The sequence below is a fragment of the Macaca fascicularis genome, chromosome 20 (assembly GCF_037993035.2).
Source record: "Macaca fascicularis isolate 582-1 chromosome 20, T2T-MFA8v1.1".
In the NCBI taxonomy this organism is placed as follows: Eukaryota; Metazoa; Chordata; class Mammalia; order Primates; family Cercopithecidae; genus Macaca; species Macaca fascicularis.
In genome coordinates this window covers 80,144,818-80,209,959 of record NC_088394.1, presented here as the reverse complement: position 1 = coordinate 80,209,959, position 65,142 = coordinate 80,144,818, and the positions used below count along the sequence as shown (strand labels likewise).

The window sequence follows — 65,142 nt, the reverse complement described above, 5'->3', positions numbered from 1 at the left end:
GGATGGAGTCACTTTCATTGCTGCCAACTGTGCTGCCTGGAGTTGGAGGAGGGGGCTTCAAGCACTCCCTTAGCCTCAAAGCCTGGTGTCGCCCTAGGTCATGTGCCCCACAGGTCCTCTGGCTCTAAGCCCAGCCTAGTACTAGGAGTTGCCTAGGAATGAAGTCCTTGTGTCCTAGACAGCTTTTCAAGTTTACCTAGTACCTCAAAGCACTTCAGTCCATGGTGGCAGGGCTTGCTGAGAAACTCAAGTTCTGACCACTGGGATGGGTGAGTCCCCTCTGCCTAGGGTTGGTCCAAATGCTCCCTCTGTGCATGGGCACTGGCTGAAGCCACCACGGCTTTGCTCTCTGCTGTGACAGGGCAGCACTGAGTTCAGTGTGAAGCCTCCTAGTCGCTCCGGTCCTCCTCTCCCACGTGCACAGATCTCCCCCTGCCTCGTGGCTGCTGCTGAGGGAAAGAGGAGGGGTGGCACTGGCGATTCACGACTGTCTTTCCTAGCCTCTTCCATGCTTGTTTCTGCAACATGAAGTGAAAACCAGGGACTGTGATTGCTCACCTGAGTTTTTGTTCTGGTGATGGTGCTTTCTGTGTGCAGTGAGTTGCTAAAGTTGGGTGTTCCTACAGGGGAGATGAATGGAGTGGGCTTTTATTTGGCCACCTTGCTCTTTCCCTTTTGATTTCAAGGTCATTAAAGGCCTCTCTTAGACTTATACGGACATAGGTTTTCATCATGCATCATTCTTTTTTTTTTTTTTTTTTTGGAAACAGAGTCTTGCTCTGTCCTTCAGGATGGAGTACAGTGGCACAATCTCAGCTCACTGCAACCTCTGTGTCCCTGGTTGTGCCTCAGCCTCCCCAGTAGCTGGGATTATAGGTGTGCACCAGCACAGCTGGCTAACTGTTGTATTTTTAATAGAGATAAGGTTTCGCCATGTTGGCCAAGCTGGTCTCGATGTTCTGGCCTCAAATGATCTGCCTGTCTCGGCCTCCCACAGTGCTGGGAATACAGGTGTGCACCATCACGCCCGGCTTCCCGCAGTGCTGAGATTACAGGTGTGCGCCACCGTGCCTGGCCTTATCATGCATCATTCTTATGTGTGCATCAAATAAAAAATATAAGTGCAATAAATGAGATAAGGTATTTCGTAGGACATCTTTCTGAGAGCATTGGTGATGCAGAATTTGTGGTTCCTCTGTTGTTTCCGGAAGTTGGGTGCTGACACCCAACTTACATGTTTTGATATTCATATGTACAGGCAATGACGCCTCCGTTGTGTCTGGCCCTGGAGGACAGTGGCCATAAGACAAGCCCTAACTTCAGGAATGTCAAAAGGTGAAAAAAAAATGGTGCCTCAGATTTGATTAAAGAAAAGGTGGTTAATGCCTGGGAATATAACTTGATAGAATGAGTGCTTGAGTCAGTGCATAAACAAGCGATGAGTGAGCGGAAAAGTTAATTACCCTGAGCCTAAGGGAAAGTGCCCCGGGAGAACTTGCTGATGGATGAAACGATACAAAGCAGTCGAGCTTCATTATTTTGGGCTTAAACCAGAAGTTCTCACCGGGTAACTGTACCCCAGGGGACTTTGGCAAAATCACATTTTTGGTGGTCCCAGCTTGGGGGAGGGTGCTTCTGGCATCTAGTGGGTAGAGGCTGGTGTGCTGCTCAATATCCTACACCGCACAGGGCAGCCCCCACCACAAAGAATGATCCTGCACAAAACACCAATAGTGACAAGGTTGAGAACCTCTGCCTTGAGCCAAACGGACAGCAGTTCCCCTTGAAATGCACATGTTCCCAGACGTGTTCAGACATTATGACCAACTAGCACATCATCACCTCCTGGATGTCTTCTCTGATTGCTCCCTTCCCTGCCTCCTGCCTAGGCTTAGCATCCCTCACTGGGCTCCCTCGGCACCTCCGGCCCCTGCTCCCATCTGTGCCTTCCCCACCCTGGATCATAACTCTCTTATTTCTCTGACTCCCTCAAGGACTGTGGGCTCCTTGAGAGCAGAAAGCAGGTCTTACTTTTCTCCACATGGCAGTATACAACCACCTTCCGGCCTTGGTATTTGCATCTTGACAGTTCAGTCCCATGCATATGATCTTGATTAAGTTCACAGTAATAATTATAATGAGTTTGGAGTTCTCATTGACACTTTAGAAATGTGGAGCCTGAGGCTGGGGCATGTTCAGTAACCTATGAGGGCCGCCCAGCTGCTGGTGGAGACTCAACACAAAGTAGGACCAGCCTGTCTAGACTTGGGCATCAGCAGCTCTGGGCTCAAAGTCCAGCTCTGTCATTTGCTTTCTTTTTGATTCTAGGCAACTTGCTTAACTTTCCTGAGGCTGAATTTCCACAGCTGGAAAATGCGGATGCTCATACTCTTCATGAGGTTTCGTGAGTATTAAGAGAACTAGTGTGTATTGTGCCAGGCTAATGATAATAATTATAACCACCCCTGTGTGCTGAATACTTACTATATAGCATCTCACACAATAGCTACAGGAACTCTCAAAGGCAGCTGCTTTTATTACACCCCGTTCAGAGAAGTGGAGACTGAGGCTCCGAGAGGACAAGTGCCTTGCCCGGCATTGGAACTCAGGCTGAACAGGCTCCAGTGTCTCCACCCCATCTAGTGAGCAGCCCTCCAGGGAGGAGGGATGAGCTCAGCTCTGTCCCTTCAATCCAGAGTCCTCCGCAGGATGGCACACGGTCTACACCTTCTACACCTCTGCAGGATGGCACACGGTCTACACCTTCTACACCTCTGCAGGATGGCACACCGTCTACACCTTCTACACCTCTGCAGGATGGCACACCGTCTACACCTTCTACACCTCTGCAGGATGGCACACCGTCTACACCTTCTACACCTCTGCAGGATGGCACACCGTCTACACCTTCTACACCTCTGCAGGATGGCACACCGTCTACACCTTCTACACCTCTGCAGGATGGCACACCGTCTACACCTTCTACACCTCTGCAGGATGGCACACCGTCTACACCTTCTACACCTCTGCAGGATGGCACACCGTCTACACCTTCTACACCTCTGCAGGATGGCACACTGTCTACACCTTCTACACCTCAGTGGCGGGAGGGAGCCAGCTTTGACAGGCCAGGCTAGCAGAAGAGCAGGGTGTCTGGAGCCTGAGTGTAGGGTGGGACTGCCTGCTTGGAATCCTGGCTTTGGCTCTTACTGACTTCACAGCTTTGGGTGGGTCCTTTCAGATCTCCGAGATCCACGGTTTCCTCATCTGAGAGATGCACAGACATTGCCGGGCCTCCTGGAGTCTCTGCTGGTTGTAATTATTCGCTTCCACCATATGTGGCTAGCTGGGGGTGGACAGTCCCTTAGGGCCTCTGTCCTCAGCTCTGGTGAGCCCTGGGGACTTCAGCCAACTCTAGGCCAGTGAGAGCAAGCCATCTACAACAGGTGGGGCACCCATGATTTAATGGGTGACCCTGGCTGTGACCCTCGGCTTACCTAACCACAGAGCTCATGTGCCAAAATTTCATGAAGGGACTCAAGCCTGGAATCCACATAAACCTCACCCTCCAAAATAGAGATTGCATTTGTCTCCTTGTGTTGTATTTGTTGAACTTGCTGCTCTTGGGGGATGTCATCTTGCTTTTCCATCCAAGGAAAAGTCAAAACCTCTCCTGGCAGTGACAAATGCCCCCTTTATACGCTTGTACACGAGTCACTTGAACACGCACATACCAAAAGCAAGAAGAAAATAATTCTTGAATGATGTGAATGCCCTGACGCTCAGAAATGACAAAGACACAAAGGCTATTAGTCACCCATCTCCACCTGAAACTGGATTTGGAGTGTTTCGTAGAGAACGTGGATTTAATGGGGAGAGAGTGTGAGTGGGGGTGCACGGGCTGTGATTGGGGGTGCTCGGGCTGTGAGTGGGGGTGCACGGGCTGTGAGTGGGGGTGCTCGGGCTGTGAGTGGGGGTGCTCGGGCTGTGAGTGGGGGTGCACGGGCTGTGAGTGGGGGTACTCGGGCTGTGAGTGGGGGTGCACGGGCAGGGCTTTTCAAATGCAGACACTTGGGTGTTGTCTCCACACCAGTGCATTTTGGAATGAAAAAGGTTGAATCCTGTCAAATAATTGATTAATACCAATTTCCATGGGGCTGTTTTGAACAGAGCGGGTTGTTGGTTGAATTTAATCATTTCTCACACGAGCCTGTGTATATGTGTGTGTGTACATTCTGTGCAGACACCATTGGAATCTGGATTGTGTAACAGATTCCCCAGGGGCTCTGCCCATGTCCCCGTGGGTGTCTTTGTACCTCTCCCTCCCTGGCAGCAGGTGGGCTGCCTCCTCCCTTCGGGGAGCCTCGCCACTCACCGATGGGTGCTGGAAGCGTTACGCATACTCGGGTTCACTGCCCAGCCCTATTGGGGCCGACTCCACCGTGTGGCTCAGGGCTACTGACATCATTTGCAAAATGAACAAGCAGGCCCCTTGTTCAACAATGACTAAGAGTTTTTAAATGGTGACAGCAGATCACTAAACCAAGCATAGGGTCCTTCTGGATGACAGCAGAGGCTGCACAGCCCTGGAGACAGCCCTGCTGGGACTCAGGCTTCCTCCACAACCCGCACAGGGATTGCAGCAAAGGTGCCCTCCATGGGCCCTCGTCACCTCCCCCCGTCTGACTGTCTCCTCCTGTTCCACGTCCCCACTCTCGTGCCGATTTTTCCCAGGAACCTCCCTAATGAATCACTTTCAACAAATCCCCCTCCCAGGGTCTGCTTCAGGGGCTCTATGTTAACACAGGGTTCCAGGAGCAGACCCCAGCTGACACGTCATCCCAGCGATACCCACGCTGCTTCCCGCCCCTGAATTAAACAGTGACAAAGTATCACAAAACACCAGAGACTCAGCATCTTATTTGGTTGTTTTTATTGTTCTGTGGCCTCCTCCCATCTGCTAACATTTAGGCCTCAGCACATCAGGAGGCTAGAACTAGGAATCACACATTAGTAGGCAAGTTCATTTCCATTTCTTGATGGATGAATTTATTCTGGGAACATTTGAGATGGGTACATACCTCCCAGAGCCAGACTGGGGAGAAATCTGTCGAAAATATCAAGATGCTGAGCCTTGTCTTAGAAAGGGGCTTCAGAACTGTTTGCATGGGCAGCGGCTTCTTCCCGGGTTAAAGGTCTTGTGGAGTGGCAGGGCCTTGCTCCCAGGATGGTAAAACAGGGACCCAGAGCGGTTAAGTGGCTCCCACAAAGTCGCCCAACCAGGCTGGGCCAAACCGGGATTGACGGCTAGGTGTCCCATCTCTAAGCATCTTGGAGTCTTGCTCTGCTGAGCTGAATGTGAACTTTGAGGGTCAAACTACTTTTCCCATCTGTTTCCAAGGCTTAGCAGAAAGTGGAGGAATGTTCTTGCAACCCAGCTGGAAAGGAAGCAAAGAAGGATCAGGGTGAACCGCTGCAGGGCAGACCACAGAGTCACAAACCTTTCATCTCCCTGCCACCACCGCCACCGCCAGACACACCAGGAAGATACCCCTTTCTGAGAAGACCCAATTCTGAACTCACGGTGACATCTTCACGGCATCATCTTGTTTAGTTCCTAACTCCTCCCTCACCATCAGTCCCATTTTGTAGATGAGGAGGCTTGGAGAGCTGGAATTATTTATGGAAGGTCACACAGTGGTGGAGCAAGAATTGAAACCCAGACCTAGCTTGCTCCAAAGGCTGTACTTTTTTTTTTTTTCTTGAGACAGAGTCTCACTCTGTCACCCAGGCTGGAGTGCAATGGTGCAGACATGGCTCACTGCAGCCGTAACCTCCCTGGGCTCAGGTGATCCTCCCACCACAGCCTCCCAAGTAGCTGGGACCACAGGTGTGCGCCACCATGCCTGGGTAATTTTGTATTTTTTGTAGAGATAGGGTTTCGCCACGTTGGCCAGACCAGGCTGGGCTTGAACTCCTGGGATCATACCATATGCCTACCTTGGCCTCCCAAAATGTTGGGATTACAGGCAGGAGCAGCTGCGCCCAGCCAAAAGCCTCAACTTCTAAACCATCCTAAACTGCCTCTCAAGGTCTCTTCCTCATCCACTGGCCTCCTCCCTCCCTGTTAGAAGCTCAGTCCTCAGTTGCATCTGACCTACTCCAGGGACGGCTCCCGTCAGCAGCAGGTAATAGACAAGCTGGCATCGGTCCCTACGGGCTCCAGATTTTCCGGGAGGACTCTGGAATCTGAAATCTGACATTTGCTTTTCAATGACGTCCTGGGAGGCTGTCACCTGCTTTTAGGGGCTCCTTTTTGCCCTCTGTGGCTATCCAGCATTCACAGGGGTGGGTTTAGGGGCTGGATTTTCAGGTTTAGGGCCGCAACTCCAAGGCCCTTTGCATGCACCTGCACCTCACCTTTGAGGGCACCTGAGAGCAAGGCTGTGCCTCCCCTGCGCCTCCTCTGGAGTCAGCCTCCCTGCCACCTTCCTGTCTCTACCCCAGGGGCCTTCTTTTGGCTCCCCGAAGCCAGCGTCCCTCCTGCCTCGGTACTTTCACTCTTCCAACTCCCTCCACCTGGGCGCCTGTCCTCCTCAGGCAGCACCTTCTCACCTGGGATCTTGGCTCAGACTTCAACCCCCACAGGGCCTTCCCTGCCCCCAAATGAAGTGGCTCCTGCCCCAGGCTCTGCCCCTGCCCAGGGACTCTGCCCCACATTGCCTGTTCACTTCCTCACCCACCTGCCTTTCTACTGATTGATCTGTTGGCTTGTGTAGCCTTCCCCTACCAGGATGTGGCCTCCCTGAGAGCAGGGGCTCTGTGCGATTTGTTCACCATGCCACCCTGGCATGACTACCGCTGAGCAACCAAGAGGCTGGAACCATGACCATCAGATAGTTGGCACCCAACAGAATTGTTTGACAGAAGTGAGAAGAGATGGACAAGGCTTCCCGGAGACATCAAGGCAAAGGAATGGAAAGCAAAGTTGCGACCTAGTTTGGTCTTGGGTTTTGATTCAGAGGGATACAGAATTGCTCCCGCTTCTGATCACACACAAAGTTCTTCTATGTTCCTGCCTTGAAATTGCAGTAGGTCCTCATTCAACATCATGGAGAGCTTATTGGAAACTGCAACTTCAAGCAAAATGACTTACCATTTAACAAAAACAATTTTACCATAGGCTAATGGAGATAAACAAGACTTAAGGCCAGGCACGGTGACTCATGCCTGCAATCCCAGCACCTTGGGAGGCCAAAGTGGGAGGACTGCTTCAGGCCAGGAGTTCAAGACCAGCCTGAGTAACATAGTGAGAACTCATCTCTACAAAAAAAAAAAAAAAAAAAAAAAAATTCGCCAGGTGCAGTGTATGTCTGTAGTCCCAGCTCCTGGGACTGAGGCTGAGGCAGGAGGATGGCTTGAGCCCAGGAGTCTGAGGCTGCAGTGAACAATGATTGTGCCAGTGCACTCCAGCCTGGGTGACAGAGTGAGACCCCATCTCTTAAAAAACAAACGAATTAAGCTTCTACAGCATACAGTGCATATAGTAGGTCGTTGCCTTTAAAGTTAGTTTCCAGGAACCTATTGATGATGCTAGGTGAGGACTTACTGCAGAAGGGAATTTCAAATTGTACCAGTAGGGAAAGCACTACTCTCACCCTCCTGCTGCTCAACCTGGTGGTGAAAGCTGCCAGGGACCTGGTTGCCCACATTGACCCTGGCCACCAATCTTGGTCTCCTCCCACTCACCTGCCTGCCGTTGCTTTATTGAAAGTGCCTCTGTTGTCCCCTTCCAGGTTCTGCCACATTCTTTGAGTCACCTTCTGTGAAAAGAACACAGCTCTGTTGGGGCAGATGTATCTATTCCTGCTCTAATGCCCCGCATGGCTCGCCAGTGACTGCCAACTGAAGCCTGCTGACCTGGCCCTCTCCTCCCTCCCCCAGCTGAGGTCACTCAGTCCCCACCTGCGGTGCCTCCTCTCCCTCCCCAGGCCCCCCAGCTGGTGTCACCAGCTCTGTCTATGTTTCTGGCCTCACCTCCCACCACCTCCACGGCTCACCACACACTCCAGCTTTGGGGATGGCCAAATTGCTTCCAACCTCAAGAGCTTCACACACGCCATTCTGCCACCCACTATTTCTTATTCTTTAGGCTGAGCTTTCATGTCCTCTCCTTGGGAAGCCTTTCCTCACAACCTGGTCTAAGGTGTCCTCATGGCATCCAGCATGTGATGTCAGGAAGGCTTGTCACTATTAGATTGTAGAGGAATGAATGGATGAAAGAGCAGGTAGATAGATGAAAGAATAGATGGATATGTGAATGGATGAGTGAGTGGATGGATGGATGGATGGATGGATGGTGGGTAGACGGGTGGGTAGATGGCTGGAGGGATGACTGGATGGAGGAAAGAATAGATGGAGAGATGGATGGATGGATGGATGATTAGATGGATGAATGGAAGAGTGGTATCAGCCATGCTTTCCAGTTCTCTGAATGAAAGTAGCAGAGGCTTAAATATGAGCAGTCCCAGGCTCTGCTCTTCAGCACGAGGTCATGTTTACCACGAGTCCCTCTATGAGACACACCTCCCTGCCCACCATCAGACCACAGGTCTATTTTAATTTTTAAACCCAGGTCCCACTTTGTTCCCTATATCTCAGCCCTGGGCTTTTATTTTTTTTCTTCACATAAGAAACATTCACGGCCTTTTTTTTTTTTTTTCTGTGACCTCTGCAAGAAAGAATAGTTTCTTCTTTTACCTGGATATTCTTTGTAAAGTTTGTGTCGTAGGATTCGACCATCTGGAAAACAAGTGAGAGGAAAAAACTTCTTTTAGTTTAGAAGGCCAAAACTGTTTTCACAATAATACTGAGGAATTACTGGTGTTTTTCACTCTCACCATCTCACTAGTGTACAATGGAATCAGAGGCTACATGAGCATTTTTAATGTCTCAGCTCTAGTTTCTAATATGATAATATCCAGAGCCATCAACCCATAAAGGAAAGCCCTGTGAGATCTCCTTAACATCTTTGAGGGTAAAGCAGTCTTGAGAGCAAAATCTTTCAGAACCACTGTCTTTGTTTTTTTTTTTTTTTTTCTTTTAGACGAAGTCTCACTCTGTTGCCCAGGCTGGAGTGCAGTGGCATGATCTCAGCTCCCTGCAACCTCTGCCTCCCGAGTTCAAGTGATTCTCCTGCTTCAGCCTCCCGAGTAGCTGGGATTACAGGCCTGTGCCACCATGCCCAGCCAATTTTGTTTTTTTAGTAGACATGGGGTTTTGCCATGTTGGCCAGGCTAGTCTTGAACTGCTGACCTCAGGTGATCCACCCGCCTCAGCCTCCCAAAGTGCTGGGATTATAGGCGTGAGCCGCCGCGCCCGGCCAAAACCACTATCTTTTTTTTTTTTTTATTTATTTTTTTGAGACGGAGTCTCGCTCTGTTGCCCAGGCTGGAGTGCAGTGGCCGGATCTCAGCTCACTGCAAGCTCCGCCTCCCGGGTTTACGCCATTCTCCTGCCTCAGCCTCCTGTGTATCTGGGACTACAGGCGCCCGCCACCTCGCCCGGCTAGTTTTTTATATTTTTTAGTAGAGACGGGGTTTCACCGTGTTAGCCAGGATGGTCTTGATCTCCTGACCTCGTGATCCGCCCGTCTCGGCCTCCCAAAGTGCTGGGATTACAGGCTTGAGCCACTGCGCCCGGCCCAAAACCACTGTCTTAACAGATGAACTGGAAGCCAAATTTCAACACACTGTTTAGTAAATGTCATTACAAAATACGTTCGCAGGGGAAGAGATGGCACTCTTTTGAGTCTGATGTCATTACTGCAAATGACAAAGTAACTTGAGTATGAATCCTCACTCATCCTCTGAGCCTCAGTTTCCTCACCTAAAAATAGGCATAAAATTAGTACCTCTTAAAGTTACTGTGAGAATTAAAAGAAACAATTTCATTTAAAACATAACTATGCAGTATTAGGAGGAGCCATATGAAAATGCTATCATTGTGTGTAAAAAGTGGTCAACCGCTGACAATTTCATACATGTCCCATGACTAGCCGTGAGTCCCCACTTCATAACTCCCGCTGTTGTATATCGCCGGCCTCCACCTCTTCCTCAGCCCCCACCCCATGGTAGCAGGAAAGCATTTGCCGACAGGAATGTGACCAGGACAGGTGGATGTTTGAATGTGGCGTCTCTCCCAAATTGAGCTCACTTCTCCATCCTGGTGATCAGCGCTGCCTTCTCTGCTATAAGGTCAATCAAGCACACATGCGTGGTAGCCAGACATTTTCCTTTTCTTTTGTTTTGTGGCCATATTAAAAATCATCAGGGTGTTTGGGACCAGCAGGGACATTGATTGGTCAAGGTGCTAACGCTCCATGGAACCGCTCGGTGGGTCAGTACCTGCTGATCAAAAACTGCAGCAATGACTATTTTCCAAAGCAAATGGCTAGGGTTTTTGCAGGCTGGGGGAGCTCCTGGAAACTTTCCTGCTCCCCCTTTACCTGGGGATGAATTCTGGCCCATAACACCACAAGGAGACAGAGGTAAATGGGGACCCTGGACCCCCTTCTCAGGCCAAATATAATCACTTATAATTTGTTACCAAAAGTGATTACTCATCACTTTTCTCAAATTTCCTCCCACTCAAGGCTAAACGAGCCTCACTTCATTCTTCTGAAGCAGTGTCTTGGGCAGGACAAGGAGGCGCCAGCCCCCACAGCTCAGCTTCTGTGTGACCTCAAACCTACTCAGAAAAATGCACCGATTTTCCCTGACCCCACTCTCTGAAAAACCGATTTACTATACATGTCAGTGTTCATTTTCCTCTTGCATAAAACATGCACCCCTCAAATGCCTGGTTCCAGCTGCCGGATGGTCAAACTTGAAGGACTATGGGTACCCACTAGAAGCCTCTCTTAGGGGAGGATGGCATCTTAGGTGTGGGCACAGGATCTGTCGCTTACTCTCAGATGGTCCAGAAAAATACACACGTAGATTTATAAGTGGGGAGAGAGCATAAAAGAAAATGTAACGGTAGTTTTTTAACAACTGGTGAATCTGGGTGGCGGGTTCAAGGTACTACTTTTGCAACATTTTTGTAAATCTGAAATTATTTCAAATATGCAGTTTTTAAAACCTTAAATAAAAAGCTTCTTCCTTGGTAAGGCTGGGACAAGGGGGCCACTCTTCCGCTGAGATTTTTGCTCCAAGGGAAGTTGCTGGAATTCAAAATGTTTTCAAACGTATATATAATTACCAATAAATTACCAGTAATTATTGCTAAGTGTCAGCCCCCTGAGAACAAGGCTAGGGTGAATTCCACTTATATTTATATTTGGAAGGCTCAAATCATTCCTTTGCGAGGGGAAGCTCACACACACACACACACACACACACACACACACACAGGCTCTGAGGCTGGTGGACAGGCTTGGAATTCCAGCTCTGCATCTTTTGGGTAAATTCCTGAACTCATATCCTCCCTTTCCTAGGACGGATGATGGTGGCACACACTCACTGAGGACCTACTGTGGGCCAGGTGCTATTCTAACACTTCATAGGTGTTTTCTCTCACTCAAGCCCCACAACTACTCCATGAAGTTGTCACTATGGTTACCATCGCCATCTCTATTTTACGGATGAAGGAACTGAGGCTAAGAAAGGTTGGGTGACCTACTCAAGGCCATGGAGGAAGAAAGTTACAGGCTTTGGATTTCTGTCTGTGGTTCTCAGCCCGCACTCTGAAACCTATGCAGCACTGCCTCCTGGTTCTACTTCTCCTTTTGCAGGCTTGCAGCAAAGTTTAATGTAAAGAGAGCACTCCAAAGGTGCGTGTTAACAGCAGGCATCATTGGTGTGGTCATCATTGAACGACTGGCTCTCTTTGCCTAGTTAGCTCTGTCTTGAAATGGGAGTTTTTTGAATTGGTTTGAACCCTTAAGAACTAGTTTGACTTGGTTTGACCTTGGTCTTAGACACCATAGGGCTGAATGAAAAGATCAGGGGATGAAAAAGACAAGTGCCCAAGGCATTCCTATTATGCTGTCAGTATTAAAATGGTGGCATAGTCCAACGAACTCGTAGATCACCCCACAGCTCTCTTTTGGAAAAGCTTATCCCTTCCACACTCCAGCAGCCTCAGACAGGCTGGCAGGCCCCTGGGGTTTCACATTCAAAGGACCACACACCCCACCCACCCACGGCGGGATCAAGTGGATAGAGACAAGCAGTGAGGAAACAGTGAAGGTTGTGTTCTGTGCTTGTGAAGTGATGGACACTCTACACAGATTAACTCACTCCTCAAAGAGCCCCGTGAAGTACCGCAAGTATTATGAACCCATTTTACAGATAAGGCAAATGAGGCCTGAAAAGGTTATATTATTTGCTGCCCACAGCAGTAAGGGGCTGAGTAGCTGTGGGAGCCCAGGCTATCTGGCTGGAGAAGCCACCCTATAACCCCAAACAAAGCCCTGCAAATAGCAAGTGGGACGTAGAGGAAACCAAAAAGGCATCTCTTTATTTCAAAGCCTTTTGTAGATAATTTCTTCAAAGTTCAGGATTCCAAGATTCTCATCACTTTATCTGCAATGAAAATGACATTAAATGCATGACTGATTTTATGTCTATGCCTTTCTTGAAACACTTCAGAGAAATACATTCTCAAATCAGAAAAAAAAAAGAGGTTTTGGCAGATCATGCACCTCCCAGTATGCTTTTGGCAAACAGAATCACTGTAATTACCACCAATCTTGTCTGAGGGTCCTGTCCTTAACTATTAGGGATATGAGATGCAGAAGTGGAGACAGGGGCCCCTGGGTGTGGTCTCAGTCTGATTGACCTTGACTTTGACAAGGTGAACCCGGCCACCCTGAAGTCCCAGATTCCTGGCTCGCCACATAGTTCATCCAAACTCCATGCCAAAAAGCACACTGAAGTCTTTCAAGTTGATTGCCTTGCGTGGGGTTCGAGACGGTTTTAGCTACCACCAGGAATCGCTCTGCCATTGTTCTTTCTTTTCTTAGGAAAATTATGCCAATGAAAGCAACACCATTCACTCATCTATTTATTGCCTTTGTGTCAAAGACAAACACAAATTAAGTCAAACTGAACAGTCCTGGCAGCAGTTCTGGGAAGTTAAGGATTCTCAGACAGTTCTCATTCTATGCAGTTTGAAAACAGATACAGATGCTCCTTTAAAATAGACACAGATGCTTCTTGACTTACAATGGAGTTATGTACTGATAAGCCCCCTGCAAGCTGAACATATCTTAAGTCAAACTGCACTGAACACAGTTAACCTACCGAACACCATAGCTTAGCCGAGCCTACCTTAAATGTGCTCAGAACACTAACATCAGCCTAGAGTTGGGCAAAGTCATCTAACACAAAGCCTATTTTATAAGAAAATATGGAATGTCGCGTGTAATTGATTGATTACCATACTGAAAGTGAAAAACAGAATAGTTCGATGGGAACTTGAAGTACAGTTTCTACTGAATGCATGTAGCTTCTGCATCAGTGTAAAGTCTAACAATCGTAAGTTGACCATCGTTAAGTCGGGGCCCATCTACACATACGTGGATATAAAATAGCCAGTGTTTACTGACCACCTACTATTCCTTAGGGCTGCTCCCACAGCTCTGCACTTATGATTTCAGTTATGCCCCCCAACAGCATGAAGTAGCCCCATTTTACAGATGAGAAAACTGAGGCTCAGCGATAGGAAGAAATTAACCCCAGTGTCGCCCAGCTGGGAGGTACAGAGCTGGGGTTTGCAGCCAGTCTGCTGGTTCAAGAGCTTCTGTCACATGCTAGTGTGGCAGGGAAAGGGTAGGGGCCATGAAAGAAGGAGCCAGGCAGGGGGAAGATGTAAGAAACTCTTGGTCAGGCTCAGGAGCCTGGGCTGCTTCCTGGGGCAGGTCGTCCGTGGGGGTGAGAAGGGGACGGGGCAGGGGCCAGGGTCAGGGCAGGGGTGCCACACTCACCTGCTTGTCGGCGCTGCTTGACGCACTGCCCACGGTTGGGGATGCCTTCGGCCACGTCACCTGGGCTCAGGATGTGGCACTCATAGCCCGAGGGACAAAGCAGTGGTTCGGCCCCATCCTCCGTGGTGCTGCATGCCTCTGCTGTGGGAGGGACACACGCTGGGGTCTAGAGGGCAGACCCCCAGGATGGGTGCAGGGAACGCAGCTCGTCCAGAGAGACAGCCTCGCCTCTGTACCCCAGGTTCCGGCTAGGCCCTGGGTCTCACTCAGCGGCATGTAGCACATGTGCACACCCACAAACACGCACACAAACACAGGCAGTCCAAGCTCACCTGATCCCAAACACACTCTCACAGGCTCAGCAGCATCCATGTAGACGTGTTCACCCATACACCCTGAAACACACACTCACCCCTACAGCTGCACGGGGACACACATTTACACAAGCACGTCGGACACACAAATACACACATATACACATGTTCATCCCCACACACAAATCCTGTACACACATATCCACACCCACGTATACACAGGTTCACCTGCACATGTACACACTCACAATACAGTCACACACTTTTGCAAGCGCACACACACACACACAAATATTCAGCCACAGCCACAAGGACAGCCACACAGTTGCACACACAGCTGCACACTCTGTGTCTAGCTGGACACAGTCACACAACACACAGATGGGTGTGGAGTCAGAAGCACAGCCACAGGGTGCCCACTCTCACCTCCTAGGCCTCCAGGCCCCCGGCCTGTATGCTCTTCCTTCCAGAAACTGCCCTCTGCCTCCCGGTACCTCCCCTGCCCCCAGGGAGGCCTCATCATTAGACAGCCGTGAGCCCCTTATAATTCTAGGAATTTGAAAACCAACCCTAAATGCCCTCCCCTTCAATTCACCATCCAGGAGGAGGCCTCATTCTTGGGGAGAGTCGAAGCCCTTATTCTGTCCTGGGCTTTGATTCTGGCTGAGCCCCCAGCCATCAGCCCTTCTGCACTGGGGTGGGGAGGATCAAAGACGGCTGAGTGTTTGGCTGAAGGGCCCACGCATGGGGGACAGCCAGCCTGGTGCTGCCAGCTTTCTGGAAGCAGCTGAGAAGGAGGGATCCAGGCTCGGACGTAGGGTCTGGGCTTTACCCGGCAGGTACCTTGCAACACCTCCTCAGGGCCATCCAGGAGCCAGCCATTGCCACCAAGCCATCGAGGTTTCGGCTGCACCAGCCAGTCTAAGACTAACACAATACAGGGTCAGATCAAGGCCCTCCTCTGGCAGCTGAGAAATGCCCAAGCTTGGAGGGTGGGGGTACCCCCATTTCATGATAGCACAGTCTCCCCGTGGGAGAAATAACTATGGTTCCTGGCACACCTTCATCCCTTGCTTTTAGTGATAGAACCTTTCACTGTGGGTGGGGCACTGGGCCTCCAAGCTGGGGACTAGCCTTCCCTGCCTCCCTTGCAGCTATGTGTGGCCACATGACAGGGTTCTGGCCACAAGAATGTGAGCAGCAGTGACCATGCAACTTCCTGTCTTGCCCTCTGATTGGGGGCTCCCTGCTCCCCTCCCTCCCTCTTTTCCTTCCTGCAGGCTGGGAGCCATTCTGACCATGTGGACAAGGACATCACTCGGACTGCAGAGTGGCAAGAAGGAAGGAAGCCGGGTCCTTAGATGGCTTTGCGAGCAAAGCTACCCGCCTGCTGTAGTGTCGACCTCCACACTAACAGCTGAGAGAAGCAAACGCCTCACAGGCTGGGTCTCTGTATTTATGGGTCTTTTTGTTGCAGCAGCATAGCCTGTTCTCTAACTAATACTTTATTTTTTTAACTTTTAGGTTCAGGGTACACGTGCAGGTTTGTTGCACAGGTAAATTTCACGTCGCTGAAGTTTGGTGTATGGGTGAAGTTTGGTGCACAGGTGATCCTGTTACCCAGGTATAACCAATACATTTTTAACAGAAAGAGCCACCCACACAGTTTATGGGAAGGCCTTCAAAAGGGAGGGGTCGAAAAGTCAAATGCCTCTAGGGGACAGGTAGAAGACATTCAACAGGAAAGCAGATCAGGCAGGGCCACGGCAAAGCAGAGAGCCCCTCCTGCCTGGATGAATCAGCTGCTGGTTAGCCCTGACTAGTCATTTCCAATGCTCCCAGACTGTTTTCTTTTTCTTTTTTTTTTCTTACTGTAAGTTCTTATTCTATTTATTTATTTACTTATTGTTTATTTATTTATTTTGAGACAGAGTCTCGCTCTGTCACCCAGGCTGGAGGGTAGTGGCACGATCTCAGCTTATTGCAACCTCCACCTCCCGGGTTCAAGCAGTTCTCCTGTCTCGGTCTCCCGAGTAGCTGGGATTACAAGCATAAGCCACCATGCCTGGCTAATTTTTGTATTTTTAGCAGAGATGGGGTTTCGCCATGTTGCCCAGGCTGGTCTCGAACTCCTGGCCTCAAGTGTTCCACCCCCTTCAGCCTCCCAAAGTGCTGGGATAACAGGAGTCAGCCATTGCGCCCAGACTGTAAGTCTGTAGTTTTTTTTTTCTTTTTTGAGACAAAGTTTCACTGTTGTCACCCAGACTGGAGTGCAATCGTGCAATCTCGGCTCATTGCAACCTCTGCCTCCCAGGTTCAAGCGATTCTCCTGTCTCAGTCTCCCAAGTAGCTGGGATTACAGGCGTGCACCACCATGCCCAGCTAATTTTTGGATTTTTAGTAGAGATAGGGTTTTGCCATGTTGGCCAGGGTGGTCTAAAACTCCTGACCTCAGGTGATCCACCCACCTCAGCCTCCCAAAGTGCTGGGATTACAGGCGTGAGCCACCGCGCCTGGCCAAGTCTGTATTTTTTAAAATAGAAATCTTCTGGTTTTTAAGTGTTGACAAGTAATTTTAAAACTTTTTTATTAATGATTATTATTATTATTATTATTCTGTAGAGATAGGGCATCTCCCTATGTTGCCCAGGCTGGTCCCAAACTCCTGGCCTCGCACGATCCTCCTGCTTTGGCTTGCCAAAGTGCTGAGATTACAGGTGTGAGCCACCATGCCTGGGCAGAAAACTTTAAGCATGTTGGAGATCAAAACGGCTCTGAGATCACATTTGCTTGTGACCTCTGCATTCGTTTGACTCCAAAATAAGACAAAAATAAAAGTACTAATATTTATCTTGATAAAGAGAAGGGAAAAATGATTATCTAGCATCTTTGAAAGTGCATTGATGGGTACTGGTAAAAATGCTGGTTAGCTTTTTCTGCAAAGGAGCACTCGCTGATTATAATGACAGTGGAAGTTGGAAGAGCGGAGAAAGGAGCCAGCAGTCTGTGACCTCCGAAACACGAATGACATGATGGTTCTGCAGCCTCTATGCCCAACCTTTCGGTTCTTCCCCCCTTCCCCCCACCACATCGGACCATGTGTTAGGAAACATTTTCAGGTAAGAAACGCAGTAATATGTGCTGTTTGTATTCTCTTTCGCCTTGATCAAAGGCTTCTGAGCAGCAGGGAAATAAGCAAATGTTTATAGCGAAACTTGGTCTGGGCTCCCCATTGCTCTAGTTGAAGACCCTTAAAGGCCTGGTGGCCCCGGGGTCTCAGCTCTTCATGCCCTCACTGGAACTACCTGAGATCGCCTCCCAAATAAATGCCCTGGGCCCAAGTCCTTGTCTCTGGGTCTGCTTTGGACGGACCCAAATCCAGATGGCAATGAAGTAGTAAGGTGCCTGGAATAGGGCCTGATGTGTTCCACGTCATCTTATGTTAGACCAGTGGTTCTCAATGCAGAGCAATTTTGTTCCCCAGGAGGCATTTAGGAAAGATTAGAGACAGTTTTGCTTGTCTGGCATCTAGCAGGGAGGGGCCAGGGAAGCCGCTGCCCATCCTACAGTGTACAGGACAGTGCCCCCCTCCTCTGCCCAGCAAGTAGAATCATCCAACCCCAAATGTCAATATGCCAAGATTGTGAAATCTGGCGTTAGATAGCGTTGTTGTTATTACTAACTAGTGGTATGATTGCTTTTCCTGCTGGCCAGTGAATGAATGAATGAGTCAATATTTATTGAGTACTATGTGCCCGGAGACCATTTTAGACGCTGGGGTTACAGCAGTGAATGAAACAGACAAACTCCCTGCCCTGTGGGGCTGACCTTCAAGTGGGGAGAAAACAGTCAATGAACAGACCAGTAAAACACAGTCTTCCGGATTATGCTACAGAGAACAATTAAACAGCGACGGAGGGTGAAAAAATGGCCAACGAGGGGCTGTCATTTAGAGAGGGAAATCTTTCCTGAGAAGCGGCCTTTGGAAATAGATCTAAAGGAGGCAAGGAAGTGAGCCATGGGGTGTCTGGGGGAGGATAGTCCTGGTAATGAAGGACCCCACATGTGGGCCCAGGTGCCAGGGCAGGGGCCCCACATTCCCACACTCATGGCCTAAGGCAATGAACACTTCTCTACAGTCAAACAACTGGATAGAAACTGCAGTTCTGCCTGCTGTGTGACCTTGGGCAAATGATTCAACTTCTCTGAGCTTCAGTTGTGGCATAGGGCTGATAACAGTCATCTCATCACGCTGTGTGAGCATGAATTGAGACGATGCATGAAAAGGCTATTGAGAATGCCATGTACAGTTGTGTCACCTGTGCACTGCTCAAAAGCACCTGGTCTAGGCAGGAAGCAAGGTTAGAATCCCTATGCCAGGTCACATTCCAGAGGAAGGGGCACCCACCCAGAGGGGAGTGCCTTTATGTGCTTGTCCACCATAAGGCGCAACATTTAGTTTTTCTTATGAAGGCTGAGTAGGAGGCTGCCTGGCCTGGAGCAGTGGCCAGGTCCTGCCCAGAGGCAGTACTGAAACAGTCCCTGTCTGTTTTGATGAGCATCATAAGACTATAATTATGAGCATGATTAAGTGTGCTGAGTCCCCTGTCATCGCTGTGACCTCACCCCAAAAGAAACAAAGTGAGGTCATTCTTGCCATCTCCAACTCTCCTTTCAGCCTTGGGAGGAGGGGCTGGGCTACCTTCTCGAGCCGACTTCTCTAATTAAGGCCCATGGGAACCCACAGTGTCTCACCCAAGGTACAGTTCAAACAGCTGTTGTTATCACCCTGAGCAGAGCTGAGGGGGGAGAAAACTTCCTTGCCCCAAATCCTACCCACTTAGGGGCACATTTTCCCCACCCAAGGGCACATTTTCCCCAGGAAATAGCTACTTGTCCACCCTACCCCCCACTTACTGGCCCCCACAGGGTCACCTCCTTCCCTTCCCAAACCTTCTCTCCAAAAGAGATCTGAAACTCCATCCTGCCAATGACAAATCCCTGAACATTGTTTCTCCCCAAGAGGTTGGTGTCCTGATTCAAAGCACATCTCATTATCTGCTCCCAGCCCCGCACAGCGCTGAGCACTTCCGACTGGCAGCTCCACCATGAGCTGCACGTTGTCCCTTCCCTTTCCCTTTCCTTCCCTTTTCCTTTTCTTTCTTTCTTTCTTTCTTTCTTTTTTTTTTTTTTTTTTTGAGACAGAGTCTCACTCTGTCGCCCTGGAGTGCAATGGCACAACCTCAGTTCATTGCAACCTCCGCCTCCTGGGTTCAAGTGATTCTTCTGCCTCAGTCTCCTAAGTAGCTGGAATTATAGGCTCCTGACACCACGCCCAGCTAATTTTTGTATTTTTAGTAGAGACGGGGTTTCACCATGTTGCCCAGTCTGGTCTTGAACTCCTGCCCTCAGGTAATCCACCTGTTTCACAGGAGAGGAGACTTAAGAAAGTGACAGCTGGCCAGTGGATCTGAAGCCATGCACCCGCTCCTCTGTGGGGCACACCCCGTCTCGATTGCTAAGCACCCGGTCTCCACCTCAAATACCCCAGGGCCAGGCATGAGAAGTGTGGCAGGCCTGGTGGGGTGAGTGGGAAGCTAGAGGACACTCCTCATCCAGGGGCACCTGACGTTCCAGCTGGTGGCAGGTGATATTTTAAGGAAAAGCCTCGAATTTGGATGTTTTAAATGAGAAACCCACTGCACCCCCATCCTCCTATCAGCAGGCATTTTCCCGGGAATGGGTGTTTGCTGGACTGTGGCTCCCTGGAGGCATCCGGGGTCCCTGACCCCACCCCATTGTTATAGGAAGTGGCATTTTCTCCAGAAGGGCGTCTCCCACAACGCAGGTCCCCAAGGGCAGTGGGACATACAGCAGGTGCACAGCAGCGTCACACCTGCTCAAGGAGCGCCCATCCCAGTTCACAGGTGCGCAGTGGAGGCGTCAGGGACCCACCCAGGTGGCCGAGCTTAAAGCCCAGTTCCTTTTTCCTCTCCGCAGAGTCAGGCTCTCTCCCACCCGGGACAGCTCTGTTTACCTGTTCTCCCTTAGGCCCCTCTCTCGGGCCCAGGACCTACCTGGCGGGGGCGGCACGGCCTCCAGGCAGGCGTAGGCACATCCGTTGTAGCAGCAGCGCCGGTGCCGCGGGCACTCCGAGTCAGCCTGGCAGCGCACGGCCTGGCAGGCGCCGGGGGGCATCGTCCGCGGGGGCGGCGGGCAGCGGTCGGCTCGGGGCTGCCGGGACCCGCCGGGCGCGCCCGCCTCCTCAGTCTGTGGGAAGAGGGCGGTGTCAGCAACTCTGGGAGAGTCCCGGCCCGCCGGGAGCGTGCACGGGAAGGGCCAGTGCGCCGGGGTGAGAAACAGCAAGCAGGCAGAGCCAGACTCCGAGGGCGGCTCAGAGGGTCAGCGATACCATGTTTCTAACAGCCGGCAAGAAATAACTGAAAGCCCAGAGCAAAAGGATAAGCGAATCTTGGTATGTTTGCTGGAGGACAATTACTTAAGTATCTGCCCTGTGTGAGAGATAGATTATATATAACACATAATATATATGGTATATATGTATACACATATGTATACATATGCATGCATGTATGCACATGCATGCAGACATATATGTCTCTATATACATATGTATATGTACATATGTGTGGATTTCTTATAATCCATACGTTTATATAGGGCTTTGAGAATTTACAAATTATACGCAGAATGATTAAATCCATGCAACAACTTCGATACATCTCAGAAAATAAGGAAAAGAAAAAAGCCACATCAAAAGAGAACACCACAGTGGGATTCCACTTATATTTATAGCTCAAAAACAGGCCAAGATGATGTCTGGCATAAGAAGTCAGGAGGAATCTGGTGGACAGTGACTGGCTGGGAACACGTGGCCTGGGGGCTGGTTACATGGTGTGTTTATTTTATGGGAATTCGTGGAGCTGAACACTTAGGATTTATGTGCTTTGAAGTATTATTTTTGTTTGTTTGTTTTGTTTTTGAGATGGAGTTTCACTCTTGTTGCCCAGGCTGGAGTGTAATGGCGTGATCTCGGTTCACCACAACCTCCACCTCCCAGGTTCAAGCGATTCTGCTGCCTCAGCCTCCTGAGTAGCTGGGATTACAGGCATGCGCCACCACACCCAGCTAATTTTGTATTTTTAGTAGAGACAGGGTTTCTGTATGTTGGTCAGGCTGGTCTTGACCTCCTGACCTCAGGTAATCCACCCACCTTGGCTTCCCAAAGTGCTGGGATTACAGGTTTGAGCCACCATTCCCGGCCTGAAGTATTATGTTGTAACAAAGAGTTCAAAAATAAGATATAGGGGCCAGGCACTGTGGCACACATGCCTATAATCCCAGCACTTTCGGAGGTCGAGGTGGGTGAATCTCTTGAGCTCAGAAGTTTGAGACCAGCCTGGCCAACATAGCGAAACCCTTTCTCTACTTAAAAAAAAACAAACAAAAATTAGTTGTGACATGCTCATTCACTCCTGTAGTCCCAGGTACTTGGGAGGCTGAGGCGGGAGGATGGCTTGATCCCAGGAGGTCAAGGCTGCAGTGAGCTGGGATCGAACCACTGCACTCCAGCCTGGGCAATAGAATGAGACCCTGTCTCAAAAAAAAAAATTAAAAAAAAAAAAGAAAAAAGAAAAAGAAAAAAAGATATAGTACTGTATTTAATATATAGGAATATGGGTGAGTGACCAATAAGATCAATATTTTAAAGGTAAGACTGAGAAAGTTTAAGTAACCAGGCAAACTGCCCTGGGTCCCCTGACACCGGAACCCATCCACGCCAGTAACACTGTTCTGCTTCTGTGAAAATGGGGTGTGTGGTGGGCAGGTTGTGTACATTTGCACACACACACAGAGTTAGATTCAGGATAGATTACTTGGCAAAAAACTACCTTGGCTTGCCCTGCCTCCTGGCCTCTGCCTAAACTGTTCCCTTCATCTAAAATGCTTCACCTACTTAACTCCCCACAAGTCCTCCCCCAACATATTCAAAATCTGGCCTGCTTGTGCTGGCCAAGTACATAGGGCATATCTACAAATTAGAATAGTATACAGCCATGAAAACCTGTCCTTAAGGTGTTGGCAAAAAAAGAAATAAGACTCAATGTGCCACATACGAAAGATTGCCAGGATGTGGTGGCTGGTGAAGAAAGCCACGGTTCGGAACAGCGTGTAGGTTCTGCCCCATCTGTGTTTTTAAAAATGCACACAGATGCAATATGTATATATTTGCATAGGCTTAGAACGTTTTTGGAAGGATACACAAGATCACACAAGAAACCATTATGAAAGCTGCCTCTGGAGAGAAGAATAGGGTGTAACGCTGAGAGAGATTTCTTCCTATTGTACACTCTTCTGCACTGGTTCAATATCTTTTTACCATGTACACATTACTTTTTGAATTTAAAGATGTACAGAGTGAGGGCACATCGTCCAAGTCCCTGCTCAATCTAGACTTGACTCACAGAACCTCACAAAGCTACTGAAGCTGCTTTGATGGCAGTGTGGGCGCCGTCACCTCCAGGCCTTTGCCCAGGCTGTGTCCTCTGCCGAATACCCATTCCTTCAGGTCTTCAGAGGGACCATTCCCCCAGACTCAAATCAGTGCTCATAGCTGGGATGTGCTTCCTTAACACCAACCTTCCCAGGCCAGGGGTAGAGCCACGCCCCTCCCTTCCCCCTCCCCCCCACTTCTGTGTCCCACACCCGCCCTCCCTCGTCACTCTTGCTCCGTACCGGTGAGTGACCCCCTCAAGGGAGGTCCTCGAGTCTCCTGTGTCTCCTCATGCACATACAGTTGGCTGAATAAAGGTCCCCAGAGACACCAGGCCCTACTCCCTGGAATCCTACATGCAAAGGAAAAAGGGTCTTTGCAGACGTGATTAGGTTAAGGAGCTTGACACAGGGAGATAATCCTGCATTTTCCGGGTGGGTCCTAAATCCCGTCACAAGTGTCTGAGAAGAGGGGAGCAGAGGGAGATTACACACGCGCACACACACACGCACACACGCACACGCATGCACACACGCACATGCACATGCATACACACATGCACACACATGCACACAAGAAAGTCATATGAAGAGGGAGGCAGAGATGGCGTCTACAGACCAAGGAATGACCATGATTGCCAGCAACCACTGGAAGAGAGATTGGCAAGGAAGGAACCTCCAGAGTGGGGGGCGTGGCTCTGCTGACCCCTTGATCTCAGTCCAGTGAAACTGATGCTGAACTTCTGGCCCCTGGAACCATGAAACAATTCATTTCTGTTGGTTTAACCGCCCCTCCCACCCCAGTTTGTGGTCATTTGTAACGGCGGCCCCTGGAAACTTGGTATCTGTCCCGCTGCCTGGCACATTCTGTAAATGAATGCCACCCCAGGCCCAAGTCCCCATCAGTGCCTCCACAGTGGCCTCATCCCTGGCTCGCTGCCTCCAAATCCATCCATTCTCCAAACTGCAGCCCAAAGAGGCTTTATGAAAGGCACCTGTGGATTGGGTCACCTCTGTGCTGCAAGTCCCCAGAGGCTTCCCAGCACTCTCGGGACAAAGTCCCAGCTCCCCACTCAACCTCCAAGCCCTGTGCCAACCAGGTACATGTTACTTTTTCAATTTAATAACTTAGATATAGGATATATTGGCCTCATCTCATCGCCCCGACCCTCCTGTCCTTATATGCCAGCAAACTGCCCTTCCTCCTCCCCACGCCCTCCAAGCACATTCCTCTCTTCAAACTGTTTCCTCCAACTGAGCTTGTCTCATCCAGCAGAGCAGAGGGGCAACCAGAGTGGGCTCTGCAGCCAACGGGTTTGGTTCAAATCCTGGTTCTAGGGCTTAAATCCTTTCTGCCACTCACTTGCTGTGTGACTGTGGGCAAGCCTCAGTTTCCCCCTATAGAACTTCCCTCCTGGGGTACCCTGAGTCTACACCCAGGATGGCGTCTATGCCCAGGATGGCATCTACAGCAAGGATGGTGTCTATACCCAGGCTGGCGTCTAGCACAGTGCCACTGATCTTCATTGCCACATGCTGGTCCTCTGCCTGGAAGGCTTCCCATCCACTTCTATTGGCCAAACCACCCTTCCGTCCTCAGCTTAAACGGCCTTCTGAGGGCAGCTTTCCCCAGACTCGTCGGGATGTTTCTAGTATGGTCCTTCTTCATTTTTAGGCCCTCGCCACCCCACACTGAGAGCAGAGGCTGTGTCTCTCCCTGCCTGGCTGGGGCGGAGCGCAGTCCTGTGTCCCTATCTGGGTAGCTGCAAACTGCACGCGGTGCCACCAACACCCTGCAGGGGGCACCAGGTCCCCGGGAACAGGTCCTGGCCGGGTGCCCCTGGGAACCGGTGGGATCACCAAGGCCAGAGATTTTCAGCTGCCCCCAGGGAGCCTCAGGGCCTGAGACTGAGGGCATGAGGGGTAGAGAGCAGGAATGGCCAAGCAGGAGGGGGGCCTGTGCGGCAGGAAAGCCTGGGGAGGGGGGCCCGTGACCCCCATCCCTGCTTCACCCAGAGAACCCTTCTTTTCACTCTTGTAGACATTGGCTGTTAAATTCACAAAAAGTGAAGATGACCACTAAGCTGGCATTTGGTGGATATGGAGACGAAGCCTTAAGGAGGTGAGTGGTTTTCCCCAAAGACAGAAGGGAGGCCAGAGCGTGGATCAGTCCTTTTATCACCCCCTTCTCCATCCAATCTCCCTCACCCCTGTAACCATCACTAATAACTTTCCAGCCGCAGCAGGTGTATAATCCCATGCCATTAGCTCTTAGTTCACTCGCTGCAGAATTAACTAAATTGGACCCATGATGGGGTCCACTATTTTTAATCCTCATCTAACATGACAGCCGCCCCAGCCTCCTTCGGAGGGTGGTTAAGAATGCACCGTACGTCGTCGGGAGGGAGCGGCTTATTTTTCTGCCCAGCTTATTTTTCCATCAAGCCTCATTTATGAAATTTAATGGAACCAGGTGATCAGAAGCAAAACACTTTTCAGCCACCTCAAACGCCTCCCAGTCCCATGGCTTCCTTAATGGCAGCCCCAGACGGGAGGGTATGCAGAGATCAATTTTAGATGTGCCGCTGTCTCAGAGGAAAATTCAAAGGTCGTTTCTCAGAATTTGGAGAGAACAAAGACATAAGCGCCTTAGAAGCCCCATCTCCCGAGTTATTTACTGCGTGGCTGAAACAACAGATGGTCGTGAGTGATAAAGCACTGATTTCACTGAGAGGTCCAGATTAAAGGATTACGTGTTTTGAAAAATATTTCATGTCACGCAAGGTGACACTCAAAGAGGGTTCTAAACAAAGGTGTTTTCTGGAGTTCGGAGAAAGAACTTTTACTCAGAGAAACAAACAGCTTGCCCTCCAATTTATTCCTGGCCCCCAAGGGTTAAAGGAGTCAACAGCCGATCTTGGCCTAGACGTTGGACTGCAAGTGGCTTCCCTGACCTCCTCCATGTCTCTGGCGTCTCTTCAGCACTCCCCTCCTGACTCATTCTCTCCAGCCACCCAGTCCCACCTCTGGGCCTTTCTTTCCCCACCCACCTACCATATCTGCCTGGCTCTCACCTCCTCGGGGTCTGCTCACACAGCCCTCTCTTCCTCCTCTCCCTGTTGGTGGAGCTTCACACCCCTCATCACTCTTGGGTGGACTGTGTATTTGGGACTCATTGGTTCGCTGTTTTTCTCCCTCCTAGGGACAGGAACTTGGTTTTGTTCTGAACTGTGTCCCTGGCTCCTAGAGCAGCGCCTGGCACATAGCAAGTACTCAGTACGTATTCTTTGGGTGGAATAAAAGCTGTGATGATGATGATGATGATGAAGATGAGGATGATGATGGTCAACACACCCTGGCAGCTTGCTGGGCACCCTTCTAAGTGCTTAACACGCATTCACTGGCTGATCTGCACATGGGCCCTGTGCAGTGGGTTCTGCAGAGCAGGGGTCCTGCACGGGTGTGGGGGCAGCCCTTTGTGTTTGTGTAAGGCTGTGCTATGGGCAAGCATCGTCACCCTCCTATGCTCACTTAATGTGGATGTGAGCTAGGGGAGTGGGTCTTAATATCCCACACTCCAGAGATGAGGAGGGATGCTTTCAAAATGTAAAGCTGGACTCGGCCGTCCTCAGTTTCTGAAGACTCGCTGCTCCACCTGGCCTTGGAGCCTTCCGCATGCTGTTCCTTCCACCCGGAACGCTTCCTAACTCTGTTTCACAGCTGAGCTTCCTCATCCTTTGGGGCAAGAACTTAGGAGCCCAAGATGGAAGGGACCGAAGCTCATGACCTCTCATACAGCAAAGGCTGCTTTGCACAGGGATTAAGGGCTCAGGTGCAGGAATCCAACACGTCTGGGTTTGAACCCCATGGCTGTGTGATCATGCAGGAAAATCACTAACTTATCTGAGCCTCATCTGCAAAATGGACACAAAAGTAATACCTGTTGCCAGTGTTTGTGTGAAGATCAAAAGAGATCACACCTGTGTGTGCTCGGCTCAGCACTGGCAATGCTAATCCATAGTTCACTTGATTTTTATTCCTTTTATTATTATTGAGATAAGGTCTCACTCTGTCACCCAGGCTGGAGTGCAAGGGCACGATTTCGGCTCACTACAACCTCCACCTCCCAGGCTCAATCAGTTCTCATGCTTCAGCCTCCCAAGTAGCTAGGACTACAGGTGCCTGCCACCATGCCTGGCTAATTTTTTGTATTTTTAGTAGAGATGGGGTTTTGCCTTGTTGCCCAGGCTGGTCTTGAACTCCTGAGCTCCGGTGATCTGCCCGCTTCAGCCTCCCAAAGTGCTGCTGTTACAAGTGTCAGCCACCACGCCTGGCTCCTTTTATTATTTTTAATCAATGGACTTAGAAGCCTCTCATCCCATAGTAACTTCATTCTTCATCTCTTCCAGTCTTTCTTCACTTCCCCTGTATCCTCCCTCAATTCACTCAGTGATGATTTAGTGAACGCCCACCATCTCCATAGCATTAGGTTAGATGCTCAGCAGGTGCAAAGGAAACCTAAGGAGCTCCAATCCAGCTGAGGCTGCAGATACACATATGAGAAACCCACCAGTGAAATGTGGGATTGGATAACCTCCTCATTTCTGGATAAGACCAGGGCAAACAACTCGCAGAGTTCCTAAGAGAAGGGGCCATGCGGAAACAGCCGCCTAGCGTGTGCAAGAGCACTGCCCTCGGAGGATCACCTGAAGTTGCCTCCAGCCCTCCCCGGTAGGTACCACTGCTGTCCCCATTGCATAGGTGAGGAAACAGAGGCACGCAGTCACCATACAAAGACACCAGGCTTAGAGCCTGGGCTGTGTGATTCAAGCTCACGGCAAGGGAGGCAGCATTTAGTAAGCTCTTACTATGTGCTGATGCCGTGCTGGGTCCTCACATATCGAATCTTCAGTGTCACCCTCTGGAGCTGCTGCTATTCTAAAACCACTTTACTGATGAGGAAACTGAGGCACACACACAAAAAAACTAAAAGCATTTGCCCAAAAGCAAGCAGCTGTGAAGTGTCAGAGGCAGAATTCGAACCTGGCTCTGTCCTACTCCTCCAGTGGCATTCCTAACCCAGGAGCCTGGAACTGGGAGCTGCTTCCCAGCGGTGCCTGTCAATTTCTTCCCATTCCTTCAGTCCAGGGGCTCCCTCCCCCTCCCAAAGTGTTCCCTCTGCCCTCCCGTGGCCCAGCCCCAGCTCAGGGTGGAGTCAAAATGGGGGATCCAGGTACATATTTGTCCTGGCCCCCTCTTTGCAGCCCTTCCCTCCCAGCTTATGTTGCCTCTCAGATGAAAACAAAATAATGCCGCATGAAATCCCTCTGAGAAAGGAGGACACTCACCCCAGACGGACGACGCTTTCGTGAAAACCGCAGAGCAACCCGTGATTTCCAGCTTTGATTTTCATTCCTGCTCAGGGATTGTATAGTAAGTCTATTTCAAAGCAGCCACTGAGCACACATTCATTGTACAACTCAGACAAGAGCTCTCCAGTTCTGTATGCCTTACCTGGATGAAAATGATTCCCGGCCGGGTGCGGTGGCTCACACCTATAATCCCAGCACTTTGGGAGGCCAAGGCAGGTGGATCACCTGAGGTCAGGTGTGACGGGAGACCAGCCTGGCCAATATGGTGGAACCTTGTCTCGACTAAAAATACAAAAATTAGCCAGGCGTGGTGGCGGGCGCCTATAATCCCAGCTACTCAGGAGGCTGAGGCAGGAGAATCACTTGAACCAGGGAGGCAGAGGTTGCAGTGAACTGAGATGGCACCACTGCAATCCAGCCTGGGTGACAAGGGTGAAACTCTCTCTCACAAAAAAAAAAAAAAGAAAAAAAGATTCCCTTAAGATTTTCGACCTGGTGGCTATTTTGTTCATATAGATGAACAAAAAGATTTGCAAAGCCATTCTGCCACTGATATCCCTAGGAAGCAGGTGGGGAAATACCCATTCTGGGCTCCGGCAGTGGGAACCCTAATTCAGCAAGTCCAAGTCCAGATTCTATTAAAGCAAACAAGCTGGATGTGTAACCAAAGGAGGCTGGATACATAAGTGAGGGCACAGGGAACACCACACAGGCCTTAGAAAGGAAGATGCCCGGGTGTGGTGGCTCACGCCTGTAATCCCAGCACTTTGGGAGGCCGAGGTGGGTGGATCACAAGGTTAGGAGTTCAAGACCAGCCTGACCAAGATGGTGAAGCCTCCTCTCTACTAAAAATACAAAAAATTAGCCAGGCATGGTGGCGGGCGCCTGTAATCCCAGCTACTTGGGGTGAGCCGAGATTGCGCCACTGCACTCTAGCCTGGGCGACAGAGTGAGACTCTGTCTCAAAAAAAAAAAAAAAAAGGAAAGGAAGATGCCAATCTACCATGTTAACATACTTCCCACAGATTATTAAGTGAAAATGCAACATATAAAACAGTGTGAATAAGCCAGACACCAAATAGCACATACTGGATGATTCCATTTCTATGAAACGTCTACAAAAGGCGGATCCATAAAGACAGAAAGCGGATTGGTGGTTGCCAGAGGGGGCAGGAAGAGAGAAGGAGAACTGAAGGCTAATGGCTGCGGGGTTGCCTGTAGGCACGACCCTGTGAATATACTAAACACCACTGAATTGTACATTTGAAAGGGTGAATTGTCTGTCATGTGAACTTCATTTCAATAAAAGAAATTTGAATCAGTATGAATAAAATACCACTAAGAAAAAACATGTGTGCTGTAACTGCTTCATGAAACAATCTAGACAGACGCCCCAGAATGTCACCAGAGTTTACATCTTGGAGGAAGAATTCAGATCATTTTTACTAATTTATAACTTTCTCTGTTGTCTGAATTTTTTTTTTTTTACAGTAAACGTCGTTCTTTTAATAATCAGTAGAAGAATTTATAAGCCATTTCCATTTAGGGAAAAAGAATCCAATCTTCAGAGCTGCCACCAAATCTACCCACATCCCTCCCTCAGTGCTCGCCACCCCCTTCCTTCCACATGCAGGAGCTTTTACCCTTCTTTGGAAAGTTCCAGCAGCTTAGCGGCCAGACCAATAGAAATGCACCCCAGCACTGGTTTGCATGGTGGAGGAAGAAAGCCAATTTTCCTCTAAGCATTACTTGCTCTTCCTCTGGAATTTGGACGTCAAACATCTAAAAATATGTCTCTCACTGGAACAGTGGGCTTAGAGTTCAGCGTGCGTAGATGAATGCCATTTCCTGGTGCCCGGCGCCCTTAGCACTGGGCCCTGGGGACAGAATTTGGCACAAGGTTAATAGGACTTCCTCAGAGGGAGACCAAAAAAAGAGAAAGAAATTCACAAGACTGCAAACTCGACCAACTCTTCCCGACAATGTCGTTGTCAATCAGTGCACCCGAGAGTCCTCTAGAACTTTCCATCCCCTCTATTCTGTTCCGGAAAGTTTTAACATAATTTATTCATTCATTCAATAGTAAATTCATAATTCCCAGGCCCACTGCATTTCAGGCACTGGGCTGGAAATGGGGAGTTCCGAGTTAAATCAGAAGACATTGGCCCTGCCTTCATGTGGCTCAGTTTCAGGACAAGTCACAGACACCGCACCAAACAGCACACAGATAAGACGAACGAATTGCTTTTTGTGGTCATCTGCAAAAGCAGTTAGAGAGAAACCTAAACAAATCATACCAATAACAACAACAGAGCTAAATGCCAAGAAGGAAGAGCTGGGCTGTTATGCAAACGTTTAAGGGAAATCATAACGAGGCGTTTGCGGAGAGGCCTCGGAGGAGGTGGGCACGAAGCTGCCATGGCCCACGAGCCAGAGTGGGCACCGTGAGCGGACACTTGCTGAAAGGCTGCCTCTTGGTGCTGGGGACACAGAGGACTCACAGGGACTCTATGTGCCATCACAGAATTCCTGAGAGGTGCCTCAGGTTCTTGCTGCTTTTTAGAAAAATTACTGTGGTAAAATAAATATAACACGCAATTTTCCATTTCAGTCATCTTAAGTGTGCAAGTTGGTGGCATTAATTAGATTCATGATGTGTGCAACCACCTCCATGAGCTATTTCTGCGGCTTTTTCATCACCCCAGGCAGAACCTCTGTTCTTATCAGACAGCTGCCCCCCATTCCTCCCTCCCCTAGTCCCTGGCAACCACGAATCTCCTTCCCATCCTGCTGGATTTGCCTCTTCTGGACATTGCATCCAAACAGTGTCACATGCCTGTGGCCTTTGTGTGTTCAGCATCATGTCTTCGAGATTCATCTGTGCAGTGGTGTGTGTCCAGGCTCCGTACCTTTCTATGGCTGAGTTCTAGTCCCCTGAGTGGACAGATTGCGATGTGCTCAGCCCACGGGCATCCATCTGCCTCCGCCCTGTGGCTCCGGTGAGTCCTGGCACAGAGGTGTCCTGCTTTCCTGTCTCCCTCTCCCGGGTGATAACCACACAGGGACCTGGGACGCTTCTTTACTTGTTGATGTCCACCTGGAATTTCAGGGCTGGAACCTCAGATGAGGAATCTCAGGCCCAGCGAGGAGAAAGTGATTTGTCCAAGGTCCCCCAAAAGTCAGCTATTCATGGACTTTTCATTCCTTCCACTCGCCCATCCATGCCAGGTTCTGGGCTAGACACCAGGGTGTGGCCAAGCCTACAATGAGTTTGCTTCACATCAGTACGACACACCCCCTCTCTCTAGCACCCAGGCAGCTCCGGGCCTTTCCTGGGGTTCTCAACCATGAGCCCTGGAGGCTCCCTCCTGGGTGCTGCTGGGGGTCTCTGGAGCCCACTGAGCACCCGCTGACCCCCAAGACAGAAGCATCTTAATAGTCTTGATGATGAAGTCCTGCAGGGTGTGAGCTCACATGGTTTGAGGAGCAGAGAAAGCTCCCAGAGACTGGGGATATAGTGATAGCCCCACCTGTCCCCAGCCAAAACAGCACAGATAAGTCATTCTCTTCAATGGTCTCACTTTCCTTGTCAGTGAAATGTCTCTCAATCAGGGTTGCCAGTTGCAATCAACAGAAGCTAACTCCCTTCCGTCCCAGAGCAGGCTGGATTCGTGTCCCAGGGAGCTGCAACAAAATGCCACACACTGGGGACTTCAAACAACAGAAGTGGATTCGTTTCCAGTTCTGGAAGCCAGAAGGCCAAGACCCAGGTGTTTGGCAGGGTGGGTTCCTTTGTGGAGGCTCTAAGGAGAAAAGCTTTCCATGCCTCTCCCAGCTTCCAGCGGTGGCTGGCCGCCCCCCACGTTCTCTGGCTTGTAGGCGCATCACTCTGATCTCTGCAACGCTCTGCTTTCTCCCCCTTCGTCTCTGCTTCTGTGTCTCTTCTCCTTTGTTTTGTTTTCGTTTTTGTTTTGGGAGATGAAGTCTCATTCTGTTGCCCAGGCTGGAGTGCAATGGCACGGTCTCGGTTCACTGCAACCTCCACCTTGCCTCCGGGGTTCAAGCGATTCTCCTGCCTCAGCCTCCCAAGTAGCTGTGATTACAGGCATGCACGACCACGCCCGGCTAATTTTTGTATTTTTAGTAGAGACGGGGTTTCACCATGTTGGCCAAGCTGGTCTCGAACTCCTGACCTCGGGTGGTCTGTCCACCTCGGCCTCCCAAAGTGCTGGGATTACAGGTGTGAGCCACCACGCCTGGCCTCTTCTCCTTTTCTTATAAGGACACCAGTCATATTAACTACCCACCCACCTCCAGCATGACTTCGTCTTATTTTGACTAATTATACCTGTAATGAACCTGTTTCCAAATAAGGTCACATTCATAAGGACCAGGAGTTAGGGGTTGGATGTATCTTTTGGGGGACACAGTTCAACCCACAGCATGGATCTGACAGAATTTGAGGGCAGGGAGTAATTTGGGAGGGGATATCAGGAAGCCCCATTTGGGGAGTAGGGAAGCTGGGCAGGAAAGGGAAGGTGCCCCTTCAGGGAGTGCTAAAGGGCAGGTGGCTACCTGGGCACTGGAGCTCAAACCCAGTGGACCTTGGAGAAACCGTGTGGAACACTCCTCACCCGTGTCCCACCAAAGGTGAGAAGCCAGCCGGGCCATCCGGCTCCAGTTCCATTTGCTCCTACAGGTGTTACCTCCCCGGCACCTTGGCCTGCCTGTGTGTGGGCTGAGCATGCTTCTGCAGCCAGAGAAAGCCTTCAGGCCAGCAGACACAGATGCTTACGGTACAAAGATGAAGGTGAAGGTGAAGGTCAGAACTCATGGAATGGTGAGAGCACAGCTCCAGGCCATCTGCCTCTCCCACTCTTGCTATCTCAGCAAAAAATAAAAGGATATTTGGAAAGCTTTCAAGAGCTCACAGAAATAATGGGGGAAAGGAGAACTAGGTTGGGGAACTGAGGAATGCGAGTTGTGTGGGCCACTGCTGGCTCCTACGGTCCCCTACTGCTATTAGCACGGGGGTGCCTCCGGACAGATGGGCCCCCCTGTCTGGCAGGATGCATTTGAAAGAGAAAGTAGCATCTGTTGCTCCTGGCTGCCCCTCAGCAGGACAGGCATCTCTGGGCAGGGTGCAAACTGAACCACCATTTCCAGTTGCCCCGGTTGGGTGCTTAGAGGGGAAAACAGACCCACAGTCACACTGACAGCAGGGGCCGTCCTGCCCAGTCCAGAGGCTGCGCAGCACCCAGACCCACATGTGGCTGCCGTGGTCCCACCTGGTGGATTTGTCGAGAGGCTCCCAAGCGCGAATGCATGGCAAATGCTTATCCTGACACAGCATAAGCGCTCAGTAAATCATTGTTCTCAGGAGTTTTATCTAATGCCAGGAAAGAAAAGCCAAAAATACCAACTCCACAGAACTGACTGAGCTCCATGGAAAGGTTATTGGACTATTTACAAACATTTTGCTTCTGTTTTATTCAGTCTCATAAATATTTGGTTCTGGAATGGGGTTTTTTGTTTGTTTGCTAGTTTGTTTGTTTGAGATGGAGTTGCACTCTTCTTGCCCAGGCTGGAGTCCAATGGCACGATCTCGGCTCACTGCAACCTCTGCCTCCCAGGTTCAAGCTATTTTCCTACCTTAGCCTCTCGAGTAGCTGGGATTACAGGCATGAGCCACTGTGCCTGGCCGGGAATGGGTTTTTAAATCTGTCCGTAGTACACATCTAGGGAATGCAGTTCTGTGCCAGGCAGGGAACCATAGGCTCCATGGCCTTTTTACTGAACCCTGCAAAGAAGGCACAGCTGTGTCCCATGCTGCAGATGAAGAAACTGAGGCTCAGATAGGAGAAGGAACCTCCGGAAGGTCTTAGAGAGAGAAGGTGGGAGACCCAGCACTTCTCATTAGAAGCCTCCCCTAAGGGCCTCCCATGGGAATGGAAGGCAAGAGACTCTCACCCCTCCTCAATGCCTCCCCTCTGGCCAGGTCTGGTCTCCCAAGCAGCTCTCAGATGCACCACTTCTGCCTGTGAGCTGAGCCTCGGCTCCTGCTGAGCCTTCTTCCAGGAATGGCCTTCCTCCTCCTAATTCCTAATCCTTCCCCAAGCTGCAGTCAGGGTCTCTTCCTCCCACGGGAATGGAAGGCAAGCGTGCTCGTCTCTGGCACTGTCTCTGCATGCTTAGACCAACACGCATAAACAGCACTCAGGACATTAACCGACCCCACTCTAAGAGTCCAGTCCCCTACACAAAAGTCACTCTGCTGGGGGACGAGGCTTTGACAAAGCAGAGCAGGCTACCGGCAGCCATGTGCTTGCTCAGGACTGAGCCACCAGCTCTCCGTACGCAGCCTTGGCCAGTTTCCAAGGTGTACTCACAGCATGGTTGATTTCAGGCAAGCCACGTGAGGCCACTGAATGGGAGTAGGAAGAGATGTGGAGTACCTTCTCTCCTAGTCATACCACACGGATGCAAGAGACATAAAACCCCAGGAGCAGAGAGAATAGCAAAATGGAGCAATACAATTGGAAAGTGACGCATTTCTAATAAGAAGTATTTCCTGGCTGGGTGCGGAGGCTCACGCCTGGAATCCCAGCACTTTGGGAGGCCGAGGCGGGTGGATCAGCCGAGCCCAGGAGTTTGAGACCAGCAAAATTCCATCTCTACTAAAAATACAAAAAATTAGCCGGGCGTGGTGGTGCATGCCTGTCATCCCAGCTACTCAGGAGGCCTAGGCATAAGAATCACTTGAGCCGGGGAGGTGGAGGTTGCAGTGAACTAAGATCGCATCAAGAGACTCTGTCTTAAAAAAAAAAAATTCTTTCCTTTCTTTTTAATATAAATGATTTAGTTGTAAGTTTATATAACTTAATTTGTGATCATGGCTGTGCAGAGCAAAAGTGGCTCTCCAGAGGGGGTGCAAGCCAGCTTCAGCCCACACCCAGCGTCTCCTCACCCTGACCAGCCCATAGCCCTTGAGGGACAGAGCCCAGGCTGAAGGTCTGACTCAGCGTAGGGTCAGAAAGTAGTGCCTCATGGGGAAGTCTCGACTTTGAGCATATGAGGGCTGCTTCCTATCACCCCTAAGTCCCTGTTGCGTGTTTTGGTGGAAATTAGAATCACAATGAAAAGGCCATGAAAGTTGTAAGTTCTCCATCTTCATTTCGCAGGTGAGGACTGAGGACCAGAGAAGGGCAGTGAGTGGTCCAAGATTGCACAGCACATTAGAGATGTTGCTGTGATGAGTTCTAGGCCAGGCGCTCTTCCCAGCCCTCCCTGTCCTCTGAGCCACAGCCAACAGCCTGTCTTTGCCCAGGGCTTTCTGTGAGGCACAGTTGTTCTTTTTTTTGAGACAGTTTCACTCTTGTTGACCAGGCTGGAGTGCAATGGCACGATCTCAGTTCACTGCAACCTCCGCCTCCTGAGTTCAAGCAGTTCTTCCACCTCAGCCTTCCGAGTAGCTGAGATTACAGGCATGTGCCACCACGCCCAGCTAATTTTGTATTTTTAGTAGAGAAGGGGTTTCACCATGTTGGTCAGGCTAGTCTTGAACTCCTGACCTCAGGTGATCCACCTGCCTCGGCCTCCCAAAGTGCTGGGATTACAGGCGTGAGCCACCGCGCCCTGCCGGCACAGTTGTTCTGCGTAAACCTCGCCTGTGTCTAGGCGCTAAGGAAGGAGGCCAATATCTGTTGATAACCAGGGAGTTTCAGTTCAGCGCGGGGCCAGTTCAAAGCACTTGCATCCTGACCAGTGGTGGCTACAAGAGAATCAGCTCCTGTAGCCCACCCAGGCCTGTGTTTCAGAGACTCCCCCGAATCCCACGTGCACATCAACCCCGACCGTCCTATGTGGATGTCACAGTGCTGGCTCCTATGACATCTTGGGACGTGGTGGAGATAAAATCAGATGACATATTGGGAATCTCTCTGTGGTTGTAGAACCAAAGCACTACAGGTGAGGGTTAAATCATCCTGTTGCACCAGAGAAGAGCACAGAGGAGTCAATACAATCTGAGAAGAGACTCTCACCTTCCTCATTGCCTCCCCTCTGGCCAGATCTGGTCTCCCAAGCAGCTCTCAGATGCACCACTTCTGCCTGTGAGCCTCGGCTCATGCTGAGCCTTCTTCCGGGAATGTCCTTCCTCCTCCTAATTCCTAATCCTTCCCCAAGCTCCAGTCAGGGTCTCCACCTCCTCCAGGAAGCCTTAGGTGACTACACCCTCTCACGTGAGCTTTCCCTTCTCCAAGTGCCTCATCATTTCACTCTACTACTCTCTCCACCTCTTGGAGGCCTCCTGTCTCCCACCACGAGCACGTGGCCAACATGGAGACTATGAGCGCTGGAGGCCCAGATTTGCCTCAGTACAGTTTCAGACACCCCACCGTGCCTGGGGTCATTAATCATTCTCCCTTCCCTCTTCTCCAGCTGGCAAACTCCTATTTATCCTTTAAAGCCCCAGGTCCAATGTCCCCAACCCTGAAAACCCTGTCCGACTCTCCTGGGGAAGAGCTGCACACACATCCCCTGCTACCACTGCATCTGCTCATAATTCACCCACAAGAATGTACCAGGTGCCAACTTAATGGCAGGCACCAGGGGCACACGCTAGTGAAACAGAATCCCGCCCTACCCCAAGGAACCTACATGCTACCCTGTTAGGCAACACCAACCAAAGTCACAATTATTTGATTGAAAGCTGCCAAGATGCACTGCCAGCTTGCTCTGTTGCAAAGACGTTCTGCCTACTGAGTCATTTAATCCTCACGCAGGTGCTGTGGGTGCCAGCATTACCTTCTCGATCCCTCTGTGTGCTGACAGTGTCCTGGCTCACTCTGTCCCTGCGGATCTGTGATCTCTGGGGAGTGGGAGGAAGCAAAAATGATAGGCTCCTCTACCCCATTCTCTCTCCTAGTTCCCTTCCCGCTTTATTGCTTCCTCAGCACTCGCAAACTGCACACACTAATAAATGAGATCTCTCTCATTTATTCTCTGCTGCCCCCAGCCCCCCAGTGAGTTCTCCAGGCAGAGATCTGAGGTCTGTATCCCCACAGCCTAGGACAGTGCCTGGTAAACGGTGGCGACCCAGACATAGTTGTGAGAAGGAGTGCATCCCTCTCTCTTTTGCAGATGAGATCGCTGGGGTTCAGAGATGTCAAGCAGCTTGCCTGAGAGAAGCCACGCAGCTAATGAGCAGCAGAGCCCGATTCACACCAAGACAGCTGGCCCCAGGGCGTGTGTTTCTTGCCACTCGCTGCCTCGCGCCTTCTCTTTGTACTGCCGTCGTTTGTCACCCAACTGCCTCTGCACCTCGGTCACGCCACCCTTGAGGATGGGGGCTGGTACCTCCTTCATCTTACACCCACAGGACCCCAGACAGTGCCTTCCCCAGAGCGGTTTCTGCTAAATTCTGTTTAGCAGAACGTATTCACTCTGTTTGCAGAATGAATAAACAACCACATGAATGTGTAAATATATTTCACAAACATTTGGTACTGATCATGGAGACGGAATGCTCCGTTTAAGTCCTGGGGCTCTGAAATTAGATGCTGTCTTTCAGGAGCGTGTATACTTTTGTAATAAGGCAAAAGCGAGGCACGATTCTTTTGCACACATGTGATGTGTCTTTTGCCTCTTGACTCACAGGCAAGGGTCCTTTTCGGGGGGTGAACCCCATCTGCCCACCACACAACTCAGACACACACGGATAGGAAGACGCCTGCCCTGCCACGTTTTGGGACAGCACTTACAGGAGAAGGCAGTGTCCAGGGATCACCTCTCCTCAAGGCTGCCTCCCACCCACAGAGGCTGCCCAGTCTCCCCATCCCAGGCACTTACACGGGATTTCTCGGCCAGCCTCGCAGGCAATGCCCGTTTCCAGATATTCTTGGCAGAGCCGGCGTGGAGCAGAAGTAGCGAGAGGCACAGAGCCTGGATGATGTGCCTCCTGCGGCTGCCCGGCCCCACGCTGGTTAAAGGCATTTCCTCACTGGGCAGCAACCTTCCAGACGTACACAGAAGAAGGGCCCCCTCGTCGCGTGGGCCTGCGAGTGGGGACAGGAGCGTGCACAGCCTGCTGGACTTCCTTAGTTCCACCCAGCAGAGTCCCTCGGATCATGTGTCCGCATCCAGCACATGCCCCTTCCTCGATGGTGGCTGGCCTGCCCGGTTATTTTTAGCTTGCCCTATAACATCTGGCCCCAGAGGCTCCGACCAGGGCGTCTGCAGTCCAGGCAGCTCAGTGGGCGGTGGCAGCAGGAGGGGGGGGCACCGGCTTGCTTGGAGACGTGGCCGGGAGTGGCCTGTCACTCTCCACTCTCCATAATGAGCACTTCCTTGCAGGCTGGGGCGGTCTCCTCCCGAGGAGGTGTGCTTGACGCAGGGCTTGGGGCTGGACATGCAGGGGAGTGCAGCAGGATGGATGGGGGCTCGGCTGTTACCTTGTTCACATTTCAAGCTGGGCTGACAAACTATCTGCCCATAAAAGCTCCTTTGGAAGAGGCTGCTGGACGGGGACTGGCTGAGGGTGTGGCTGTGAGGATACGACTCCCACCCTTGCACCCCCCAGGGTCCTCCTCTCTGATGTGGGCCTGTGGGTAGTTCCTCATAGCGTGTGTTTCTTGTGAGATTTAAATGAAATTGAGCACAAGAAGTGTGCTGTCACCGTCAGCCTGTGTATCTGCACATGTGTGCATATGTGTGTGCACGTGTGTGTGCATGTGCACGTGTGTGCTTTACAGGAATGTAGCACAGTGGGCTCAACATTTCACAAACTTTATATTCCTTTGTCTGTTCTCAGCACTTCCAAGACAGATACTGGTTCTTTGTTTTGTTTTGTTTTTTGAGATGGATCTCGTTCTGTCCCCCAGGCTGGAGTGCAGTAGCATGATCACAGCTCACTACAACCTCTGCCTCCCAGGTTCAAGCGATTCTCCTGCGTCGGCCTTCCAAGTATCTGGGATTACAGGCATATGCCACCACGCCTGACTAATTTTTGTATTTTTAGTAGAGACTGGGTTTCACCATGCTGGCCAGGCTGGTCTCAAACTCCTGACCTTAAGTGATCTGCCCGCCTCGGCCTCTCAAAGTGCTGAGATTGCAGGCATGAGCCACTGCACCTGGCCCCAAAACAGATACTGTTTGATGCCCACTTTACAGATGAGGAAACAGAGGGGGCTGCCTGAGGTCATGCAACAGCAGCAGAGAGGAGGCTGGAACCCAGGTAGGTCAGACGCTGTGGCACCCCCTAGGTGAAGCAGAAGGGACCCAAGCACTAGGCTTGACGCAGCTGCCTGATCCCAGCTCAGCCTCTGTGAGACGCTGGAAAGCCTCTTGCTCACGGTCCTCAGTTCTTTCATCTGTAAAAGGGGCATGTGAAAGCACCTGCCTCATGAGGTTGATGTGGGGCTACAGGAGAGGGTGCCAGCCATGCCCAACACTTGCACAGAGTGAGTGCTCGAGAAAGGTCGGTTCCTCCCTCCCTAGAGACCCTCACCCCCCACCCCCTGGCCAGCACAGCCTTTAGAATGCCCTGGGCAGGCCAGGCGCGGTGGCTCAAGGCTGTAATCCCAGCACTTTGGGAGGCCGAGGCGGGTGGATCACGAGGTCAGGAGATCGAGACCATCCTGGCTAACACGGTGAAACCCCGTCTCTACTAAAAAATACAAAAAACTAGCCGGGCGAGGTGGCAGGTGCCTGTAGTCTCAGCTACTCGGGAGGCTGAGGCAGGAGAATGGCATAAACCCGGGAGGCAGAGCTTGCAGTGAGCTGAGATCCGGCCACTGTACTCCAGTCTGGGCGACAGAGCGAGAATCCGTCTCAAAAAAAAAAAAAAAAAAAAAAAAAAAAAGAATGCCCTGGGCAGGTACCATCAACCCCTCTCAGCCTTTTGGTGAATGACAATAGTAGCAAACACATATAGTCCATGTAGGTCAGGTGCGGTGGCTCACACTTGTAATCCTAGCACTTAGGGAGGCAGAGGATCCCTTGAGCCCAGGAGTTCAATACCAGTCTGGGCAACATAGTGAGACCCCATCTCTACAAAAAATACAAAATAAAAAACAGTAGCCAGCCGTGGTGATGCACACCTGTAGTCCCAGCTACTTGGGAGACTGAGACGGGAGGATCACCTGAGCTTGGGAGGTTGAGGCTGCAGTGAGCCGTGATCACTTTGGGAGGCCAAGGCGGGCAGAACACTTAAGATCAGGAGTTTGAGACCAGCCTGCCCAGCATGCTGAAACCCTGTCTCTACTAAAAATACAAAAATTAGCCAGGCATGGTGGCACATGCCTGTAATCCCAGCTACTTCTTAAGCTGAGGCAGGAGAATCACTTGAACCTGGGAGGCAGAGGTTGCAGTGAGCCGTACCACTGTACTCTAGCCTGGGTCACAGAGCAAGACCCTATATCAAAACAAAACAAAACAAACAAACAACTTAAAAACCATCTAGTCTGTGGGTTAGACAATGTTTGAAGCACTTCCTGCATTTTAATGCATTTAGGTCTCCTATTAGCCTTATAAGCAGGTGCTGTCTAGGGCCCCATGCACAGAGTGGTTAAGACACTTGCCCAGTGAGCAATGGAAAATTTAAGTTCACCATCAGAGTCCTGTAAATGCAGGAACCCAAGAGTGAGAGTCTTTTTACATTTTAGACCCTAGATGCCTCCTTTGCCTCCCACTGGGGCCAGCCCTGGTCGTTACCTTACCCTAGATTCTAGAATATTCGTTCATTTCTTCATCGGGAAACTACTGGCTGAGCCCTTATGGGGGCCTTGTCCAGGGTGCTGTACTGCCTCTTCTTTCAGCTTTTTGGGACACAGTCTCAATGCCCCTCCCTGCAGGGTGAGGCTGTTTATTTAGAAGCCAGGAGTCACCCACATAGGTGATTTGGAGCTGCTACCCCTACCAGGACGACCTGGAACAGGTCCTGCCCCATCTCTGTGCCTCTGTTTTCTCATCTGTGAAACAGGGATAAGGAGCCAGAACCTACCCGCAGGTTTGCCACGAGGTCCAGCTGCACTTACGCGACAATCTAGGCTTAGCACATGCTTGCTGTTAGGAGATGTGCGTTCTGCGCCACCACCTCTTGGGCCTCCTCTACCCTCACCCTGTTGCCCAGGCAGAGTGCCACCCTTGGCCCAGGTTCCATTTGAGAAACTTCCTGCTCCTTGGAACCTGGGGTCTCGCACTCTCCTAAGGCAGCCAACGCCTCCCAAGTGGTTTTTGCTCATCCTCCATCTCCTCTACCTTCCCCTTAAAAGGTAGGCGTTTCCGGTTGATGTTACAGTCTTGGCCCATTTCCTGCCTTTCTCTCTCTCTCTCAATCCCTGGGTGGCCCCATTTCTGCCAAGAGTATGACTCCCCTCCCTCTGGGTAGATGAGGTTCTAAATGCCCTCTCTCAGCCTCCTTGCTGGGCAAGGCGCCAGCCCTGTGCCCCTGCAGCGCCCTCCACCTGGAATGCTTTTCCACCCAGCTGCGGCATTCCTCACCCATCACCTCCTCCAGACTTTTGCTCACGTGTCATTTTCTTGCTGTGGTCCTCTCTGACCCCGGGATTGAAAACCACCATTTCCATACCACTGGGACTCACGCTGCCCCTCTTGGTTTTATGCTTCTTCACGCTCATCTCCACCTGACAGATTCTGTATTTTACTGACTTTGCTTTCTGTATTTGTTGTCTATGTCTCCACACTAGGATGTCAGCTCCAAGGGGGCAGCTTTTGGGGATCTGTTTGTTCGCTTTGGAATCGCCGATGCCTAAGCAGTGCCTGGTACAAACCAGACACTCAATAAAGACTGTGGAATGAAGAGTCATGCATAACACATTTCATCTGCCTGCTTGATGGCTCGATGTGGCTGTTGCTCTCTGACTGTACTTCCCTGTGAAACACGGTTGGTCCGAATTGAGATCTGTCATAAGAATAAAATGCAGACCAGATTTGGAAGACATAGGAGCGCATGTGTCTTTATGACAGAATGAATTACTGTCCTTTGGGCATGTTCCCAGTCGTGGGATTGCTGGGTTGAATGGTAGTTCTACTTTAAGTTCTTCGAGAAATCTCCAAACTGCATTCCACAGTGGCTGAGCTAGTTTGCCTTCCCACCCACAGTGGATCTCGCTCTGTCGCCCAGGCTGGAGTGCAGTGGCGTAATCACAGCTCACTACAACCTCTGCCACCCGGGTTCAAGCAATTCTCCTGCCTTGGCATTCCCTTTTCTCCACAGCCTTGCTAACATCTATTGTTGGCTGGAGACAGGAAAAAAAATGCCAACATTTCATTAGGAGTTTTTATGTTGGTTGTGCATTCAACTGTTAATGTTTATGCTATATTGGGTTAAATATAGTATGGTATTAAATTAACTGTACCTGTTTCTTTTTTGAGATGGGGTCTCACTATGTTGCCCAGGCTGATCTTGAACTCCTGGGCTCAAGCCATACACCCACCTCAGCCTCCCAAAGTGCTGGTATTACAGGTATGAGCCCCTGCACCCAGCTTCATACCTGTTTCACATGGCTACTAGAAAATTTACAATTACACATGTGGCTTGCCTTAAGTTTCTACTAAGTGGTGCTGGTCTGAGATATCAAACTCCCTCTCTAAGATTCAATCCCCAAAGGACAGTAATTCATTCTATCATAAAGACAAGTGCACTCATATGTTTGTTACACAGTGCTATTCACAATGGCAAGGACGTGGAATCAACCTGAGTGCTCATCAGCAGCGGACTGGATAAAGAAAACGTGGTATCTGTACACCATGGAATACTGTGTAGCCATAACAAACAGCAAAATCATGCCCTTTGCAGCAAGGGCTCCAATGGATGGAGGTAGAGGCCATTATCCTAAGTGGCCCAATGCAGGAACAGAAAACCAAACACCACACGTTCTCACTTGTAAGCAGGAGTGAAACATTGCATACATATGAACATAAAGATGGAAACAACAGACACTGGGATCCAGTAGATGGGAGAGGGGGGAAAGTGGACATGGGCTGAAGAGTCACCCGTTGGGCACTGGGACCCCAAGGCTCAGCAGCATGTAATTTACCCATGTCACAAATCTGCACATATATACCCTTTAATCTGTAATAAAAGTTGAAATTTTAAAAAAGAAGAACACAGACTCTGGAGCCAGCCTGCTTGGGTGTAGATACCTGCTCTGATACCTCCCAGCTGTATGACCTTGGGCAAGTGACCTGCCCTCTCTGTTCTTTGGGTGACTCATCTGTAACATGGGAGTAGCATACCTGTCTCACAGGGTTGTCGTGAGTGTTGAATGAATAGTATGTAGAAGACGGTTGTACATGTTCCTCTGTCCTCACTTGACCATAAACTTTTGAGGACAGGGCTGAGTGTTGTCCATCTCCGAAGCTTTCTTGGGGACATGGACAGGAACCTCTTTTAGTGAGCATTTCCTATATGCCTGGCACAGTGCTGGGCTCTTTAGATCACCATCTCCACTTCTCTTCATCATGCTCGCTCTGCTATAGCTTCTTCCTTGACAGCTTCCACCCCAGGGCTTTTGCACAGCCCCCCAGTTGCTCTCTCCCCAGACACCTGCTTAGCTGGTCCCTCAATTCCTTCCAGTCTGTGCTCCAATTTTGCTTTCTCAATGAGGCTTACCCCAACTGAACTTTTAAAATCACCATCTGTCTCTTTTACACCACTGTAAATTCCCAACCCCTTTTGTCCTGCTTTCTTTTTCCATAATGTACTTATTATGTTTATCACTGATTGTCTCTTTCCCCGTGGTAGTCAGAATCATGGGCCCTTAAAAGATGTCCACATCCGAATCCCTAGGATCTGTGACCATATGGCCTTGCCTGGCAAAAGGGACTTTGCAGAAGGGATTAAATCAAAGATCTTGAGATGGGGGAGAATATCCTGGATTATCTGGGTGGGACCAATGTAATCACGAGGGTCGTTATAAGAGGGAAGTAGAGAGTGAGAGTCAGAGAAGGAGATGAATGGTGGAAGTCGGGTGGGGGTGGAAGTCAAGGGAAAGTTGATTTGACACGGATGCTGTGGCTTTGGAGATGGAGGAAGGGACCAAGAGCCAAGGAATGCAGGCGGCCTCTGGAAGCTGGAAAAGTCAAGGGAAGTGATCCTCTAGAACCTCAGAGGGAGCACAGCCCTGCAAACCCCCAGAGTTTACCCCAGCGGGACTCAGATAGGACTTCTAATCAACAGAACTGTGAAATCATAGACTTGTGAACTTGTTGAGTTCACAGTTGGTAAATTACATGATGCTGAGGCTTCAGATCCCAATGATCCCATCACCCAGGCCATAAGCAGAGCACCCAATGGGTGGTTCTTCAGCCCATCCCCCCTTTTCCTCCCTTCCCCATCTAGTGGTCCCCAGTGTCTATCATTCCCATCTTTACAATCACTTTTAGTCAATGTTTAGCTTCCACTTGGAAGTGAGAACATGTGATCTTTGGTTTTCTGTTCCTGCGTTAGGTCACTTAAGATCATAGCCTCCAGCTCCATCCATGTCACTAAGTTTATGGTCATTTGTTACAGCATCAAGAGGAAGGTCGTACTTTGGGAGGCTGAGGTGGGCAGATCACTTGAAGTCAGGAGTTCAAGACCAGCCTGGCCAACATGGGGAAACCCCATCTGTATGAAAAATACAAAAATTAGCTGGGTGTGGTGGTGGGAACCTGCAGTCCCAGTTACTCGGCAGGCTGAGGCAGAAGAATTGCTTGAACCTGGGAGGTAGAGTTGCAGTGAGCCAAGATGGCGCCACTGCACTCCAGCCTGGGCGACAGAGCCAGACTCTGTTAAAAATAAATAAATAATTAATTAAAAATTTAAAAAAAGAGGAAGGTCCTACATCCACAAGCGGGATATAGGCTCTGCAAGGTCACGTATCTGCATCTCTTACTGCCTGCAACCCAGCGCCTTGCACAGGGACTGGGTGGCATCGGCCCTCAGTAAGTCCCAGACCGATGGACAGAATCAATGTCATCATCCTGGCCCCGTCAGGAATGATCCCTGTTCTATAAAGAAATGGAAGGCCACAGAATTTAGGTGCATTTTCCAAAGTCTGAGCTAGTGACTGAACTCCAAAGTGCTTTCCTCAATATACACAGGGCTTGGCACACATGAGGCACTCAATAAATGTCCTTCAATTGAGCTATCCACTCCGCAGCGGTGTTCAGACGACAGCGACCCAGGATGCCGAGCAGTGACTCTTCAGTTAATTTCTTGCAAACATTAACTTATAAAACCACCTCCTGAAGCCTTTGACACAAGAAAGATAACTACTACTCGGAGAACACAGCAGTACTGCAGGTCTTGTGTGCGAGGAGAAAAGCTCCAAGAGGAGAAATAAACACAGAACAAATCTGCCAGGGAAACCAACTGCTTTCCTTTGATCAGCAACAAGGCAGGACTGCAGCCTGACAGCCGGGCTGGATGCTCCCAGCTGGGGCCTGAGGTTGCTCCCCAGGGCTTGCGTGCCATCATGATTTCAGGGCCACCACCCCTTCCCGGCTTCCCGCCAGGCTCAGAACTTTATGTCCCAAGTGGCAGAGGCCCTTCTAGTTTATCTGAGCTCTGGCAGCCTGAACTTGATCCCAACTTAGCGGGCAGTCCTCCTGGGGACTCACCAACTCATTACTGCAACTTCCTGCGGATCTGTGGGCGAGGTTTCCTCTGGGAAGACTTTGGAACTGGCTGGGCCTCTCGTCTCCTCTGAGCTGGGGTTTGACCTGTGCTGCCGGCCAAAGGCTTCTGTCCCTCAGAAAAAGGAGGAAAATGTTATATTTATTTATTTATTTGTTTTATTTTATTTTTATTATTATGATTTTTGAGACAGAATCTCACTCTGTTGCCCAGGCTAGAGTGCAATGGCATGATCTCAGCTTACCACAACCTCCGCCTACTGGGTTCAAGCGATTCTCCTGCCTCAGTCTCCCAAGTAGCAGGGATTACAGGCAAGTGCCACCAAGCCTGGCTAATTTTGTATTTTTAGTAGAGATAGGATTTCTCCATGTTGGTCAGGCTGGTCTCGAACTCCCGACCTCAGGTGATCCGCCCACCTTGGCCTCCCAAAGTGCTGGGATTACAGGTGTAAGCCACCGTGCCTGGTTGTTATCTTTAAAAATATAAAGGGCACAAGTGCTTCGATGCCTTGCTTTAAGGAGGCAGAGGACATGCTCCTAGGTGTAGAGTCCAGGAAAACATCCTTACTGCCGATAAAATGCCCCGACCTGGTCACTGAGGCCTCACATTCCTTTCCCAGGGAGATAGAACCTTTTTTCCATAGTGATCAGATCATGCAAAGGGGACAGGCAGCATTAATTCACACTTCACACTAAAATGTGAATGACTTCCAGCAGAGAGAAACATACTGGCACGAGGAGGCGGAGCAGAGTACACCCATTCATTCATTCAAGTATGTGAGTACTTACTATGTGTCATGCCTGAGGACACCAAGGAGAGTAAAACCAGGCCCAGCCACAGCCCCTCTAAGGCTCACTGCCACACGGAGGGGCCAGATATTAATCAGTATTTTTAATAATCACTCAGATGGTACCATTTCGTGCCACACATGGTTTTGAGGGCTTTAAAAATAATCACTCTAGCCGGGCATGGTGGCTCATGCCTGTAATCCCAGCACTTTAGGAGGCTGAGGGGAGCAGAACACATGAGGCCAGGAGTTCAAGACCAGCCTGATCAGCATGGTGAAACCCCCTCTCTACTAAAAATACAAAAATTAGCCAGGTGTGGTGGTGTGCGCCTGTAGTCCTAGCTACTCAGGAGGCTGAGGCAGGAGAATCACTTGAACCCAGGAGGCAGAGGTTGCAGTGAGCCAAGATTGTGCCACCGCACTCCAGTCTGGGCAACAAAGCAAGACTCTGTCTCAAAAAATAAATAAATATAACAAAATAAGAACATTCACTCATTTAACCTATTACAACTCTTCTAGGTGAGCACTATCATCACCCCCATTATACAGATAAGGAAACTGAGTCTTAGATTAACAATCAAGTGGTTTTAAAACATTCACCATTCATCCATCAAAACTCTGATAAGTAGGTTCTCCTACCATCCGCACTCTACAGACAAGGGATGAGAGTCAGAGAGATTAAGAATTTGTCAACTGAGCACAGTTCATCAGTGGCAGAGCTGGATTCGAACCCAGACACTGGCGTTCAGAACCTGTGCTTGAAACCCTTACATGATACGCTTATTATAGGAAGGTCAGGTGCAGTACGGGCACAGAGTAAGGGATTTGACCTAGCTGGAGGGATCATGGAGCCGAAGGCAAGAGAAGGGCTAGAGCCCGCTGGCCATGGGGAGGAGAGGAAGGAAGAGGCCGGCAGACCCTAGGTTTGGGCCTTGCTTGAGTGGTAGGATGGCACCATCCAAACAGAGGCACATTAGGTGACCAGCCCTAGCGCTTCTGCCTTTGCAGGCCCCTTTCTCTACTGAAAAAAGATGATTGATTCACAATCATCTTTTACAGGTGCATTGATTTAAAAGATGAATAATACAAGCTGGATTATATTCTTTTTTTCCGCCTTATTTTAGAAAAATTAAAACACCTTCCCGGGCCCCTCCAAGTCTCACGGACCCTGGACACTGTGCCTGCTGTGTCTCTGAGAGGAATCAGCCCTGGATCCAACCACTGTGCTGTGTGACTTGAGGCCAGCCTTCACACTCTCTGAGCCAGGAAGTCAGGAAAATTAAAGGAGACAGTGTAGATCAGCCCAAAGGCCCTCAGCACTTAGGAGGTGCCTAATTCACAGCGGTTCCCTCCTCACTGTGGTCTTCGCAAAGAGCAGGGAGCAGGGATATGGGAAAGGCCCCTCCCATTGCACAACTGGCCTTTAGGCGGGCCCCGCCCAGCCCCGCTCCCGGCTGTGAATGGAAACAGATGTTCCCTGGGGCTGCCTTCTTAGAGAGCCAGACCTCGACCCCACTTCATCCCTGCTGCCCTGTTACTGACCTTCACTTATGGTCCTCTCCCCCTTCCCACACAGTCCTCCCAAGCAGGGGACTCCGAGTCGCTTCCTCACACTCCAAAGAGCCTGCTCTTCTCCCTCTCCCGCCCCCACAGGGCGCCCCACCCAGAGCCAGGCCACCCAGAAACTGAGCCCTGGGCTCGGGTCAGCACGGCCTCCCATGCTTCATTCTGCCATGTGGGGTTGCTGCAGGAAAACATGGTCGTCCTTCAAGCAGTAGGACGCCGGGAAACCAGGAGTGCGTGAGTCCAAAAGCCCAGCTGGCCTTGCCACCCTTCCCCCGACCAAACCCAGGCCCAGAACTTCAGCAGACGCAGCCCGTTCCAGCTGCAGGGGCTGGGCCTCTGCTGCTCTTCTATTGATTTTAAGCTCAGGACCTGGACGACCCCTAAAGTAGGGCTTGTGGCTCAGTCATTTGTTTTCATTTTTCCTCCAAAAGCAAATCTGATTGCGAGACCCGCCCCCACTCTCCCACCTCCCACGCTGAAAACCTTGCCCCTGCCTTCTTAGGACAAAGGCCTTGAAAGACGCAGCCTTTTTCAGCCCGGCTGCACACTGACATCACCTGCAGCAGGTGCGTTTCAACAACACCCACAGCCGGGTTCACCCCACACCGAGTGAATCAGAATCCGACTCAGTTACATCCCAACCGGTTAGTTCCAAAGCTCACCCATGATTCTACTAAGCAGCCAGGGCCAGGAGGCCCAACAAATCTGGCCTCTCCCCAACCTGCCCCCACCCGCTCGGTGCTCCCTCTCGCTCCTCCCAGCCCAGCACAATGACCCTCTCCGTGTGCCTACTCACCATGCACTCTTCACCACACAGCCTTTGTGTATACCGTTCTCACTCCCCAGGGCACTCTTCCCTGTTTTCTTTGCTGAAAAAATTGTTAAAACTTTCACATATCTCAGCCCTTAGCAAGACAGTTGGTCCCTTTCTCCTGGAAATGTTCCCTGATCTCCAGGCCAGCTCAGTTCCCCTAGAAAAGACTTTCCTAGCCCCTTGTCCCACCGCTTGACAGCACCTGTGCAACCCCGAAGGTGGAAGTGACATTTTTTTCTGTCAGTGCCTGACTCTGCCACGGGACGGTAGGCACCCTAAGGACAGGGACTGAGTCTTTTTTTTCTTGTTTTTGTTTTCCTTCTCATCTACCGTGCACCTAGCACACACAGTAGCTCAGAGAATGTTCACCGAATGCATGCGTGGGTGCTCCTGCCCTGACTTTGCAGGGACCTCCTCAGACACCCAGCAACCTGAGGGTCATCCACTTCCCAGACCTGGTTGGCCTGGCCCCCGCATCTGCAGCAGCACAACATTGCAAATGTACTAAATGCCATTGAATTTTACACTTTCCAACAGCGAACTTTTTGTTTTGGAGATGGAGTCTCGCTCTGTCTCGCCAAGGCTGGAGTGCAGTGCTATGATCTCGGCTTACTGCAGCTTCCCCATCCCGGTCGCAAGCGATTCTCCTACCTCAGCCTCCTGAGTATAGTAGCTGGGATGACAGGCACGCGCCACCACACCTGGCTAATTTTTGTATTTTTAGTAGAGATGGGGTTTTGCCATGTTGGCCAGGCTGGTCTCAAACTCCTGGCCTCCAGTGATCCGCCCGCCTTGGCTTCCCAAAGTGCTGGGATTACAGGTGGGAACCATGGTGCCCAGCTTACAATGAGTAACTTTTTGAGTTTTACTTCAGTGAAAAATAAGGTAGAAAGTAAAAGGACCTGGCTAGCAGAAACTGATTTGAGGACTCCACGCCCCACACCCCAAGTCAGGGCAGGAAAACTAAGTGTCAGCCCCCCAATGTCATCACTTCTGTCAGTCCATCGCTAATCCTCCCCACCCCGCTGTGGTGGGCTGGTTGGGGGCTCAAGGTCCTCTGCAGTGGGTCAAAGTCAGACAATCCAGGAAGATGTTAGTGTTGGCTTCATAAAAGCTGATCCAGACAGAACCATTCAAAGCTGTCACTTGCCAGGAACGTCATTAACAAATAACCAACTCTAAGTCCAGAAAAGCTGGATGTCAGACCATCCCCCTGTGCTGATGCGTCTCCCAGGAGGTGGGCTTGCAATTTCACAAGCTCTTCCCAGAGGACACCAACTTTCCAGAAAAGTAACTGCTTCCCACCTTCCTACACACCAGCTCCACCTGTGTTTCTGGGGATGCCCCACGGCGGGCCCTGGTGATGAGGGGTAGGGGTCCTGGTAGGCGAGGTGACCTGGACAAAATGTGAGTGGGATCCCTCCGTCATGAAGGGGGCCATCAGTCGGAAGGCAAAGATCATGAAGACCGATGCTGTAAGGACACAAAAGCCTAAGAAAGCCTGGGAAAGTGACTTGAGACATGTTAGGGAATTGGAAAACCCCCTTAAGACAGGGCGTGAAGGAGCGGTGTCCAGGGGGTGACTTCTAAACCCACAGAGGAGAGGAAGCTGGCCAGTCACGTAAGTGGAGGCCGTGGTGGAAGGAATTTCCCGGACACCTGCCCCTGGTCCTAATACCTGCTGGACTGGAAACTCATGAGGGTCTTGAGGGGCAGGAAGGCTCTTGCTGGATCCAGAGATGAGTGGAGAAATTGAAGGGCAATGGCAGCAGGGTTTCAAAGCCAGCCCCTCCTTAGTGGTGATGGCAGCTGATATCCCAACAGCCAACCAGGTATTCCTTCCCCCTCTTATTGGTGATTGGTTCAGGAATCAGTCTGTCGTCCGATTTGGACCAATGAGGTGGGAGGGATGTCAGGTTAGCAGCTTCTGGGAAAGTGGTCCTCATATCTCAGAGATGCAGGAAAGTGATGGTTCAGGTGCACATCTGGACTTTACTCAGTAGGGATACGATGCCCAGATCTGCAGCAGCCACTCTGTGACTGTGAGGAAAGCCAGAGTGTGAGACCAACACTGAAATGATGGTGTTTGGCAGTGGGGGGACAAGCCGGGGGGCGGGGGGACGACCCTGAGTCCTTGGTGACATCGCTGAGCTGTTGAATTTAGTCAGTCTCGGAGCCAGCCTACCTCTGGACTTCTTGCTACATGGGACAAACTAATCTTCTTTAGGGTTAAGCTAGTTGAGTTGAGCTTTTTGTTGCCGACCACCAAATACATCCTGACTGATACACACCACGTTCTCATCCAGCCGGACTGATGAGCAGCTGTGAAAGCAGAAGGGAAAAGGGAAAAGGGAGTGAAGTGACTCATATTTCATGAGCAACTACTGTGTGCCCTACCCTGTAGGTCTCTCCTTAATCCTCTTTCCAGCCCTTTGAGGTACATATTACTATTGTGTCCCCACTTAACAGAAGAGAAAACCGAGGCTGAGAGGTGAAGACACTGCCTGATTCCACCCAGTGGGACTGGGATGTGAACCCAGGTCCACTTATGCACCTGGCCAACCTGCTTTCCGGAGAACAGTGACAGAGCTGCCCTGGCAGGGAAGGGAAGCCTCAGCTTGAGCTGAGCCATCTTTTTCTGGGAATATCCCTTGTTACCTAAGAGCTGAGGACACTGACCTGCCTGATGATCCACAGCCATCCAGAGCCAGGAGCCCACCCAAGAGAGATCAGGAGCTCAACTTGATGCCATTCAACCATGGACCGCACTGTCACGACCTGCATGGAGACTCCTCATGGAACCCCTCCTTCTTCCTTCCTGGAGGTCAGTGACAGCTTGGAGTGATCCATGGGACAGCAGAGCACACTGAGCTCTCTGATGCCCTTCCTGGCAGGGACCTTGGGGAACACGTTAGCATGGCAGGAGTTTAAAAAAATAAAAGAGAAAGAAAGAGTCCTTGATCCTTATTATGCAGCTCCTGGTGCAAATAAATCTATTGCTTGCAAAAACAAGCTGTCCGATAATAAATCACAGTGTGATGGGCGCATAAATCTGGAACTCAAGCTCCCAGCCGCTGCCCGGCCAGGCATGCAGGGCTCACACACAGCAGGCCTGTGGGAAAGGTGACAGCCCCCGCCCAGGCCCACGCACCTGCTCAGCCTCTCCCCTTCCTCAAGAACCGGCTTCCCGTGGTTTCTCTAACGCTTATTTTTTATTTTATTTATTTATTTTTCAGATGGAGTTTTGCTCTTGTCACCTAGGCTGGAGTGCAGTGGCACGATATCAGCCCACTGCAACCTCCACCTCCCGGGTTCAAGCGATTCTCCTGCCTCACCCTCCCAAGTAGCTGGGATTACAGGCTCCCACCACCACGCCCGGCTAATTTTTATATTTTTAGGAGAGACAGGGTTTCACTGTGTTGGCCAGGCTGGTCTCGAACTCCTGACCTCAGATGATCCACCCCCCCGCTTGACCTCCCAAAGTGCTGGGATTATGGGTATGAGCCACTGCACCTGGCCTATATTTTCATTCTTCTAATAACAAAGGCACAGGTTTTTTATTAATCAGTGGGAAAATGGAAACAACCTTGGATATTGAAAACAGAGGAGATGCAGAGAATTGGCTATACAAGGAAGAGAAGGGCCAAGAAACCACAAAAGGGGTGACAAGGCAACCCACAGATGAATGGCAAGAAGTGCTACCCCATCTGCAGGGTGAGCAACAAACAGAGGAGGGGCATTTCTACCAGCCAGGATCTAGGGCTACAGGAGGAAGCTGGCAGCCTGCCCGGTAAAGCTGGGGCCATGGAGGGTACATGGCCCCTGGGAAACCCCATCCAAGGAGAGACCAGTCCAGAGAGGTGGGGAGAAATGCCCTGGCTTCCCTCTTCCTCCCCTTCAGCCTCCCCACAATGCTGCCTATTGGCTGAGCCTAGTGACAGAAGGAGAGCCAGGGACACACTGCTTGCAAGAGGCAGTCCCTTTGTGATGTCCTGCAGAGCAGGAGTGGGGGAAGGGAAGGGAAGGGACAGCAGACTCAGGAGCAGCACATGTATTCACTGCAAAATACATGCCCTCCCTGCTCAAAAAGGTTACCATCTTTATTTTCTCTCTCCCTTTCTTCTTCTTCCCACCCACCCCGCCTCCCCGCCTGCCTCAACTGGATCAAAAGCTGATAGCTTCCAAAGTGATGGCAGAAATTTTCCATTCATTTAGTAAGTAAATAGTTACTGAGCATCTGCCATGTGCTGGGTACTGAGACTCAGAGAGGTCAAAGACAAGGTCGCTGCTCCCTTGGACTTTGCATTCTAAGGGGGAGTGGGGATGTGACACAATAAACAGGAAAGAAATGAACAAACAAGATAACCCCCACACAGTGGTGAGTGCTATGAAGAAAATAAAAGCAAGTGGTGAGTGATGAGAACGGCTTGTGTAGAGTGGGGGGCAGGGAGGCCCTCCCTGAGCAGCTGACATCCTAGTCAAGACTGGAAGGATGAAAAGGAGTTCTCTTGCAGAGAGAAGTAAAGGCATATCCAGGCAGGGGGCATGGCAGGTGCAAAGACCCTGAGGTGCATGGCCCTGTATTCAAGCCCCAGCCCTGCTGCTTCCCATAAATGAGACTTGAGGCAAGTGTGTGAGTTCTCCAAGCCTCAGTTCCCTCCCCATCAAATGGGATAATAGCCATACCTGCTGCACAGGAGTGCTATGCAAATTAAAAATGACTACCCATGAAAAGAAAAACAGCCCAGTGAAAACTAAGACATTGATCACTATCATCTCCATCCACAAATCACATCGGTCCTTCCCACAAAGCAAGCTCCTGTTGACTCTGATGTTTGTTGCCAGCATTTTAAGCAAACCATGTCTCTAAATCAGGAGAGCAGAAAAGAATTAAGATCTACAAAATTAACAGATCCCAATACTGAGAGGCATTACCAGAACCAATATCTTTCTCGAACACTGGACACATTTCTGTTTGGTATATCCACACCTCTCATGGCCACAGGACAGCCACCTGTATATCATTAGTGTGGCTAACACTGTACTCCCTAGATGAAAGGAGGCTTCAAAGGAAAATCTTAAATGCTAAAAACTTTAAAATGGTGACACTTTTAAAAGGTGTTAGGATAATTGCCACAATAGCACTCTAGCTTTTGCTACCTTGATAAGTGTATTTAGCAGAATCTGGGAGAACTGGTCCAGGGTAGATGTAAGTGAGCATAATTGAATTAACAGAAAGAAAAAGAGAAGAGAGAGAGAGGAAGCAAAAGAAAGAAAGAGTCCAGGCACGTCACGCCTGTAATCCCAGCACTTTGGGAGGCCAAGGAAGGCAGATCGCTTGAGCCCAGGAGTTCAAGACCAGCCTGGCAACACAGGGAAACCCCATCTCTACTATAAATTTAAAAAATTAGAGGGACACAGTGGCACATGCCTGCAATCGCAGCTACTCAGGAGGCTGAGTTGGGAGGATTGCTTAAGCCCAGGAGGTTGAGGCTGCAGTGAGCTGACATTACACCATCACACTCTAGCCTGGGCGACAGAGCCAGACTGTGTCTCAAATAATAACAATAATAATAAGGAAATAAAGAAGGAACTTGAGTTGCCAACAGACAGTGAGACAGGTAGGGCCCCAGGTAGGGGACGGGAACCCACCATGCAATTAGGCACTTGCAGAGTGTCCACGCCTGACGAGGCTCTGGCTCACAACGCCCCCTGCTGGAAGCAGCCAGATGCTACTAAGGGCAGAAGTGAGGCATTTAAACTATAGTATAACATTGCCTGATTCCAACCTAACTGTCCTCATTAATCTCCTCCCTTTATAAAATGAAATTTGTCATGATTTGAACAGAGCTGGTTTGAGTTTTATCTGTCATCTCCACCGATTAGCTAAGTGAAATAACAATAAAGACAACTACAGAAGAAGGTGACGCTCATGGATGCCCATCGGGGACATACCTTATGATCATAAAATGTTGGAGTAGTGGGGTGGGGCAAATGTTCAAGCTTAAGGAATTGGTTATGGAATTATATAGATTTATGCAATGGAATTCTATGCCCCTATTGAAATGGTACATAATTATTGATTTGGAAAAATGCTCACAATGTATTGCTAACTGATAAAAATGAATTATACAACATAATATATTCTATATTTCAGTTTTTGCAAAAAAACATTTTTTTGTTTGTTTGTTTTTTGGGACAGAGTTTCGCTCTTGTTGCCCAAGCTGGAGTGCAATGGTGCAATCTCAGCTCACAACAACCTCCACCTCCCGGGTTCAAGCAATTCTCCTGCCTCAGCCTCCCGAGTAGCTGGGATTACAGGCACACGCCACCATACCTGGCTAATTTTTTTTTTTTTTAGTACAGATGGGGTTTCACCATGTTAGCCAGGCTGGTCTCTAACTCCTGACCTCAGGTGATCCCCACACCTAAGCCTCCCAAAGTGTTGGGATTACAGGCGTGAGCCACTGGCATAAAACACATATTTTTATGTACATACGTGCGTTGAAAAATGTGAAGAAATACACACCAATACATTAGCATTGGTTATTTCTAGGGGGTGGCATCAGGAATCCTCCCTTTTTTACTTGCCTCTGCTCTCCCATTTTTCTATAAATGACAGCTCACATATATAACATGATAAAGTAACTCTCTGGCACTGAAATGGGATTACAGGAGAAGTGTTTGACCTACCAAAAGGAATGGAACTGTTTTCCAAGATTTTGCAAAATCATTTGTTTTAGGTCAGTTCAATTAATCACATTTATTTAGCTTCAGAGAGGCCAAGGACTAGAATCTGACCCCCACGGGTACTAGGCATCTTGACCTAGGTTCATATGCAACTTACTGCCTCAGCAACACACAGCTTCCCCTAAAGCAGAAGAAACCAAGGAACAGTGAGTGTGGGCCCGCACAGCCCCTCCCCATCCTAGGAAAGCAGCATGCATGTGCCCAACACACACATGCACACACACACACACACACACACACACACACACACACACACACCCTTGAGCAGGTAAACCAGGTGCCACCTGCTGCCCTAAAATCCAGCGGATGCAACCTCACAACAGTCTAGAACTAAGCCCTGGTGCCTGGCACGCCACTGGCACATAGAATGGAATATGCGGCTTTCATTCAATAACAAGGTAGAGTGGAATAAATACCTGAATAAGTGGAATACAGGGAATGAAGGAAATGAAAAGGAATGAAGTGGATAAAATGGAGTGAAATGGACTATCATGAATGAATAGAATGATAAAATCAGAGACATGGCCTAGAGTGAATAAATACCATAGAACTGCCTGAATCACAAGATATAGTGAATGCATGGGATGAATGAGTGGGAGGAGGTGAAATGGAATGAATGAGTGAATTGAATGAATAAGACAAGACATAGTTGCTGACCTCAAGGGGTTCATGCTGTAGGGGGAAGAAGATCAGTAAGCCATGAATTATAGGAGCTTTGCCCCATGCCCCGAGCTAACAGACCAGCTGTGGAACACAGAGCAGTTGATCTCGTGGTGTCTTACACATGGTCCTGTTGACCCTCACAGTGGACAGACAGCTATGTAATGCAGCCTCCTTCATTAGTTCCTATTTGCAAATGAAGAAACGGAGACGGGGGCAGCTTTCGTCTATTCCCTGGAAACAGTATTTCCAGATTGGGTTCCCAGGAAGCAGATCCTGACACAGATCTGCGGGCAGGAGGTTGATGAGGTTATGCTCTTGGGGCCACGTCCGTGGAAAGGGAGCAGGAGGTGAGGGAAGAAGTTGGCTGGGACACAGTCTCAAGGAGAGCCTCAGCCAACCTCATGGTGGGTTCTGAAGCTGGAAGAGCCTTCAGAGGTGCCCTGGGGTTGGGCGAGGGGGCTGGGCCTTACGCCCAGCCACATACCTCCCCACACTGGCCAGTCATGGGATACAGGCCACTTTCGGGGAGGGCAGCATGAAATTTATGAGTTCTTCCCACATTTCCTTCCTGGGACTGTCATAACCAGGTATCACAGAACGAGTGGCTTTAAGCAACAGAAATGTATCTTTCACCACTCTGGAGTCCAGACAGGAACTCAAGGCATCGGCAGTTTTGGTTCCCTCTGTGGACTCTGAGGAAGGACCTTCTCCCGACCCCAGGAACAGCCAGCCACCCTTGGTGTTCCTGGGCTCATGGACACATCCCTCAGATCTCCACATCTGCCTGCACGCAGCATTTCCCCCAAGTGCCTGGCTTCACACACTTTCTTCTTATAAGGACATCACCCCACTCCAGTACGACCACATCTTAATTTAACAAATCACTTCTGCAACAACCCAATTTCCCAACAGGGTCCCATTCTTTGGTTCTGGGAGTCAGAAATCAGCATATTTTTCTTGGGGGACACACATCAATCCACAATGCCAGCCAAGGAATTCTCCAAAGCAGGCTGGTGGCCAAGCGCCAGGGACTGCCAGCACCACTCAAGTAGTTGACGGGCTGAGGCCTTCAGTCCTGAAGGGCCTCTGGTCTCAGAGCACCTACTACAGAAACTGAGACTCGAGGGGGTTAAATCACTTCCTCAGGGTTACAGACGTAGCAAAAAATCAAGCAAGGGCTTGAACCCTGTGCTCAAGCACGTGCTAAAGAGCTGGAACTTGATCCTGTGGCCAAGGGGACGCCGTCAAAGGAATTTAAGCCGGAAATCGATCACATTTATTTTCCAGAAAGGCAACTCTGAAAACTGGGTGAAGAATGGGAAGGCGGGCTCAGCAGCAGAAGCCAGGAGGGCTGGCAGGGGTCGGGGGCTGCTGCAGGAATCCAGGCTGTGGGATAGGACCCAGGCTGCAATGGGCAGAATGACCCCCAAAGATGTCCCCATCCTTATTTCCAGAGCCTGGGTCCATCTGGCTACTGTGGTTACCTTACATGGCAGATGTGTGGTGTAGACTTTGCAGATGTGATTAAGTCAAAGATCTCAAGGTGAGGAGATGATCCCGCACGATCCAGGTAGGCCCAATGTCATGACCAAGGTCCTTATAAGAAGGAGGGCAATGGTCAGGCGTGGGCGGCTCATGCCTGTAATCCTAGCACTTTGGGAGGCCAAGGCAGGTGGGTCACCTGAGGCCAGGAGTTCAAGACCAACCTGGCCAACATGGCAAAACCCATCTCTACTAAAAATACAAAAATTAGCTGGGCATGGTGGTGGATGCCTGTAATCCCAGCTACTTGGGAGGCTGAGGCAGAAGAATTGCTTGAACCCTGGAGGCAGAGGTTGCAGTGAGCTGAGATCGTGCCACTGGACTCCAGCCTGGGTGACAGAGCGAGACGCCGTCTCAGAAGAAAAAAAAAAAAGGAGGAGGGCAAGAGGGTCTGAGTTTTCTTGTCTCACCTTGATGTACAAGGCTCAAAATCCAGCTCCATCCTCTAACTCACTCCTGTCCACTCTTCCCCACAATCTCCCTTCCCAGCTCCACTCACCTTCTTTCTGTCCCTCAAACACACCCAGGCTCATGCCTAAACCAAGTCCTTTCGCTTGCTGTATGAAGTGAATGCTCCATCCAGAACACTGTCTTCCCCTATTCAAAAAAAAAAAAAATGTTTGTATATCTGTCCTCCTATCATTGAAGTTTCAGCCTAAATGTCACCTCTTTGGAGAGAGAGAGGCCTTCCCTATTGTCCCAGCTAATGGTAGGGTGAACCCGTCACTCTCACTGCCCTATTATGATTCTCTCTGCAGCCACTTATCACTCTTGTATCTTCCTGTCTGCTTTGCTTATTGCCTGTCTCCTGCTCAAGGTCAACTTCAAGAGAGTAGAGACCTCACCTACCTTGTACACTAGTGATTCCTCAGTGCCTAGAGCTGAACATGCAGTAGAGTAGGTATTCAAATATCAGATGGATAATGGATGTATGGAAGACTGGTGAATGGATGGGAAGATAAAAGCTTGTTTGGACAGAAAAATGGAGGGAAAGATGGAGGTATGGAAAGAAATATGGAACCACGGGTAGATGGTTGGATGGAAGGATGGATAGATGGAAAACTGGTGGATGGAAGGAAAATTGATTAATGGATTAAAGGGTTAATGGATGGCAAAACAGGTTGTCGGAAGGATGAGTAAAATAAGAAGATGGATGGATGGATGGATGGATGGACAGATGAGTAAAGAATAGGCAGATGGAAGGATGTTTGAGCGGATTAAAGGATGGGTGGTGGGGGATAGAAAGTTGGATTGATGGAATGATAGAAGGATAGAATAACAGAACAATGAATGGATGGTGAATGAATGCATATGTGGATTAAAAAAATAAGACATGAATCAATAGAATGATGGACAAATGGAAGAATGAGTAGATGGATAATGGATGGGAGGATGGTTAAATGGAAAGATGGAAGGTTGAATGAATGAAAGAGAAAATGGGTAGATGGAAGGATGGGTGGGTGGAAATACATGGATGGAAGGAAAGACAGAAGAGAAGGGATAGAATAAAGCGTGACTAAATGGAGGATATATGGAAAGAAATGGAAGTAAATGGATGGAAGGAAGGATAGATATAAAATTCCTCAAAAGGTGGCTACCAGACTGAGCTGGATCAATATTTTCTATCTGTATTTGAAGAGGTTGCTCTATACCTTCCTGACAGACATTTGTTACGAAGTGACAGAGGTCAACAGGCTGTTTGCACCTCTAATCCTCTGAACCAGATTCTGTAATCATCTTAACTCATCAGCAAATATCTATATTTAATAAACTCCCCCACCTGATGCCTGGGCCCCCACACACAGCTATTGACTTAGCAGCTTGATCACGAGGGCTTGGTAATCCCAGTTCAAAGCATTAGCACTAAATTCTCCCACCACGAGTGGGACCCCTCTGTGCTCTGGTCCCCTTCAAAAAAAAAAAAATGACTTCCTCACATTACTTCCCTGTTTAAAACTCTTAAAAGTCTCAGGGGGCAATCTCTGGCTCACAGGACTGGTACAGATTCCAGGGTGCTCAAGGTCCTTTACACCCTGGTGCCAGCTTCACTCACCAGCTTCATCTTTCATCCCTCTCCAGCTCCTCACACAAACCCCACGTGCTGCCACCATGTGAAATCCGTCTCTATTGAGAACAGATCCTGCCCCCACCAGCCTCCAGGCATGCACCTAGGCTGTTTTGTTGACCCAGAACACTGCTCTCCTTTGCTCCATCTAGGGAATGGCCTTCATTCTTGTCTCAATTGTCCCCTCATGGAAGACCCGCTGGTCCCTCAAACACAACGTCTTCCCAATCTCCAGCCCAAAGCTGGTCCTTTTGTATTGTCCATGTTCTTGAAGGATCTACTCCATCCCCTAGACCTGAAACCCAGGAGGAATTCAGGATCCTACCTTTATCCCCACCCCCATCAAATGCTGAGCTTCTCCTGTAGCTCTCATGCTCTCCCAAGCTACCCCACTCTCTCTGCCACCAACAAGTCCCAGCCCTCTTCCCTCTCACTCCCATGCTGGCTGCCCCATCCCCATCCTTGCTCCCTCCAAGCCCTTCCACTGTGGCTAGCAATGGGGCATTAACCTGGTCCCTAGCCTACCTTTCCAGACTGTGACCACCATTCTCCAAACTCTGCCCTTCTACTCGATGGGATTCTTGTCCATTCCTTCCATGCAACAGGTTCTCTCAGCTCCTGGCTTGAGCAGAGACTGTTCCCTGTGCTCAGAACACTCTTCCCTATCCCTCTCAGCCTGGACAATCCTCCTCTTCCTCATCAACATCATCATGATCATCATTAATTGTGATAATGGCCACAACGGTGAACATTTGAGAACTTACCATGTGCTAGACACAGTGCTAAATGTTTCACAGGCAAATGACATTGGATCCTTATGATCTATGAAGTAGGATTTATTGTTATGCCCATTTTACAGATAAGGAAACTGAGGTAGGGAGCTCCCATAACTGGCCCAAGTGCTTGGCAATTGAAATAAGAGATTTGAACCCAGGCAGTCTGACTCCAGAATCCTCCTCTTACCACTACACTCTAGAGACACCCTAGATGAGGCCACACTTCCTCAAGAAAGCTCTCCACTCCCAGGCAAGGTTTGCTGCCTCCCCCTCTGAGCTCCCACATGGCCTGTGCTCTGATCATAGTATCTAACATCTGCATCATAATCTCCTGCCTTTAAGATTGTCTCCAAATAGGGTCACTGAAAATTCCCCCTAATCCTGTATGCACCTGCCAGTGCTGACACCAAGAATCGGTGCTCTTCTCTCCTCCCCTTGGGCTGGCCTTGTGACTTGCCATGAGCAACAGAATTCAGGGAGCCCAGGCCTTAGAACACAGCAGCTCTCATCTCCTCTCTCAGACCCTGGCCGCCATGCTGTGAGGAAGTCCAGGACTACTAAACCATGAGATGCTCTGTGGAGACGCCTCACAGGCAAGGCCACCCTGACGTTCCAGACCCAGTGAAGTTGCTGACAAACTTCCAGCTGTGTGACTGGGCCCAGGTGACATCAGCAGATGACCCAGCTGAGCCCCAGCCAACCCACAGGATCATGAGACCATCACAAACCATTGTTGTGCTTGGTTCATCTTTCAGCCGTCGTTTCCCCATCTGAAAAGGAGGGACAGTGATTCCTAGGTACCAGATTTGTTGTGAGGATTAAATAAAAGTACCTCACAAAAGAAGATGGTCAATCATTGGCTGCCAGTTTTTAACTCTGGATCAGCCAAGAGGACAATCGTTCCTTTTTTTTTTTTTTTTTTTTTTTTGAGACAGTCTCGCTCTGTCGCCCAGGCTGGAGTGCAGTGGCGCTATCTCAGCTCACTGCAAGCTCTGCCTCCCGGGTTTACGCCATTCTCCTGCCTCAGCCTCCCAAGTAGCTGGGACTACAGGCGCCCGCCACCTCGCCCGGCTAGTTTTTTTGTATTTTTTAGTAGAGACGGGGTTTCACCGGGTTAGCCAGGATGGTCTCGATCTCCTGACCTTGTGATCCGCCCGTCTCGGCCTCCCAAAGTGCTGGGATTACAGGCTGAGCCACCGCGCCCGGCCCAATCGTTCCTTTTGACTTTCCTCCCCCATCAACCGGCCCCAAGTCCAGGCCATGCTTGCATCTCCACACTGTCCAGAGGCACAACTCTATGCACCTCCCAGTCTCATCCTTCTGTGTCTGTGGCCCATCTGGTGTTGCTCCCTAGTCCTACTGGCTGGGGAACATGGGGGTGGGGCGTGCTGATGTCTTCCACTCCCCTGGAGCAGCCGGCCCTGGAGTCCTGGGGGCAGATGAAGGAGTCCAGAGAAGTGGCTCCGTCCAGATGTGTGTACACCATCCTGGGTGGGCTATGGCTGGGACACCGCAGGGAAATGACCCACTTCAACAAATGGCTGTAAACTGCATCTCCACTGTGTGGGCTAAAGTCGTGAATGATTTGACCTGGACCTGTACTCAGGCAGCAGAAACAAGAAACAAAGGATATTCCAGTTAGGGAACACGCTCTCAAGATCATCTACTCCAGAAGCCACAGATGTGCGTGTCTGAGGGGCCAGGCCAGACAGAATGTACAAGACAGGCGAGTGTAATACGGGGCACAGTGTAACACTGACCAGGTGCACTGTGGTGACTTCAAGAATTTTTTAAATGAAAATAGAACCTACATATACATGTAGAGGGTGTATAACTTCAAGGCCGGTGGATTGCTTGAGTCAGGAGTTCGAGACCAGCCTGGGCAACATGGTGAAACTCTCATCTCTATAAAAAGTACAAAAATTAGCCAGGCATGGTAGCACACCAGCTAATTTTTGCATTTTTAGTAGGGACAGGTTTTCACCTTAGTGACAGGGCTGATCTCAAACTCCTGACTTCAAGAGATCAGCCCACCTCGGCCTCTCAAAATGCTGGGATTACAAGCATGAGCCACCACTCCTGGCCTTTAGAAACCTTTTTTTTTTTTGAGACAGAATCTCACTCTGTGACCTAGGCTGGAGTGCACTGGTGTGATCTTGGCTAACTACAACCTCCGACTCCTGGGTTCAAGCAATTCTTGTGCCTCAGCCTCCTGAGTAGCTGAGATTACAGGCGCATGCCACCACGCCCAGCTAATTTTTGTATCTTTAGTGGAGAAAGGGTTTTGCCACGTTGGCCGGGCTAGTCTCGAACTCCTGACCTCAGGAGATCCACCTGCCTCGGCCTCCCAGAGTGCTGGGATTACAGGCATGGGCCATTACATCTGGCCTCTGGAAACTCTTTGAATCACATATTAGTCATATTGTTTTATCTTCTGGTTTTCCAATTTTATTAAAGTTTATGATAAAGGTAAATATATATATATTTACAATGTATATTAAAAGTTAAAAAGGTTCCAGTTTTATTAAAGTCAAGCTTATATTAGAAGTAAAAACAAAAGCATTCACTTTACAAGCTCCCAGGACCTGAAAAGCCCCAAATCGAGTCAGTAGTGTCCTTCTGTAGAAGGTTAATGTTTGAAAACAAGGCATTCTAGTTACATTTTGAAATGGCTTCATGGTCCATTAGCCACTTTGTGGAGGCATGAATTTTCTCAGGGCACCGTTTTAGCCAAGGGGACCGATGGCCTGAGAAGGAAAATGGGAGGCTGGAGGGCGAAATGTCCCATAAAACCCAGATTTCAAGCCACTAAGGAGATTAAGCTGCTGTGTGCCACACTGTTCATTTCAAGTGGTCTTGGGGAACACCCTTTAATCTCCAGGTGAAAGCTGATGATTCAGAGGGTGATAATATGCAAACACGTTCCAAAGAGTCGAGAGAGAAAACCCAGCCTGGTCCCAATTTCTTACCTTTTTTTCTTTAAAAAAAAAAAAAAAAAATCTCTCGTTTGAGGCATCTGATGAGGACTTAGTGTGATTAAAGTGGTGGCAGGAGCTGAAAGATAAAACAGCTATTTGAGGGAGGGAATTTTTCCAGCTGAGCTAGGAGATCAATTAAATCCCTGGCTGAAATATCAAATCATTAGCACCTCCACAATCCGGGGGTGGCTTAACCCTGCCTGACACGTCCGGATGGCGGGGGAGAGTGGGGGCACAAAGACCCCAAGGATGGTGCTGACACAGGGCGCCGGCCTGGGAGTACAGACAAGGCGGGCAGGTCCCCTGGGGTAAAGGTGAAGAAGGTGGCAGGAAATAGAAATACCAGGTGTCTGCCTCTGCCCTGGAGCAATTTGTGTGCCGAGGCCAGATGAGTGACCTTGGCAAGCCAAACGCACTCTCAGGCCAGGTCTTTGTCCAGGTGTTTTTTTTTGGTTGTGTGTGTGTGTGTGTGTGTGTGTGTGTTTTGTTTTTTTCTGGGTGTTAGGGGTTGCCTAACCGCATAAATCTAGGATGGCCTCAGGCCCCTAAATCCCACCCACCTGCCTTCTAATGGGTGGTTGTAAATTAACTCCTGAGTTCACCCACCAGCTGCAAAATCCGGACAGTGAAATTAAGTCTCTCTGTGTCTCAGTTTCCTCATCTGGAGAATGGAGGCAAATGGCAATGCACCTTCCACAGAGTCGTGGGAGCAGAGTCTTCTAGTGAAACTCCAGGTCTAAGATGGGTCATGCCCAGCAGGCGCCACCTCTCACCCTTCATCTCTGTAGATAGCTCATCTGAATTGTGGATGTGTTTTAATTTATTTAAACCCAAAGTGAGCTGGACACACTGAAAGTTGAAGGAGAGACTGGCTCTTCAGATTCCTTATTCCAAATGAGGCCAGGTTCCCTCCCTGACCTCAGCAATTTCTACTTCTCTCTACCCATGCCGACATGTGGCTGATGTGCGCCAGAATGGCCATGTAGCCAAAACTAGTGAAAGCACCCTTCCGTACCAATTAGCAAACAGCCTCTCCCACTGCATCCCAAGTGCCCAGCTTCCCTGCACCCCACCCCCGACTGCCCATGGTCTGACAACCAAAGGGTTAACCCTGGACAGCAGGGGGCTCTGAGCCCTACAGCCCAGTGAGTGTCATACCGTAGAGGCGCTGCATTGGACCCACCAATACTCTCCACGGGGATGTGGCTTCCTCACCCCCTATTTGTAGAGCAGAAGAAACTGTGGCTCCAAGAGGGAATGTGACCAGCTCAAGGTCAATCATCCACGGAGTGGCACAGTCAGGACCTCTAGAAGCTGTCAGACTCCTCTGGATAAGGTGGGAGCATGCAAAATGTTGGGGACATATTGAA

The 65,142-nt window shown here is 50.0% G+C and overlaps 1 protein-coding gene across 4 annotated transcripts; it reads right to left on the bottom strand.

Annotated features, from left to right (window-relative positions):
- Nucleotides 1-4,918: 4,918 nt before the first annotated feature.
- WFDC1 (WAP four-disulfide core domain 1) lies at nt 4,919-38,425 on the bottom strand. Of its 4 annotated transcripts, XR_010583916.1 has the most exons (8): nt 38,040-38,425; nt 20,382-20,574; nt 15,148-15,231; nt 13,991-14,131; nt 8,761-8,802; nt 7,750-7,823; nt 5,584-5,670; nt 4,919-5,438 (listed from the first exon to the last, which is right to left on the bottom strand). XR_010583916.1 is itself a non-coding variant. In XM_045383120.2 (7 exons), the coding sequence occupies exons 1-6, from the start codon at nt 38,181-38,183 to the stop codon at nt 7,765-7,767; spliced, it is 663 nt and encodes a 220-aa protein (XP_045239055.2). In that variant the 5' UTR covers nt 38,184-38,425; the 3' UTR covers nt 4,919-5,438; nt 7,750-7,764. The 4 variants fall into 4 exon arrangements, 3 of the variants coding, with proteins under 3 accessions (XP_045239055.2, XP_015298715.3, XP_045239056.2); XM_045383120.2 differs by lacking the exon at nt 5,584-5,670; XM_015443229.3 differs by lacking the exons at nt 5,584-5,670; nt 15,148-15,231.
- Between the last annotated feature and the right edge of the window lie 26,717 nt (nt 38,426-65,142).

Excerpts from the sequence above, each read along its gene's own strand:
- WFDC1 (XM_045383120.2), bottom strand. The coding sequence starts at position 38,183 with ATGCCTTTAACCAGCGTGGGGCCGGGCAGCCGCAGGAGGCACATCATC. Across the intron at positions 14,132-15,147 it reads CCCTGAGGAGGTGTTGCAAG|CAGAGGCATGCAGCACCACG; the intron begins GTACCTGCCGGG and ends TCCCTCCCACAG. Across the intron at positions 8,803-13,990 it reads CAAGCAGCGCCGACAAGCAG|ATGGTCGAATCCTACGACAC; the intron begins GTGAGTGTGGCA and ends CTTGTTTTCCAG.